The 72,089-nt window shown below is 37.2% G+C and overlaps 5 long non-coding RNA genes across 8 annotated transcripts; 4 read left to right on the forward strand and 1 right to left on the reverse strand.

The window, feature by feature from the left end:
* Positions 1-6,958: 6,958 nt before the first annotated feature.
* On the forward strand, positions 6,959-7,479 carry LOC116404058. The gene is made up of 2 exons (XR_004216985.1): positions 6,959-7,037; positions 7,235-7,479. It is a non-coding gene; the product is annotated as an uncharacterized LOC116404058 (long non-coding RNA).
* A 12,867-nt stretch (positions 7,480-20,346) lies between these two features.
* On the forward strand, positions 20,347-33,730 carry LOC116403747. The gene is made up of 2 exons (XR_004216580.1): positions 20,347-20,389; positions 33,646-33,730. It is a non-coding gene; the product is annotated as an uncharacterized LOC116403747 (long non-coding RNA).
* Positions 33,731-34,424: 694 nt separating this feature from the next.
* LOC116404148 lies at positions 34,425-34,907 on the forward strand. Its single transcript, XR_004217079.1, has 3 exons — positions 34,425-34,456; positions 34,614-34,686; positions 34,872-34,907. It is a non-coding gene; the product is annotated as an uncharacterized LOC116404148 (long non-coding RNA).
* Positions 34,908-53,345: 18,438 nt separating this feature from the next.
* LOC116403777 lies at positions 53,346-54,683 on the forward strand. 2 transcript variants are annotated; one of them, XR_004216606.1, is made up of 4 exons: positions 53,346-53,464; positions 53,662-53,724; positions 54,114-54,595; positions 54,669-54,683. It is a non-coding gene; the product is annotated as an uncharacterized LOC116403777 (long non-coding RNA). The 2 variants fall into 2 exon arrangements; XR_004216607.1 differs by lacking the exon at positions 54,669-54,683 and having other exon boundaries at positions 54,114-54,274; positions 54,354-54,451.
* Positions 54,684-66,104: 11,421 nt separating this feature from the next.
* LOC116404005 lies at positions 66,105-67,425 on the reverse strand. Of its 3 annotated transcripts, none has more exons than XR_004216945.1 (3): positions 67,000-67,214; positions 66,752-66,905; positions 66,105-66,381 (listed from the first exon to the last, which is right to left on the reverse strand). It is a non-coding gene; the product is annotated as an uncharacterized LOC116404005 (long non-coding RNA). The 3 variants fall into 3 exon arrangements; XR_004216944.1 differs by lacking the exons at positions 66,105-66,381; positions 67,000-67,214 and adding exons at positions 66,419-66,434; positions 67,290-67,425; XR_004216943.1 differs by lacking the exon at positions 66,105-66,381 and adding an exon at positions 66,419-66,434.
* Positions 67,426-72,089: the final 4,664 nt, after the last annotated feature.

The raw sequence follows: 72,089 nt of genomic DNA on the forward strand, positions 1-72,089 counted from the left end.
TTTTAAAATGACCTATAAAAACGTTATTATATCTCTTATGACAAAGAGTGTGGATTTACTAGTCCATATTTGACTTGTTTTTTGTTGGTAAAATTGGATAAAATCGCATTATATTGATATAATTACACTAATGACACTCTTAAATCAATATTAATAGAAATTATAATTTAATTAATGTTATTAAGTTAAATGAATATAGTTTAAAAGTCATTCTAAACACAATTAATGTAATTGTTTTTTAAATTTAATTCATTTTCACATCTTTGTGCATATGTACGTGTGTGCGTGTGTGTGTGCATATGTGCGAGTGCGCGTTTGCCCGTGTGGATTGATGTGCGTGTGTATGTGCGTGTGCGTGTGTGCATGTGTGCATGTGTGTGTAGATGTGTGTGTGCATGTGTGAATGTGTGCGTGCGTTCATGCGTGTGTTCGTGTGTGTGCATGTGCATGTGCTTGTGTGTGTGTGCGTATGCTTGTGTGTGCGTGTGAGAGTGTGCGTGTGCCCATGTGGGTGTGTGGGTGTGCGTGTCTGTGACTGCACATGTGCCCGTGTGGGTGGATGTGCGTGTGCGCGTGCGTGCATGTGTGTGTGGATGTGTGCAAATGTGCATGTGTCCGTGTGGGTGGGTGTGCGTGTGTGTGTGCAAGTGTGTGTGTGTGTGTGTGCACGTGCGTTCATGCGTGTGTTCATGTGCGTGCATGCGCATGTGCCCGTGTAGGTGGGTGTGGGTGTGTGTGAGTGTGCATGTGCCCGTATGGGTGGAGGTGCGTTCATGCGTGTGTTCGTGTGTGTGCATGCGCATGTGCGCATGTATGTGGGTGTATACGTATGCGTGTGCGCGTGCATGTGCTTGTGTGTGCGTGTGTCTGTGTGGGTGTATGTGTGCTCGTGTGTGTGAGTGCGTATGTGTCTGTGTGGGTGAGTGTGCATGTGCGCGTGCGTGCATGTGTGTGGGTGTGTGGGTGTGTGTGTGTGCATGTGTGCAAGTGCGCATATGTTTGTGTGGGTGGGTGTGCGTATGTTCGTACATGTGTGTGTGTGTGTGCGCGCGTGCGTGTCTGGATGTGTGCGTGCGTTCATGCATGTGTTCGTGTGCGTGCATGCGCATGGGCGTGTGTGTGTGTGGGTGTATGCATGTGCGTGTGCGAGTGCACGTGTGCCAATGTGGGTGGGTGTACGTGTGCTTGTGTGTGTATGAGTGCACATACGCCCGTGTGGGTGCGCGTGCGTGTGTGCCCGTGTGGGTGAGTGTGCGTGTGCGAGTGCATGTGTGTGCACGTATGTGTGCGTGCGTATGTGTTCGTGTGTGTGCATGTGTATGTACGTGCGAGTGTGTGCATGCGCATTTGTGCGTGTGCGTGTGCTTGTACGCGCATGTGCGAGTGCGCGTGTGCCCGTGTAGGTGGGTGTGCGTGTGTGTGAGTGCGCATGTGCCCGTATGGGTGGACGTGCGTGTTTGCGTGCATGTGTATGTGGATGTGTGCATGCGTTCATGCGTGTGTTCGTGTGTGGGTGTGTGCGTGTGCGTGTGCGAGTGCGTGTGTACCCGTGTGGGTGGGTGTGCGTGTGTGAGTGCGCAGTGTGAGTGTGCACATGTGTGTGTGTTTGTGTATGCGTGTGCATATGTGTGTGTACACTGCCTTCACATGGATGTCAAAGAAGCAACCCATTGTTACTCTCTCTACGTGTGAAGCATAATATGTGGTTGCTACCTCATGTGTTTGTCATGTAACTTGGTTGAGAAATCTATTAAAGGACTTATGATATTGCCAAAAGAAGAGCCAACCAGAAGTTTTCATAGATAACAAATCAACAATTGCTTTGGCCAAAAACTAGTTTTCCACAACCAGAATAAAGCACATTGATACACATTATTATTATATTAGAGAGTGCATCAGAAGAAAGGAAGTATAGTTAGAGTGCGTGAAGACTCGTGATCCGGTAGCCAACATTTTCACTAAGCCTCTTAAAAAAGAAGAATTCACAAAATTGAGAGACCTGCTTGGAGTAACAAAATCAAGTTTAAGAGAGGATGTTGAAATATAAACTTGATTTTGGGTTTAACAATATTTAGGCATAGCCCAAATAAAAGCCAAATTTCTATAAAGTATTAATTACTACAATATTCTAGATAAATCAATTGTAGGAGATATTTAGAGAAGATTGAAGATACATTTAGAAAATATAAGAAATGAGTGTAATTGTAAAGAATATTCTAGAGAGTCATTTGTAACCGTTAAATAAAGAATGTGTTGGCAAAATCCTAGCCATTCATTTAGGAGTGACAACTAGGATAAATAAGAGGGATGTCCTACGACTTGTATTAAGTCAAAAAAATAGAAGTGTCTAATAACACAAGTAGCCTCTTATCTCAATTCTCTCTTCCAAATTTCCTCCAACCTCCAAAAATCCTTTCCAACAGTGTATCATTGTATGAGTTAGTAGTAGTAGAAAGAGGAGGGCGATATTTGTTGGCTTCATCCCGTCTTTTAGGCTTATAGAAGGTAGTTTGGGAGGGGTGTCAACTAAAGTTGATGCCAAATCTTTGTTTTTGGAGGCATAAAAAAATGATGAAATTGTTAAGCAACTCTTAGAAAACAATACAATTTGACATTTTATAGTTGAGGAATTGATCTGAAGATTGATAAGCTTATTTGCTTGGACTAAAAAAGTTCGTTTAATTTTTAAAAAAAATGAAAATGGCTACAATTAGGTTTTTCTCCCAGCGTTACTAAAGTTTGATTGAAATGCCTTTAGATTTAAATTTCTAAATGGTTTGTTGAATTAGTGTTCAATTATCTCATAGGTTAACTTTCGCTCTTACTATTGATGCGTGACTACAATTGGTATATGTGTGAAAGTGAAACTTAAACCTTTCCTTCACTAGAAGAAATATGGGCTTTAGTGTCAGGTGAAAAAAATGAAAATCTGGCTTTAATGTCATTTCTTAAAAGACGGATCATTAAAGTCGGTTTTAAATCGACATTAATAATATTTCCATTTTTAATTTTTAAATTTTTTTATTATTATGTGAAAACTGACATTAAAGACCCTTCCCCTTTTTAATTTCTTTTTAAATTTTTTTAAGTTGTAAAAATTAAATTTCCCTCTCTCTCTTACTTTACCCATTCCTATCAAAATTTTCTCTCTTGATTTCGAATTTCCTTCTCCCTTCTCTTCTCATTCTATGACTTAAAACTCATCGTCGTCTTTGTGCCCATAATTCATCCCAATCGTCGTCGTGGCTAAAAATCTTCCTTCAAGTCTTTCCCAGTTGCCATCGTGCTTCGGCTATCGAGAAACGCCTCTATTGTGCTCAATCATCTTCGACCATTCGCAGTCGCCCATAACTCTTCCTTCAAGTCTTTCCCAGTCACAGTCGTCGTCGTGCTTCCACCGCAAGAGTCCCTCGTGTCCAATCATCTTCGAATCCACCACCATAGCCACCACCGTGCCCAACCATTGCAACCATCGCGTGCCCAGCCGTCATCTTTGGCTAGCACAGGGCAGACCAAGACAGAGGGCAACTCAACCCGTGAATACCAATCTGGTATTACTTCATCAGACATTGGACGAAAGGGAGTGGACTACAGAGGCCCTTTCGAGCCTTCTTCTGGAGGTTCAAAGAATTTTCATACGCTTTTTTTTTAGGCATCAAAATAGATCATTGAATCAATCTTTAGTAGGTTCTAATTTCTGTTGTCTGCTTTTTGTTATTAACATATTGGTATGTGGATTTAGTTGGTAAGAAAATGTAATGGTAAATAGAGAGTTGATTTGGAAGATATGAAGAGGAAGTGGGCAGTGGGTTAATGGAGATTGGGGTTTAAAGGTAAAGAAGGAAAGTACCAAAGAGAGTGAAGAAATGAAATAGTGAATGATAAATATAAAAGGTAACTACAAATAAGAGAAAGGGAGAGATTTAGTTTAGCATTGTTTGGAAATTGGAATGTAATATTCGCTTCTCAATTTTCCTCAATTTAATTTAGGATTAACTTTTGAGACATTTTTCACTGACTTCGTGTTATTAACATATTGGTATCTGGATTAGTTTGGTAAGAAAATGTAATGGTAAATAGAGAGTGTTGATTTGGAACTTATGGAGATGTAGTGAGAAGTGTGTTAATGGAGATTGGGGTTAATAGGGTGAAGACTAGATTTATATTAATTGTTCGACTATGCTTCTTCTTTAATGCTATATGTAAGAAGACAGTTGGTTTATCACAATTAAAAGGAATGCAAGAAGATGTTGTTGTCACTCTATGCCTATTAGAGAAGTATGTTCCACCATCATTTTTTACCATTAATGGTACACCTTGTTGTGCATCTCATAAGAGAAATTGAGTTATGTGGACCTGTTCATCTAAGGTGGATGTATCCTTTTGAACGATACATGAAAGTTTTGAAAAATTATGTGTGAAACAGAAATCGACCAGAAGGATGTATGGTAGAAAATTATATTGTTGAAGAGGCTATAGAGTTCTGTTCAAAATTTATGGTGGGTGCTAGCACTATTGGACTAAACTCATCTGTAATAAAAGCAGATTCAAACGTGGATAGATCATTATCAGCTTCTTCTTTTATCAGACCAATTAAGGAGCAGTTAGATCAAGCTCATCTTTACGTTATTCAAAATGTAAACGAAGTTCTACCATACATTGAGTACATTCTAAATCCTATCTATTCTCATTTTACATAAGTTGGTTATGTAATTACCTAATAATTTTGTTATTTCTGACAGAAAAAATATGGAGAGTTTGTGTAAGCTTAACTCTGGTAAATATAGAAGTAAAAAATGGATTCAAGAAGAGCATAATCGAACATTCAGTCGGTGCTTGTCCACACGGGTAATTACTAGAACCATACACTTCCATGTTTATTTTAGATCTAAACTAATCAGATCCAATATATTTTGTAGGTTGCCCTCGCTCTCGAAGTTCCTAAAAATTCCATCATGCCTTCCTTAAGATGGATAGCTCATGGACCTTCTCCACATGTGGCTACATATTCTAATTACATGATCAATGGTTATTACTACCACACAAAAAGACGTCGATGATATTAGGAGAGTTCAAAATAGTGGAGTTAGTATAACAACCACTACAATGCAAGTGTCTAGTTCTAAAGACAAAAACCCAGTCATATCAGATATGACATTTTTATGGCATAATACAAGAGATATGGGAGATTGATTACCATCAATTATCCTTTGTTTTATTTAAGTGTGATTGGGTTGATAATAGAAGTGGAGTCAAAGTGGACGAGCTTGAGTTTACCATTGTGGATCTCAAACGTATTGGACATAAATCAGACCCATTTGTTTTAGCCTCCCAAGCAAAACACATATTCTATGTGAAAGATTCTGCAAATCCTAAATGGTCAGTGGTTTTAACATCTCCACGTAGAACTATTGAAGAAGATTTCTTTGAAGATGAAATAGGAGATATGCTACTAGAGTGTGGTTATGGAGTTGTTCAAAAGATGCCCAATGTTGATACACCTCACGAGATTGATGATACAACTTCATCATATATTAGACATGATTGTGAGGGTAGATGGGTTGATAAGTAATAATTGTATAAATGTTTTATTAAGGTATGCCATTTACTTTTCTTTATAATAGATTTATGTCCAGAGATTGTAATTACTAAGCTTATTTTATGTCCTTACTTTGCTCACTAACGTGCTTACTAATACATATATGTTTTTTTTGCAGATTCATAGATTGAGGAGTCACATACTTAAGTGAGGATGAAAGAAAAATGATTCCCAAAGCAAGAAACAAATCATTTGTGCCATTTGGCCCAACGACTACGCCAGAGTTAGCATGTAAGAAATTCTGGGCAACGGTTGCCCGTTCAGTTTAATGAACATGGGCAACTTGTAAGAGCTATATCTAAGAAAATTCAAAGTTACATGTGTGTGTGTGTTCGACAGCAAATTCCTATCACATACAAATCTTGGAAAACAAGTTTCGAATGAGTTGAAAGATAAAATCTACGATTGTATATCGGTATGAATTCTATAATTACGTTTTTCTTACAATGTAGTTTGATTTCCCTAAGTCTAAATACTTTTTTCTTTTTTCTTGTGTAGATGTCGTTTGAGTTACATCCCAATGTTAGACATTCTATCCTAATGTCTGCATCAAGAAAGTATCGAACTTTCAAAACTACGTTAACTCTTCTGTATATACTTCCGTTTAAGGATCAACCATCATGTTTGTAGTTTCCTCCTAAGATCTATTCTCATATTAATCAAGAAGATTGGAAATCCTTTGTGGACGCTAGACTAACTGAAGAATGTGAGGTAAATAAATTTAATTACATGTTAACTTTAATGTTGGTTTGGTATGTAACTACAAACTAATTTTTTGTATAGGATTATAGTCGTATTCAAAGGGAAAGAAGATCAAAATGCATATACAATCATCACATTGCTAGTAAGGGATATGAAAATCCTGTCGAAGAATTAGTAAGTATTTCTAATTGAATGAAATAATTTATCTTAATATGTTTATCCTAATTAAATATATATCTTTGGTTGTATAATATAACGTGTGATCTTTCCTATCGTTCAACACTTTGGAAAGAAGCAAGAAAAGGAAAAAACAATGATTATTTTGATGATGCTACTCGAGATTGTGTCTCTCGAATCGTAAGTTTGCTTGCGATTTACTTATATACAATATTTAATCTTTTGTTAACTTAGTTAATGATGAATACTTGTGTTGTTCTATAGGATGCATTAGCTGAAAACACATAGAGATGAGGACATATTGACTGAATCATTGCGGCTCTAAGGAGCATGGTGGACGTGTACGTGGCATGGGTGGTTTTGTCTCTCAATCACTATATTTCAAGACAGTGAAAGGGAAAGAGAAAATTGCAAGTTCTCAAGTTGTAGAAGATGACTCAAAAAAGCAAAAGTTACAAAAAGGGTCATAATCACTTGAGAATCGTCCATCAGAAGTGTTAACATAGATCTCTATGCCGATGAGGATTTGGGCAACACACCTATGAACGAAGAAGTGAAGGTAATTAACTTTGTTGTCACTTTTAAAATTTTAATGTTTATAGGATAAATTGTTCTTAATGATGCTTTTAATACTTGTAAAGTAAACACCGTGCAAATTGGCTATAAGAACGATTAATAATATTGTTGCAATAGCAACCGTACTTGATGATAGCAATGGTGGTCCCAATGTTAAAATCTTGGTGGACTTGCTCACAGGAGGAGATTGTAGTTTACCTATTCCAGTGAAGGGCAAGATATAGACTTTAAATCAAGCATTAGGTAATATTGTTGAATGACCTCGTTGACTTGTTTATGTGCTATTGAAGCTTTGATATTTATTTGTGATTGTATTTTAGGTTTTGATATTATTTTGTTTGTGCTTGGAGCATTCAACCCCAAAGGATGTTCTGTATTCTTCAAATTACATAAATGTTAATGGAACCATTAAGCTCTTATATGGACATGTCGTGAACAATATGAAGGATGTAGATATGGTTCGCATCCTAATGAACGAGCTAATATTCGGTAAAAACAAATTCATTTATTTAGCTCGTTAGGACTTGCTCCATTATTGCAGCATGGTAGAAATAGGCTATATGTGCATCCTAGCATACATTACGTAAGTAAACATCTTTTACTCATCTTTATGTCCAATACTATAGCTATAGTTATTTTTGTTCCTTTTTAACTAAGGTTGCTTTTACTTAGATATCTTTGGGATGAATGTGATTGTGGAAGCAAGTTTTTTGTTATGACCAAGCAAAAATAACATCACATATCAAGGATCGTGATCTCCGATCCAGAAATTTTGCCAACCAGTTAGAAGCGGCTACCTTGCGAACAAATAGTTCTAATTCCGTATAATACTGGGTAAATAAATAAGATTAACACATTATTATGTTTTTCATTGAGGTTAAATGTATACTCACATTGAAGATGTTTATTGTAGTTTCATTGGATGTTGCATGTCATCGATCTTCGAGAGAACTGTGTTTATTGTAGTTTCATTGGATGTTGCATGTCATTGAAGATGGTGATACTAATTGGTTATGATCATATTGCACTTGCAACTTTTAGGGTATTTTTCTTCCATTTCTTTTCTACTTCCAATTTCATTTTCAATTTCTGCAAATTTTTTTTAGTTTTTCATATTTATATTGTTTTCCAATGGTCATTTGTTGTGTGGTGTCTTTCTTGTAAGTCATTGGTTACTTTGTAAAGAGAAACACATTATGCACTATGTCATCGTTCTACTCTTTCTGCAACATTTCCATAAAGAAGCAAGAAAACAGCTAGCAGGCAGATCAAACTTCCTTAAATATTCAATTGGCCATTTCGCCTTTTTGGATTTAACATTCTGCATTTGTATCGTTACCCTTAAATCTCCTCACAATCTCTTTGTTCTTCCAACAATCATTAAGAAAAATCCCTGTAAACCGAACCCCATGTATTCCCTTTTCTCCTCACTTGCCAGAATTTTGCCCACTCTCCAAACAAAATCATTTCAGCCTTACTTTTGTTCACTACCCATTTCCAAAAATTTCATTTCCCTCTGAAAATCTTTGTCGATGGCCAAACCTGTGGCTGGGAACCGAATGTTCTCGATCATGTCCAGTGCTGAACCTCTCAATGGACTGCAAGGATCAAGGGTTAAGGTTGGTTTTTCTATTTTTGTTGGTTAGAGTTCGTGTTCTGTTTTTTTTTTTTACTTTGAGTTAAATCCTTTGTATTTGAAGAAATTAAAGTTATGGGATGTGATGCATGTTGGCAGGGAGCCGATTCCTTAGAAGTTGGTTAGTGTTCTTGTTCTGTTTTTTTTTCTTACCTTGAGTTAGTTACATTGTTTATGAAGAAATGAAAGTTATGGGATGTGATGCATGTTGGTTGGTAGGGAGATGAATCCTTTCTTAGGAACGTTTTGGGGAGCATGGAGGCTGTTTATTTGAGTCGGAAGCCCACTGCAAAATCTGTTTTGGAGTTTGTTCGATCTGTCCATGATGATACAAATTTGTTATGATCATATTGCATTTTGAAGTTTTGGGTATTTTTCTTCCATTTCTTTTCTACTTCCAATTTCTGCTTATTTTTTATTCTTTCGTATGTATATATTTTTTAATGGTCACTTGTTGTGCAGTGCCTTTCTTTTAAGTCATTGGCTACTTTGTACAGAGAAGAACAAAGTGAACTATGTTATCGTTCTACTCTTTCTACCCCATTTCTGTAAAGAAGCAAGAAAACACCTAACAGGCATATCAATTTGCTTAAACATTCAATTGGCCATTTAGCCTTTTGGGATTTAACATTGTGCCATTCTTGTTGTTGCCCTTAAATCTCCTCACAAACTCTTTGTTCTTCCAACAATCATTGAGAAAGATCCCTAGAATCGGAGCCCCATGTCTTTCCTTTTTCTCCACGCCGTCCAGAATTTTGCCCACTCTCGAAACAAAATCTTTCCAACCTTATTTTTCTTTACAACCCATTTCCAAAAAATTCATTTCGCTTTTTGGAAAATCATCGTCTATGCCGAAACCTGCATCTTGGAACTGATTGTTCTCGATCAAGTCCAGTGTTGAACCACCGAATGGACTGCAAGGATCACGGGTGAAGGTTTATTTCTTTCTTATCGTTGGTTAGAGTTTTTATCTTGTATTGTACTGCCTTGACTTAATTCCATTATTTTTGAAGAATTTAAAGTTATGGGTTTTGATGATCCTTTCTTAGGAACGTTTTGGCAAGACTGTACACTGCCTATCTGAGTCGGAATCCCACTGCAATATCCATTTTGGAGCTTATTCGATCAGTTCATGTTGATACAAATTTTTTATGATCATAATGCATTTGGAAATTTTGGGGTATTGTTCTTCGTTCCATTTTTTTTTCTACTTCCAATTTCATTTTTAATTTCTGCATATTTTTTATTCTTTCTTATGTATATTGTTTTCTAATGCTCATATGTGGTGCAATGTCTTTCTTTTAAGTCATTGGTTATTTGGTGAATAGAAAAACAAAGGGAACTATGTCATCGTTCTACTGTTTCTACGACATTTCCATAAAGAAGCAAGCCAGATCAAACATTCTGCCATTCTTTTGGTTGCCCTTAAATCTCCTCACAACCTCTTTGTTCTTCCAACAATCATTAAGAAAAATCCCTGTAAACCGAACCCCATGTCTTCCCTTTTCTCCCCACCGGCCGGAATTTTTCCCACTCTCCACACAAAATCCTCTCAACCTTATTTTTCTTGACTACCCATTTCCAAAATTTTCATTTCCTTGGAAATTCTTTGTCGATACCGAAACCTGCAGCTGGGAATCGATTGTTGTCGATCATGTCCCCGGTGCTGAACCTCCCAATGGACTGCAAGGATCAACGGTTAAGGTTTATTCTTTTGTTATCGTTGGTTTGACTTCTTGTTCTGCTTTTTTCTGCTTTGATTTAATTGCATTGGTTTTGAAGAATTTAACGTTATGGGTTGTGATGCATGTTGATAGCAAGCTGAATCCTTTATTAGGAATGTTTTGGTGAGCATGGAGTCAGTTTATCCGAGTCGGAATCCCACTGCAAAATCTGTTTTGGGGCTTGTTCGATCTGTTCATCATGATACAATTTGTTGAGATCATATCGCTTTTAGAACTTTTGGGGTATTTTTCTTCCTCCCATTTCTTCTACTTCCAACTTCATTTTTATTTTATGGATTGATCATTCAATTTCAGCAAACCCACTGGTTATGGTCAAAAGCATATTTAAGTTGAAGATATAATATTACATTTACCTCGTAAGTTTTTGGATGAATTGGTGATTTAACATGGTCTAGAGTGGATAGTTTAGGAGGCTGTTAGGCCACCATTGTTGCAGGGTCCCCTTCTAAAGCGATCTGAAACAGTAAACTAACGCACTGCAACTCTTTCTGTCTTTCCTTTTGTTTTGAATTGATGGTTACTGCTTAATTGCGCAGCCTTTAGGTTTTCCATTTAAATCGTTCTGACTTTTTTAGTGATATTTGAAGACTTTAATTAAATCACCTAGAAGTACTTATTAAGATTAGGACGTCGGTAAGATTAGGACGTCGGGATTTGTGATTTCAAGGAGATTAGAAATGTGAGAAATGTCCATGTTCGTGATCTAACTGTCGGCATATTTGTGTTTATGAATATGGCCGTCGATGTGATAGTATTCTCAGACTGTTTTGTAGTGCGCATATGCAGAATTGTGGTCACATTTGATCAGCCTTCTATTTTCTGCGTTTCTGTTCTTAGACAGCATTTTTTATGGCAATGAGCCTTCATTGTAGCAAATCTGATTTTCTCTATTACAATGTTTGCAGTTGAGGAAATGGAATGAGCGATGGGTAGTTTTGGACCCAACAACAGGGAAAATGGAGTAACCATACGTCCCATTTACACTGTTTTTGGTCCTTCCTTGCTTGGTTCAATGTAGTAATATGTTGGTGGAAACAGCTCATTTCTAATGCTGCTGCCGATGGTGATGGGGTCAATGGACCTCTGCCAAGAGTGTTCATATCACAAATTGTTGTGGATTAGTTGAGTAAATAAACTCAGGTGCGTTTCACCGAATTCTCGATATGCAGAAATCTGAATATATTTTTTCCTTCTGAAATTTGGCTACAAGCTGTATCTTGGTGCTGCAGTAAGTGTATTGTTAGCGATGTAGTAGGCATAAGGTGGGAATAGGATGCATTTTGTGTTTTATCCATTTAAGTTTTTGGTTTATGCAACAAAACCTTAGCTTGAATTACAACTTCATATCATTTTTCCTACTGCATTCAGTACATAATCAGAAGATACACTGAATGTTCTTGCATTGGGAAGAAGCATGCTGCTTTGGCTGGTTCTCTGGGTTCCTTCACATGGGAAAAGCCTTTGCATTCAGAGTTTGAGCAATTAGCAAGGCTTTTAATCTCCCATGACTCTGAAACTTATGTTATTTAGGTCACCATATTATCGTGGAGAATGAACCAAATTTCATTTCTGAATTGTGATTTCACCAAGAATTTGAAAACAAAAATGCATATTGTTTTCTTTCTGATTCTTTTTTATTGCGTATTATTTTTTATTGGTCATTTACCTCCCACATATGACATGAATAGCGCCAAACAACTACAAAGAGAACTGCCACACTCCTATAATTGTTGCTAACCTACCTAACTAAGAATATACGACAATCTCGAAAATGTGCCAATGAGAGACATCATCAGATCCAGAGATCAAGTTTGCCAAGAACTACTCATAGTAGAATTTGCAAATATGTGGTGCAAACTGAGCCAAGAATAGACAACTCCAACCTTTTTGGAATAGACGTGGTTATCAACCTTTTGACTCTCTTCTTCTTTTCTTTCCTGACTTGGATTCACTGCTCTGATCATTGGATGAATTTAGTGACTTTCCCTTTGGGTTCTCCATTGTTTTCCCAGAAGTTGATGAATGCTTCACATCTCCACTTTCTTTTTCTTTTGCTTTTGAAGATGTGAACTTAACCTTGGTGGAGAGATTGGTATTATTAGACTTATCGCCTGTTTTGGTAGACTTGCCTTTTGAAACAGGAGTTTTTGGGGTTTCTTGTTTGGACTTCCCCGTCTTCGATACATCTTGCTTGTTGGACTTTGCAACAGCGGCAGGTGTGGATGTCTCATCGTCCTTAGATTTGCTAGTCTTGTTGGATTCGGCATCATCATTCTTCGACTTGCCAGCGATTTTTGGACCTGTGCTACCAAGTTTACTTCCAATTTCAAGAGTGCCTTGATCCTTTGATTTACTTCCAATTTTTGGAGGCTGGTTTCAGCACAGGTGTGGTTTCCTTTTTATCATCATCACCTGACAATCTTTTCACGTTTTTTCCAGAAATAGATTTAGCTGATCCCTTCTTTCTCTTGACCTCTGATTGTTTTAAAGAACTCCCCCCACTCTTGCTGGTTCCATCACCCTTCCTAACAGACTGCTTCAATGTCTTAGTTTCAAAATCACTTGTAGTGTCATTAGTTTACATTTACATTTACGTTGAAGATATAATATTACATTTACGTCATTAGTTTTTGGATGAATTGGTGATTTAACATGCTCTAGAGTGGATAGTTTAGGAGGTCTGTTAGACCACCATTGTTATTTTACTTATAATAGAAGAAAGGAAAGTAAGGCACGTTAGTAATCAACACAGTTACTTATTCAAAAGGATGACAGTTATCTAAAACAGGAAGTTAAATGGATGAGAGGGCAGGCAGTTTTTAGTAAAAGGAAGGGCCTGCCAGAATTGTTCTGGTTTTAATTGTAGTATTTTGAATTGTGTTTATTTCTGTTTTGGATTAGGAGGGTTTCTTTGCTTGTTGTTTGTAATTTCTCTGTAATTTTCTTTCTATTGCAACTTTAAGTCTCAAATATCAATATAATAGAAACAGTACATAAGTGTTCTATCAAGGTTGTATGTTCAGAAGTGAGTAGATAGTTGAGGAAGTCCTATGTTCAAAAGTGAGTAGTTTAGGAGGGTCCTATGTTCAAAAGTTTGCTGGTGTGTATCTTTGTTGGCTCAACATGTTTTGAATACATTTTAGGTTAGATTGAGTTTGTTGCACTTGGTTGTCATTTTTGGTCTTGAAATGCTTTTTTCAACCTTTTTGGTAGATTATGAGTTACGAACCTACATTTAGGATTTGCTAGGTCGTTTTGAAAACTCAAGTAATACCTAGACACGTTTTGAGCACGTTTTAGGTTGGTTTGAACTAAGTTTGTTACACTTACACACTTGGTAGCCATTTTGGGTCTTGTAGTGCTTTTTTCACACTATTGGAACTTTTTTCGTAGGTTATGAGTTACGAACCTACACGTAAGCTGTTTTAGGTCGTTTTGAAAGTTCAAGTGATACTTAGACACATTTTGTTCAAGTGATACTGTTTTAGGTCGTTTTCAAGTGAACTTTTTTCTTCTTGTATTGACTGTTTTACTATTTCTTCATGGTTTGTATTCATGGTATTTATTTTCGTAATGAATCTTTCATGTTCTGGTAAACATTGCAGAAACACATAATTTCAGCAATCTGTCAAAGAGTTGAAGGAGAAGACAGAAGTACTTAAAGGTCACATGAAGACCTAAAAGTTAGGTAATTTTTTGAAAACTTTTTTCTTCGTCTTGCTTAGTTTTAGTGGTATTTGTTAACAGGCTGAGACATACTCTTGTATGCCAAGGCTGGGTGGCCAATTCAATGGATGGCCTGAGACGGTGAAATGACGAGTGTAGAACAAAGTAGACAATCGAGCAGATTTACAAGTAGGAGGATGGTGTTTGGTCTTACTCTAAAGCTACTGCTAGAAAGGTGATTCTCCCTTTATTTACACATGTTATCTATATTTAATTACTGTTTTTATGTGATGGTGAATAAATATTTAAGTCGTTTCAAGTTTTTACATCATGCTTGAGTTAATACATTTCCCAACTCGCACTAATTTTAAAGTTGAGACTAAGTTTGTTGCACTTACACACTTGGTTGCCATTTTGGATTTTGGAGTGCTTTTTCTACATTTTTTGAACTTTTTGGTAGGTTATGAGTTATGAAGTAACACTAAAGCATTATTAGGTCGTTTTTAAAGTTCGAGTGATACTTAAACATTTTTTGAACACCTTTTAGGTTGTTACAAACTAAGTTAGTTTTACATACAGCCATGGTTGCCATTTTGAGTCTTGAAAGATTTTTTTTCACACTTTTTGAAATTTTTGGTAAGTTATGAGTTATAAACTTACACTTAAGCGGTGTTAGGGTGTTTGGAAACTTATACGTGTTTTCAATACTTGTTAGGTTTGTATAGAACTAAGTTCGTTGCACTTACACACTTGACATTTTGGGTTTTGTAGTGTATTTTTCAAAAAATTTGAACTTTTTGCTAGGTTATGACTTATGAACTTGTATTGAATATTTGTTAGGTCGTTTTGAAAGTTCAAGTGAAACTTAGACACGTTTTGAACTCGTTTTAGGTTGGTTTGAAACTAAGTTTTACACACATTTGATTGACATGTTGGGTCTTGAAGTACTTTTTTCATACTTTTTGAAATTTTGGTAGGTTGTGAGTTACAAACTTACACTTAAGCATTGCTTGGTCGTTTTGAAAATTCAAGTGATACTTACACACGTTTTGAATACATTTTAGGTTAGATTGAGTTTGTTGCACTTGGTTGTCATTTTTGGTCTTGAAATGCTTTTTTCAACCTTTTTGGTAGATTATGAGTTACGAACTTACACTTAGGATTTGCTAGGTCGTTTTGAAAACTCAAGTAATACCTAGACACGTTTTGAGCACGTTTTAGGTTGGTTTGAAACTAAGTTTGTTGCACTTACACACTTGGTTGCCATTTAGGGTCTTGTAGTGCTTTTTCACACTATTTGAACTTTTTTCGTAAGTTATGAGTTATGAATCTACAAGTAAGCTGTTTTAGGTAGTTTTGAAAGTTCAAGTGAAACTTAGACACGTTTTGAACTCGTTTTAGGTTGGTTTGAAACTAAGTTTAAAACACATTTGATTGACATGTTGGGTCTTGAAGTACTTTTTTTCACACATTTTGAAATTTTGGTAGGTTGTGAGTTACAAACTTACACTTAAGCATTGCTTGGTCGTTTTGAAAATTCAAGTGATACTTACACACGTTTTGAATTCATTTTAGGTTAGATTGAGTTTGTTGCACTTACACACATGGTTGTCATTTTTGGTCTTGAAATGCTTTTTTCAACCTTTTTGGTAGATTATGAGTTACGAACTTACACTTAGGATTTGCTAGGTCGTTTTGAAAAGTCAAGTAATACCTAGACACGTTTTGAGCACGTTTTAGGTTGGTTTGAATTAAGTTTGTTGCACTTACACACTTGGTTGCTATTTTGGGTCTTGTAGTGCTTTTTTCACAATGTTTGAACTTTTTTCATAGGTTATGAGTTACGAACCTACACGTAAGCTGTTTTAGGTCGTTTTGAAAGTTCAAGTGAAACTTAGACACGTTTTGAGCATGTTTTAGGTCGTTTTAAGTAAATGGTATGTATGTTGTGATTGTTTGATTGCATGTATGATACCTAATTGAGATGTGAATGCTTGATTGAGAAGCTGATAGAACACCAAGTAATGGTTCTTATTTGTTCATTAAGCAACCAAACTATTACAGAATACAATACTCAAACCAGTCTTGAAAACACAGAACAAATAAGTACTATTACAGACAATAACCAAGTACAAAATAAAACATTCAAACATCAAAAGTAGTTTACGATAATGGAAAACACTTTCTAAGATTAAAGTAACTGAACAACTTCTGTAATTCTGCTCTCCAGAAAATACATCCTCTCCACTTCCAGAAACTGATTAACCAACCCCCATCTTTCCTTCCATCTCTCCCTTTTAACCTCCCCCCTGTAACTAATTGTTGTCCCCACTAAGGTGGTTTCCACTTCCTCCAATTCCATCACCTGTGCACGTGCAATTCCACTTGTCTTTCTTCTGCTATATTGTATTGCAATTGGTGGTCTATCATTACTCTCCCTCTCCAAAGACACCTTGTTCTCAAGGTGGGAAATGAGGAAGCTTTTGTGTAAAATCATCACAATTCTCCCATGTAGCCTCATGAGGTGGTATTCCTTTCCAACTAACAAGCACTTCCCACTTCTTTGTTGCTGGATTTTTAGGATAGCCAAAATTGTCTGCTGGTAGTAACTCTTGAAATGTAGGAACATCATCAATTCCATATAGTTCGGTAAATGTCATTCCTCCCTCCATAGCTCGACATTTTGTCAAGAAACCGTAATCAGATGGTGTCCATGTCTCCATCATGTGTTACAGACTCACTCTAGTCTTTGTCAAACTCGGGTCACCCCTTATAACAACATTCTTTTCATTTTGTATGAAAGTTAAAGTGAGTTTCCGCCAATCCACTTCAATTACCCCAACGTGTGCAGCCATTGCATTCCAAGGATGACATCATGATAGAACGCTGATGTAGTGTTTCTATTATATTGACAATTCAAACACAACTTACAACATAAGCAAACCGTGAACCTCAGAAAATGAGTCACGTTACATATAATTCACAAACATCAAACAAAGAAAACCTCCTAATCCAAAATTACGAACAACAAAATACTAATAAGCAAACAAGAATATAGAACACCAATCTTCTGCTTCCCCTGTCTTTCAAGGAGTATTGCAGACCTTTTCCTTCACTCCGAAAACTCACTTTAACAAATCCTAAACTATATAACTAACTCAAGATACAAAATTGTTAATTCAAATAACTAATCCTAAACTATAAAAAATGGTAATTCAAACACCTCCTCTAGGATAAAACTCAAGAAACATAAAGAAGGGGGATGTTCTACATTAGCTTTTGTCAAGGCTTTAGCCAAAATTTTATTTATCAACTGTGGGGGAGGATTTGAGAGCTCCCCAATCTCTACACACTTCTCTAATGAGAGTCTATACCAAAATCATATGTCCAAAAAGATACCCATACCCTCCCACTCAAGAAACTTAAGTAATTGCTTAGAGAAATAACAAAATACTTGGCCCCACTCTAACAAACACATTCCTAAGGGCCCACACAAATAGAAAAATACCAACTAACTCTCAATCATTCTTTCTTCTTCCTATTCTTGTCTCTACGGGAATACACCTTTACTATGGGAGGTCTATCATTACCCCCCCCCCAAATAGCCACCTTGTCCTCAAGGTGGAATTCAGGAAACTGTTTCTTGAATAAGAGCAGCTTGTTCCCACGTTGCACTTTCAAGTGTCCCCTCACTCCAACGGATCAAAACTTCTAAGTTGTCCTCCTTTTCTATTGTTTTGCGAACTCCCAATACTTCTACCGGAGACACTTGCATAGACAAATCAGCAGCCAAATCTTTTGAAATTGGGAATAATGGCCTGTTTGAACCCACGACCTTGCGAAGAACAGAAACATGAAAGACCGGGTGTATAAGCGATTCCTTGGGAAGGGCCAAACGGTATGCAACGAAACGAATTCGTGCCACGATCATAAATGAACCAATGAATCTTGGGGCCAATTTGGAGTGCTTAAAACGGCTGAGAGAGGACTGTCGGTAAGGGCGTAACTTCACATAAACCCAATCATGAACCTCAAACTGCACCTCCCGTCTTTTAGCATTAGCATATTTGACCATTCGCTGCTGTGCTTTCAGTAAATTGGCCTTCAAAACGCCCAAAATTTCATCTCTTTCTTTCATCAAATGGTCTACTTCATCATTCACCCGGCTCGAGCCCTTCACATATGGTAATATAGAGGGGGGTGGTCGCCCATAGAGGGCCTCGAAGGGGGTCATCAATGTGGCTGTACGGACTGTTGTATTATAGCTTAATTCAGCCCAAGCTAGCCATTTAACCCATTGTTTAGGTGTGTTCATAGAAAAACACCCTAGATACGTCTCCACCCCTCGATTGACAACTTCCGTTTGACCATCTGTTTGGGGGTGGTAAGTGGTGCTTCATCTCAACTGAGTTTCCAACAACCTCCACAACTCTTCCCATAATAGACTTGTGAAAATACGATCACGATCCGACACTATACTTCAGGGGCATCCATGCAAACGAATAATCTCTCGCATAAAAACAGCAGCAACCACTTTTGCACCAAATGGATGTTTCAAGGGGATGAAATGTGCATACTTGGAAAGAAGATCCGCAACTACCAATATAACATCATAACCCTCGGATTTGGGGAGGCCCTCAATAAAATCCATACTAATATCTTCCCACACACGGTCCGGAATGGGTAATGCTTGAAGGAAACCAGCCGGAGTTAAAGACAAGTATTTGGCTTGCTGACACACGGAACATTCAGCAACATAGGTGCGGATATGGGCTTTCATACCTCGCCAATATACCTCCCTTGCTAGCCTTTGATATGTTTTCAATGCACCATGATGTCCCCCTATTTGGCTGTTATGGAACTCAGCTAATAATAAAGTAATATCAGGTGAATCCTCCTCCTTGTAGCAAATATCCATCTGGAGCTTATTGTCCATTTATCAAGGATAGTCGAATATTGTTAAGAGATTCATTTCCAGCCACTTGATCGATGAAAACGAAGGGTTTAGCCCGCCCACAATACTTACGAGGCCCAATTCAAATACCGGTGGTAATCTCTATAAGGCATCGGCCGCTTTGTTTTCCAATCCTTTCTTGTACTCAATCACAAAATCATACCCCAATAGTTTAGCGATCCATCTCTGATATTCTCCCCCGATAGCCCGTTGTTCAAGAAGAAACTTCAAACTTTTCTGATCTGTACGCACCACAAAAGGCTTACCCAATAGATATGGTCGCCATTTTTGAACAGCCAGCACTATTGCCATAAGCTCCCGTTCATAAACAGCCTTAAACCTATGGGTAATAGGTAAAGCTTGACTGAAAAAGGCCACTGGTCGTTGATTTTGCATTAGGACAGCCCCAATACCCACACCCGAAGCATCAGTTTCCAGCACAAAACTTTGTGAAAAATCAGGAATACCTAGCATCGGGACAGACATCATTGCTGACTTTTAACTGCTGAAATGCGTTCTCGGTCGTCTCATTCCACTTAAAGTTACCTTTTTTTAACAGTTGTGTCAAGGGGGGCAGCACAATAGAACCGTAGTTTGCAACGAATTTCCGATAATACCCCGTTAGCCTCAAAAAACCCACCTAGCTCCTTCACGTTCTTCTTGGGTGCTGGCCATTTAACCATCGCTTCTATTTTTGTTGGATCCGCTGCCACCCCCTCTGAAGAAATAACATGGCCCAAGTATTCAATTTTGTCAACCGCAAATTGGCATTTTTTAAAGTTGGCTACCAGTTGATGAGCTACTAGAGTTTCCAAAACCATTGCCAATTGGTGCAAATGCTCGTCCAAGGACTTGCTGTAAATTAAGATGTCATCAAAGAAAACCAAAACAAACTTGCGTAAATATGGGCGAAGAACATCACTCATGATTGATTGGAATGTTGCCGGAGCGTTTCAACCCAAACAGCATCACAAGGAATTCATAGGGCCCCTCGTGGGTTCGAAACGCTGTTTTGTGAACATCGGCTGCCCGCACAAATAGAAAAATATCAGAATGCTTGTTTTTCTTTATTTATTTTGTAATGTCAATTAATTGGCTAATTATTTATATGCTTGTTGATATCGCTGCATGTTTTATTTTGTAATGTTTGTACTTTTTAGTTGTGATTTGTGAATATGCTAGGATTGATTTGATTTGCTCTTCTGACTGTTAAGATCGGAATGATGTTGCTCATCTGAAAGTAGGCAGCATCATGTGCTTGAAGACTTGTAGAGTATGGAGAGTGAATGGTCAAATTTGAGGAATCATATCTGCTGGCTTTGTAGTCCAAACAGGTTGTCTGGCTAACTTTCTTTTTCTCATTTTCAACCAATTAGGATAGCTGTCATGTTTTTTGAATTCCTTGCCATTCTTGAGTAGTAACTTCGCATTTATTTATTAAAAGGTTTTAATTAAGATTATGGTGTTCATAACTTTGTAGTCACACTAAATAACTTAAAAGAGTTAGTTTGACAGTTGACAAACATGATAGTAATGTGATAGTGAGTGCAAGGGTAAAAAGAGTTGCTTCTGTTGGGTTAAAGTGATGTTTGTGTTTTTTAGTGTGATGTGTTTTGTTTTCAAGTTCGTTAGTAGACGTATTACTTAATTGAAAATTTTGATACCATAGCCAGTGCAGGGGAAGATGAATGGAGGGTGCTATTAGACTAGTTAAGACTTATATGTATCCTAATTTTAGTAATATATAAAATTGAGAGAATTTCCTTTGATTTTCAGGAACAAGGATGAATAATCAATGAAAAAGGAATGAAAAGGTTTATCCATGCAAGCTTCAAACAAAAGTCAAGGATGTCGATCCTTCCAGGGGAGTCCAAAGTTCCCCCTTATTTTTCTCCATTTACTTTGATTTTCAAAAGCTTTTAGGACAGAAAAAGCAATTTTTTGAGTGGGTGTGGGTAATAGCTTGCTTAGCTTGCATGTTTAGTGTAAACTTGGGGGTTCAAATTTTGCCCAAATTTCAAAATTTTTCAGAATTCTTTCCTTACAATAATGAGCATTATACCTTCTTAGCTTAATTAGATCTTGCATAAAAAGCATGATTGGCAACCCTTGAGCATTGAGCTCGGGTTTATGATGTGAAATTCTGAATTTTGATGAGTATATGTGCTGAAATTTGAGCATAAGCTGCTGTCTTTTTTGTTTTAAGCTCTTTTTAGCTATTTCTTATTGAGATGTGAATGCATGATTGAGAAAATGGTATGTGTGTTGTGAATGCTTGATTGCATGTATAATAAATAAGTGCATGGATACTTTTCTAGCTTTGTCTTCCTTTGTTGCTTTGTCGTGACTTACCTATGATGCACTTAGTCCAAACCTAGCCTAGATAGAGTAAAAAAGGATAGGAGGCACTCTTTAGAATCTGGGATGGTTTTAACAAATTTGTCTTATCAAACATGAGTTAGAAGCCTCTTGTCTAGCCACAATGAACTAAATCCCTTTAGAAAAGGGTCGACATTAACAAAACTTATTGTCACTTCGAAGGGAGCAATCAAACTTAATTAGTAACTAAATGTAGAACCATAGAAAGGTTAGCCCACCGGTCTCGCAAGGCCTAGTTACCACATTGCATACCAAAGAAAGAAAAGAGAGACTTGACAATGCAAAACATAAAACAGTAAGACAATCAAGAGCTATAAAAAAAATCAAACAACATATCCAATATACATTAGAAAAACCCCATAAAAAATGGGGGAAAACTTCACTTTTGGCCTAACCAAAACCAAACCACCTACTCTTAGCGTTCTAAACTTAGCATCGAGTTTGATGAGGGCTTTGAAAAGAGGAGGAATCCTCCCCGATCCACATTAGGGGAAAAACAAGGCTTGTTGTCACTCCGAAGGGAGCAGTCAAACCTAGCATTGAGTTTGACGAGGGCTTTGAAAAGAGGAGGAATCCTCCCCGTTCCATAGTAGGGGGAAAACGAGGCTTGTTGTCACTCTGAAGGGAGCAGTCAAACTTAGAACCTAAGTTTAGAACCATAGAAAGGTTAGCCCACCGGTTCTAGCAAGACCTTGTTACCACATTGCATACCAAAGAAACAAAAGAGAGACTTGCAAATGCAAAACGTAAAAAGGTTAGACAATCAAGAGCTATAAAAAAACAAACAACACATGCAATATACATTAGAAAAATCCCATAAAAAAGCAAAGAGCCAACTTGGTTCGGTCGAGTAGAATGTGTTGAGTTCCCTAACTATCAGAGCTTTTAGTAGAAAACTTTACTTTTGGCCTAACCAAAACCAAACCACCTACTCTTAGCGTTCTGAACTTAGCATCGAGTTTGATGAGGGCTTTGGAAAGAGGAGGAATCCTCCCCGATCCACATTAGGGGGAAAACAAGGCTTGTTGTCACTCCGAAGGGAGCAGTCAAACTTAGCATTGAGTTTGACGAGGGCTTTGAAAAGAGGAGGAATCCTCCCCGTTCCATAGTAGGGGGAAAACGAGGCTTGTTTATGAGGATTTTCCCTTGGGAAATTATTATAAAAGTGACAAATGAAAATATTGATTGGTTTCTGAACCACTGTGGTGCCCTTGTTTGTTATTTTCCCTTATGTTGCTTTATGCTTGGTTTTCTAATTGATAATATCATCTTAAAGTGTTCTAATTGATAGCACATATCTCTTAGTGTTAGTACTTTCTTTCCTTTCTCTCTCTTACATATATAGGGGATATGTTGAGCATTTTTGCTAGCAAGGATTATGTACTTAACAAGGCCTTAGTGGATTAGAGAGTTAAGAAATTTGCATATGCTTGCATCCAGACTGTACACCATAATAGGTAATTAGTTTTTTCCATTTTAACATTCCTTATTAAAAACTTATCCTTTTTAACGTTTTGAATGGAAGAACAGATGTTTGATCTATCATTGTTGATTTTGTTGGCTTTCTATGCTATGATCCTTTAATTGTATATGATATATTTCTTTTGTTGAAAAGTGATATATTTCTTAGATTTTGTTCAGATATATATAATTGACATAAAGGTTTTTTTACCTTCAGCTAACGAATTCAGACTAATCTTATTTATATATATGTCAGTTGTCTTTATTTTTCCTCTGAATTATTCTTACTTGATGTTGTTCTTGATAGAAACCAATTGAGGAATCAACTTTTGGCTGCACCTCTGAACTCTAACACACCTGCAACTCTATTGTTAGACACAATTATTTTCTTATTACAACCTGAACTCCCATGGGTTTGTAAAATTGTTGGTTACTTCCTGGAAAGAAATGCATATGCGTTGATTAGGGATATCACTTTGACAGGGAAGGTATAACTGTACTTCCTTTTTCTTCTACTTGCAAGTGGTTTTTTTTATAGATATTTTGTTTTGCCGTGGATTATCCTCTGCAGGTGTTTTTCAGAGAACTAATTCACACTCAAACTATTGCAGGAAAGTGCAGATTCACATTCCAAGAGTTCATTGGCTTCTCTAGAACATCTGCTGTCTCTTTTGAGTTCTCATGTTGGTAAGAAGCCATGTTGTTGCCCACGTGTTAATCCCAATTGGAGTTTCTCCTCTAAAATTCTTACTCTTCCTTTATTGTGGCGGACATTCACATTTCACACCTCTCTCTACCCAATGGACAAAGTTGCATGTGTCATCCTCTACTAGGTTTGTGTACCTTGCTGTTTGGATATAATGGCGTTAGTAATGGTTTAAAGGTCATGTTTTCTCAATAACGAGAAACATAACATGCATGTACTTCATTTTAAAAAAGAAAAAAAAACTCTATAGATTTTTTTTGAAAAGATCTTTTTAAGTACAACTTGGTGTGGGACATAAAAAATTATGACTATTCTAGCATACAGAATGGAGTTAGCTCCAGTACTCTGGAGTTTTATTAAAAAGTGCCACGAGAATAAAAAATGGTCATCCTTTTCAGAGAAATTGGCATATTTATCAGGAGATGCACCTGGTTGGCTATTACCTTTGGCTGTTTTTTGTCCTGTGTACAAGTAAGATTATCTTCTTTATTCCTGTTCCTCTACTTTTGAATTTCGCTTTAATTCCTCATCTGATGTTATATAATTATATGGTATGTTATAAGATTCGGCATGTCCTGATCACTTCTTTCCTTATCAATCAGGCACATGCTCATAATAATTGACAATGAGGAGTTTTATGAGCAGGAGAAGCCACTATCGTTAAAGGACATCAGATGCCTGATCGTTATTTTAAGACAGGTGAGCTCTTTAATTCCATCATATGTCCAAAAAGATACCCATACCCTCTCACTCAAGACACTTAAGTAATTGCTCAGAGAAATAACAAAATACTTGCGCCCCACTCTAACAAACACATTCCTAAGGGCCCACACAAATAGAAAAATACCAACTAACTCTCAATCATTCTTTCTTCTTCCTATTCTTGTCTCTACGGGAATACACGTTTACTATGGGAGGTCTATCATTATCCGCCCCCCAAAGAGCCTCCTTGTCCTCAAGGTGGAATTCAGGAAATTGTTCTTGAATAAGAGCAGCTTGTTCCAATGTTGCACTTTCAAGTGTCCCCTCACTCCAACGGATCAAAACTTCTAAGTTGTCCTCCTTTTCTATTGTTTTGCGAACTCCCAATACTTCTACTGGAGACACTTGCATAGACAAATCAGCAGCCAAATCTTTTGGAATTGGAAATAATGGCCTGTTTGAACTCACGACCTTGCGAAGAACAGAAACATGAAAGATGGGTGTATAAGCAATTCCTTGGGAAAGGCCAAAACGGTATGCAACGAAACCAATTCGTGCCACAATCATAAATGGACCAATGAATCTTGGGGCCAATTTGGGGTGCTTAAAACGGCTGAGAGAGGACTGTTGGTAAGGGCGTAACTTCACATAAACCCAATCATGAACCTTAAATAGAACCTCCTGTCTTTTAGCATTAGCATATTTGACCATTCGCTGCTGTGCTTCCAGTAAATTAGCCTTCAAAACACCCAAAATTTCATCTCTTTCTTTCATCAAATGGTCTACTTCATTCACCCGACTCGATCCCTTCACATACAGTAATATAGAGGGGGTGGTCACCCATAGAGGGCCTCGAAGGGGGTCATCAATATGGCTGTACGGACTGTTGTATTATAGCTCAATTCAACCCAAGCTAGCCATTTAACCCACTGTTTAGGTGTGTTCATAGCAAAACACCGTAGATACGTCTCCACCCCTCGATTGACAACTTCTGTTTGACCATCCGTTTGGGGGTGGTAAGTGGTGCTTCGTCTCAACTGAGTTTCCAACAACCTCCACAACTCTTCCCAGAATAGACTTGTGAAAATACGATCACGATCCGACACTATACTTTGGGGGCATCCATGCAAACGAATAATCTCTCGCATAAAAACAGCAGCAACCACTTTTGCACCAAATGGATGTTTTATTTTGTAATGTTTGTACTTTTTAGATGTCTTTGAGATGTTTGCACCAAACAGGAGCATTATGTCATTGAGATGTTTTATTTGGATTGAAAAACCAAAACATCTCAATGACATAATCGCTGCATGTTTTATTTTGTAATGTTTGTACTTTTTAGTTGTGATTTGTGAATATGCTGCGATTGATTTGATTTGCTCTTCTGACTGTTAAGATCGGAATGATGTTGCTCATCTGAAAGAAGGCAACATCATGTGCTTGAAGACTTGTAGAGTATGGAGAGTGAATGGTCAAATTTGAGGAATCCTATCTGCTGGCTTTGTAGTCGAAATAGGTTGTCTGGCTAACTTTCTTTTTCTCATTTTCAACCAATTAGGATAGTTGTCATGTTTTTTGAATTCCTTGCCTTTGTTGAGTAGTAACTTGGCATTTGTTTATTAAAAGGTTTTAATTAAGATTATGGTGTTCATAACTTTGTAGTGTCACACTAAATAACTTAAAAGAGTTAGTTTGACAGTTGACAAACATGATAGTAATGTTATTGAATAATGACATTCCTCTAGTACTTCTGCCAAAAGAAAATCTTTCCCGGGCCCAACGAGTGATATTAAAATCCCCACCTATGCACCAGGCCATGGCCGAACAATCAGCGCCAATTCGGGCCAAACCAATTTCCTTTCTCTGCAACCACAAGGGCCATAGACATTTGTGATCCAACAAACCTTTTTTGCACAAAGTGAGGCATTTGATTGACAAAGAGAAGCGTCTTTTAATGACCTCTGTTACAGATATTTTACTGCTGTCCCACATGGTAAGAATTCCCCCAGAAGATCCAACAGAAGCCACATAATCCCAGCCAATATCCTTTGAACTCCACAATGATTTTATAAAAGCCAAGTTCAAGGTGTCCTTCTTAGATTCTTGAATCATGACTACAATTGTTGATGAATTTTTTAAGTGCTGCATGTTTAGAGGAGTCGTTCAAACCCTTAGTGTTCCAGGAGACAACCTTAATAATGACTGGGAGGAGGAAAAGGCAGTTGCACATCTAATTTAAGCCATAATGATTCCACAATCACCGACTATAGACACTAAATCTTTAGGCAAATCCAGGGGAATTTTAATAGGGAGAATATCTTCATCATTGAACAAGACATTCAGACCCATCCCATTAATTTCTGGGACTATTTTAGGGTCAACTTCAGTGTTGGGGACTGCCAATTTAACTGATCTCAACAGTAAGTTGATTAAGTTGGGCAGTAGGAGGGACACGAGACAAGGCATCTGCTGCTTTGTTTTCTAGTCCCAGTTTATACACGACATCAAAATTGTAGCCAAGAAGCTTAGCAATCCACCTTTGATGTTGAGGTTGGATAACCCTTTGTTCCAATAAAAGTTTCAATGATCGTTGATCAGTTTTCACTACAAACCTCTTGCCCAAAAGATAAGGTCTACAGTGTTGCACAGCCAAAACTACAGCCATTAATTCCCGTTCATAAACTGGTTTAGCACGATCCCTCATAGTTAATGTTTGGCTCAAAATAAGCAATTGGTCGATGATTTTGAATTAAGACAGCACCTACCCCGTATCCAGAAGCATCGGTCTCTATTTTCAAATGGTAAGGAAAAATCATTCAGTGCTAAGATTGGGAGAGTCATCGTAGCCATCTTTAAATTCTCAAAAGCTTCAGCAGCTGCAACAGTCCATTCATATGCTCCTTTCTTCAATAATTGAGTCAAAGGAGCAGCCACACTTCCATAATTCATTACAAATCTTCGATAATATCCTGTCAACCCAAGAAATCCACGAACTTCACAGACATTAGTGGGCACGGGCCATTCTTTGATAGATCTAATTTTCTCGGGATCAACCTCTACACCCTTGCGCCGAAATTATATGGCCAAGATACTCCACTTTCATTTTGGCAAACCCACACTTGTGCATATTAGCATATAATTTATTCTCTCGCAGCACCTCTAGCACCCATTCTAAATGTTGAAGATTTTCATCCAAACTTCTATTGTAAATTAATATATCATCAAAAAAGACTAAGAAAACCTGTGTAGGTAAGGTTTAAAGATACTATTCATCAAAGCTTGAAACGTTGATGGTGCATTGGTGAGCCCAAAAGGCATGACAAGAAACTCATAATGCCCCTCGTGAGTTCTAAAAGCTGTTTTCTTCACATCCTTTTTACACATTCTAATTTGATGATATCCCGCCTTGAGATCAATCTTCGAAAATATATTAGCCCCATTAAGTTCATCAAACAATTCCTCTACTACTGGAATAGGAAACTTGTCTGGAACAGTCACACTATTCAACGCACAGTAATCTACACAAAACCGTCAACTACCATTTTTTTTTCACCAACAAGACTGGGCTCGAATATGGACTAGTACTAGGTTTTTATGCCAAATGCCATCATTTCATCAACCAATCTTTCCATCTCCTCCTTTTGCTGGTATGCATATCTATAAGGCCGAACATTGCCTGGATTAGTCCCCTTCTTAAGATGTATATGATGTTCAATGGTACATTGTGGTGGCAACTCTCCAGGCCAATAAAAAACATCTTCATTCTTAGCTAACACGGCTGGAATAGACTCATGAGCGGTAGGCACGTCATCAACCCCATACATCGCTGCAAATGCCATTCCACCTTCCAAAGATCTACACTCAATCAGAAATCCCTGATCAAGTTCTGTCCATGTCTTCATCATGTGCTTCAAACTCACCCTAGCCTTCGTACGACTCGGATCTCCCCTCAATACAACCTTCTTCCCATTTTGTATGAATGTCAAAGTAAGTTTTCACCAATCTACTTCGGTTACTCCTAATGTATGTAGCCATTGCATACCAAGAATGACATCCACTCCCCCCCAATTCCAATGGAAGAAAATTATCCACAACCTTCCATTCACCCAATAGCAGTTCCACTTGTTTACAAATTCCCTTCCCTTTTACAGCAGATTCAGACCCCAAAATAACCCCATAATCAGAAGTTTCCTGCAATTGCAACAACAATTGAGTTACTAACTTTTCAGATATAAAATTATTGGTCTCGCCGCAATCTATCGATACTACTACTGACCTTTCTCTAATCATTCCTTCAATTTTCATAGTTCCAGGGTTTGTTAATCCCACCACCGAATTTATTGATAATTCGATCACGGGTTCTTCTGGTTTAACAACTTCAGTCTCCTGTATTTCAGTTTCCACTTTTGAATCCTCTTCTTCAACTACTCTAGTTCTTCCCCGTTTGCCCCAACAACTAAAACTCTAAGTTCCTTATGATCTTTCACTTTACACTTATGGCCCACAAAAAATCATTCCTCACAACGAAAACAGAGACCTTTCTCACGTCTAGCCTGAAACTCAGCATCAGAAAGTCGTTTTAATGGTCCTTCTCGTCGATTAGGTTCACCAGCCACTCCTCGAAGTGTAATCATCCACATTCGAACAATCCCTCGTGACTTATTATCATTAGAAATCACAGGAATTTGAGGTTTAAAAGAAGCAGAAACCTGGAATCTTCCATCCGCTGCACGTTTGAAACTTGATTCTCCCATTATCACTTCTCGGTTCTCAATCTTTTGGGCCAACTTCATCATTTGAACAAGCCCCATAGGTTCCCAACATTCCATGTCTGCCTTAATCCATGGTTTCAAACCATTCATAAATGTTTCTTCTAAGACAGCCTTTTGTAGAAAAGGCAATGGTGCTACTCATTTATCAAATAAATTCCAATATTCTTCCACTGTAATTTCTTGCTTGATCTTTAAACATCTTCCCAGAATTGATCCCTCACGACTCGATCGAAATCAAACAATAAGTCTCTTCTTTAAATCGTCCCAATTAACAAACGGTTCACAATCTTCATGAGATCTATACCAATTCAAAGCTGCTCCATCAAAACTAATAATGGACACAATCATTTTCTCTGAATCACTCAGTTTGTGTATCTGAAAGTATCTCTCAGCCCTAAACAACCAAGAATCAGGATCATTTCCTACAAAAACTGGCATTTCAATTTTTTTAAATTTGCTTCGGTCGCCCGCAGAATCTTTACCCTCCAACTTGGTATGTTTTTCCTCATATTTTCTTCCCATCATCGTCCAATCACTGACATCAACCATGCTGTCAACTCACTTGATGATCCTTCTAGTACTTCTTCCATCGTTGTCTTCCCTTTGATCATTCCTTCAATATATTTCAACAGTGTTTCTGGTTGTTGTTGTTGCTTCTCAGCCTGTACTCCTAACCTCTCAATACTCTTCGCCAAAGATGACATGTTTTCCTTGATTGTTGGCAGATCATGTAATTCTGCTCGAATGCCAGATATTTCTTGATCTACCATTTCCAACTTTTCCTCAATTCGCTTTTGAGCCATGATATAGAACTTCACAGATTCGATTTCTCTGATACCAAGATGATAGAACACCAAATAGTGTGTTCTATTAATTTATTAATCAGCCAAACATTTACAGAAAACAGGTTCTAACACAGTCTTGAAAACAAAGTACTCGACAATTTGGAAGACAGAAGCCCTAGAAGAGTGAATATCACGCTTTGGAGAATGCGAAATGGACTATGAACTGTGCAGAAGTTTTGCAAATGAAACCTCCCTTTCTCAGTTTATCTTCTCATGTTTGTCCCTTGTGTTTGCATGCTTTAGAAGATTTACATCATATTTTCTTCTCCTACCTACATGCAAAGAAGTGTTGGTTTTGGCTTACTTGGCTATCTTCATTTGAATTGGGTTTTCGACTATAGATTTAGGAGAACGCGGTCCAACTTATTTCATGTCCCATTCTCAAGAAGAAACCAAGATTGATTTGGTTAAATGCAGTAAAGGCCATTTTACCAGAAATTTGGTTTGAACATAATCAACTAACATTTCAAAATAAAGCTTTCTCTTGGACAACTCGAGTCGAAATGGCTAGAATCAATGCTTCTACTTGATGCTCTCTTTCAAAAGACATCAAAGATTTCTCCATACAAGATATAAGTCATAACTGGCTGACTTTCATTTTTAATTCTTAGTCCACTATTGTACTCTTATTTTATTTCTTTTGGATTTCTAGTGGTCTTAAATCTATGTTGTATAGTTATTGGGCAGTTTGTATGATCTATTCTAAACCATGTCGTTGGTTTAGTCTTTTGGTTTAAGTCTCGATATGGTGAGAACGCTAAGTGGGTGTCAACCTAGATGAGATGTCCGAGTGCACTAGTTGATCCTAGGGCTTCTTTGTATTATCTTTTGTCTTGTCTACTCATTTTCAGCTTAATGAAGAGGCTCCTTTCCTATTTCAAAAAAAAAAAAAAAAAAAAGGTAAATGTGTGATTCTTATAAAGTAAATTATCCTACAGATTAAAAGTTTGAACTTAGACTATTCCAAGTGCTTCACCAAATCTTAAATATTTGAACCAAGTGCACCAACTTTGCACAACACAACAATGTAAAACACATTAACTACTTTCTCTTTTATGCACATTATATATCAAATAAAAATAGTAGAAGGGAAAAAATGGAGAGAAAAAAACATACTAACAACGATAAAATATAATAAGCTTCAATCGAAGAGAGAAGGTTTGAAGAACATAATTCAAAGGTTCCCAAAATCATATCATAATTAGAAAGCCAATACCAACCACCAATTCAAAGAGAACACCTAATCTACCATACAAAAGTCTAAATATAATATATTTTTTTTAATCTTGTGTTTTAGTGTATGATGCAAGTGAAGAAAAACAATATTACAATATAAGTTCTTTTTACCCTGATATTTATTAATCAACTAAGAAAAATTTGCGTTCAAAGTTGACCAAGAATCCAAGACTTTCAATCGGCAAAGGTAATATTATGAACATGGTAGTTGGATGTGTTCCCTTTAGCATACTATCTTAAATAATCACTTTTTGTTATTTGAGAAAAACTCCATTTTCTCTTATTACGGAAAAAGGATTTGATAATAGGTAAGTATAATTTAATAGAAATTCTAACTAAAGAGAACTAATTATAAAAGAAAATAACGTCTAGAAAGAATAATTAAAAAAATAACTAAGGCAACTATATAATACAAATCTACACTTGGTAATCACAACTTTCGATCTTCCTTGTATGGAGTAACATTTTAAAGAGGCCGAACTAAGATAAAGATCTAAGCGAAAACTTCATCGATGGCATAAGAAAGATGGATGGAAACCTTATACATATTCTTACAAATCCAGATGTACGGGTGCTCGTGTGTGTTCAATAAAGTAAATAATAGAAAAAATTTCAAGCAAAAACCAAGCATAATAAATTTCTATGACCATTAAGACATCCATATTCTTATCGCTTCTCTCCCACGTTTCACGAAGGCCCTCAGCCATCTGCCAATTCCATTTGAATTATTTTTGATAAAGCCCATTAAAAAAAAAAAGTTCAAAATGCGTGAAAAATGCACTTTGAGACCTAAAATGACAACCAAGTATGCAAGTGAAACAAACTTAGTCTTAAACAAGTCCCAAAATGGCAATCAAGTGGGTAAGGTCAACAAACTTAGTATCTCTTGATTTGAAATTTGAAAAATATTTGTAAGGTGTGATAAATTCAAAATCAAATCATTTTATGTTTATGTTGTTGAATTTAAAGAAATCAAATGATTATAAATCAACTTTTAAAAAATTAAAAATTTGTTTCTAGACATCCATATTCTTACTGATTAAAATTCAACTTACATATTTTTTTTTTTACTTAATATCTAAAATTTACATATACTTTAAAATTTATTTCTTCTCTTTTCATTTTTTTTCTCATATTTCATTTTTCAAGATTTAAATAGTTTTTTTGTTTTATTTGTACTTTTTTTGATAGGTTATGAGTTATGAGCTTATAGTTTAGCATTGTTAGGTCGTTTTGAAAATTCAAGTGATACTCCAAGGTTATTCTTGGAATATTCTTTTACATTATATTTGTTAAATCACTATTTAATTTATTAAGAGCTTGATAAATAACCACTAAACTAAAACCATAGAGGATAATTGATAGACCACTAGTACATGTTCTATCACTAACTAACAGACGGTAAAACTTTGTTATATTTGTGAATATCTTCAGCAATTTTATCATTTAAGACAATTTTTCGTATAATATCGACATGAACATCGTAAGAAAACTCAAAATAAGTAAGTTAAATTTAAAAAAAAAATTGTATGAATGTTTTCGAGAACCATTAATTATAAATTCAACATTTTTGAATGAAAAATTGGATTGGTTTGTGGTGACGGCTAACATGCATGTCTAACAATTATTTTCAATTTCTAATACTTTCATCCATTGCCAAAGTTGGAAACTAATGTTCACAATTTTTTTTATCTTATTAAATGAAATTTCACATTTCTTGAAAATTTTGGATTATAATTATTTGAAAAACAAAATATATATTTTTTGCTTTATCGTTACTGAAAATTTTATCTCGTAAAATTTGATTTTTTAGTCTAAATTTTAAAAACAAAATATTTGTTTTAGTTATAAAGAAATTGTTTTGGGTTTTAAATGGGTTTTATCACAAATAATTCAAATATATTTTAATCCCTCATCTCCCCTTCTCTCTCACTCACGTTTCAAATTTCTTCCCCTACTTCTTCTCTAACGGCTCTCTCTCTCTCTCTACTTTCTCGTCCTCTCCCCTTCTCTTATCTTCTTCGTCTTCCTCAAAATCGCCCTAACAGCGCCGGATTTCTCAACTGTCGATCGAGTGACAATCATGTATGCCTGCTTGACAAAGCCTTTTCGGTCTACCAATAAAGGAAAAAACGATTTCTGGTGACACGAAAGTTGTGCTCAACGCTCTTTTTCCTATTCCACTGCGCGTCGTGGCCTTTCCCTTGCTGGTTGGATGACTACTATGGACGAAGAGCACAACTACTTCTAGTCTCTGGTCGATAAGTACCCAAGGAAGGTAAATTCCAGCGGAGAAAGTCGAGAGCTCCTTAGTTGATCACAAATCCTTTGAAATTCTTTGTTCGTAGACTAATTTGAAATCCTTCCAAATTCTTTGTTCGTAGACTAATTTGAAATCCTTCCAATATGGATCCATGCTGTCTTTTATATCCATAAGATACCAATTAGATTGTGTTAATTATTGTTTATAAGAAAATATTTGTGTGCAGAGTTGCAGTGGGTAAATCTTAATGGCTGGCAGAAAATTGGTTCGGGATATATTACTCTCAACACAAAGTATTTTTTATCAGTTTACTTTCCATCGGGTATTTGCTCTTCCTATGCTTTATCCTTATCCCATCTTTCTCCGCTCTAGTCTTCATAGGATGGATTTCTGTGGTGTAAATTTATTCATCTAATTTGTTTGATTTATGGTTGCATTTAGGGAGAAGGTAAATTACATAAGCCAAAGTAGTTATGGAAAACATCTCCAATTTACAGCAAGTTAAAGAAAAAAAAAAGAAGAGAAAAACAGCAGTTCAAAAAAAACTGGGCATCTTGCTTCTTTCTTATTGAAAGTTCTGCCGTTTCTTTCAAGTCAAATTGACCACAAAATGCTCAAATGAGATTCTTCAATAGGAATATGTAACAAAAAATATAATATGTAAAAGAATTTTTGTGAAACGTGGGAGAGAAGCGATAACATTATCCTTCAAAAAATTCAGAAGTAAATATTTATGTGAAAGGACATATTATTTGGCCATTTGACCTTATTTGTTATTGAATTATTTGGTTGGAAATGATAAACTACACATTATCGTTTGCTTCAGTTGTGATCTTGATTATGGGCTATTTGGTATTTTGCCTACAAACTGTATAGTTAATTATCTGTTAGCTTTTGTTTTCCTGTCACAACTTTATGTTTATGTGGCTAATTGTAGCTGAAAGTTTTATTTACCAATCTTATTTTTCACAGCATAAATGAAACCGTGTTTCAAGAACAAGGTGGCGCTACATCATTCAAGGAAATTCGTCGTAGAGGTCATCGTTGAATGACCTTGGATTATTCCTGAGTATAGCTGTCAATTATGAGATGTTTGATATTAATATGAAAGAATACTGGATGATCTTGTAAGTTTTTTCCTTTGGAGATGTGATACTAACCTGTTTGAATTATCTATTTAACATTATGGATTAGGTCTTTCTCTTTACCAGATTTCGTAGCTGAAGTTTATGAAGTAATCAAACCGGTGTTAACTTCTTATATAAAGGTTAGTGCTAACTGCTAAGCTTATTTCTAAGATGAAAGATGCTTTTATCCCCTCCCCAAAGAATATCATTACTATTTATGTTGTGTTTCTGCTAACTAATTCTTGCATAGCATCTGGTTTGATAATTAAAGTAAAATTTCTGACATGGAGGTTTTCAAGTTGTAATATATATTTTTATGTTTTAGGTAGATTCCCAAACTTTGAAGAAACACTACAGTACTAAGGTAATTGAATGTTGTAAGGCAGAGCATCGGGCTTTCCAGAGCCAAGGTATCTTCTTCGATAACAAGGTAAGGATAGTCCTGATACTACCTTTCATTTGTTATTGAAGTTTATTGTTCCTTTTGTTGGGGGCTTGGTGGTTGTGCACCTATATTGATTTGTACTTCTGTTAATTAATTATAGTCATTCCTCTCTTGTCTGAGTAATTATTGTCAACCATTTTGTTAGCAAAGGCTTCCCATGGATATTGAGTTTGTTGTGCTGCATGTCCACGATGATTTTCGTGATTTTAGTTCTAGATACATAAAAAGGGCCTTTGCATCACGACATGAATGACTATTTTTTAATATGAACCTACAATGCCCCAAATGAATGCTGGATTAAATTAGATACAGGGCAGATATAGAGTGAGATGGAGAGTGTTTGTGTGCTTTAGAGCCATCTGTCCCTAAAACATAGTTTCTTCCCCCCCTTATAAGAAGTAAGTTTATTGATGTATGTAATTTACAAAAGGTTTGGTGGAACACCTACAACAATCTTTTTGAAATTTTTGGTAGGTTATGAATTATGAACTTGTATTGAATATTTGTTAGGTCGTTTTAATAATTCAAGTGATGCTTAGAAAATGCAACCGAGCTTAAACAATTCTGCACATTTTTATAAAATTTTTAGTTTAACCTTTTTAATAAAATTCGATGGAAATTCTTGTTTTCTTTTTGTAGGAATAAAGGAAAATGAAATATAACCAAACTTGGGATCTTTGCAAGCAAGCTTCCATGAAGAAACTAGGTTACAAGGGGAGGTCTTCTGTTCTCCTTTTTCTTTTTTTTTTCCATCCGTAGAATCTTGCTTAAAATGCTTTGAGGACAATGCATATTTTTAAGTGGGGGGTGGGGTTGTAGCCTTGCACATTCCAGGTCCTTTGGGAAATTTTCATTTTGCAAATTTTGCTAAAAATGTCAAAATTTAGAAAGTTTTGCAATGCTCTATGCTTAGAATAAGTACCATGTCTACTTCGCTTTTTAGCATAAAAAAGCATGTATGCCTAACGCATGAGAACGGAGCTCGGATTTGTGATTGTATTTGTTCTTTGAATATGTTACATATGTTGAAAATGCATATATTGATAGCTTAGAAATGCGTAGAACACTTGGTTCATTTTCTGAATATTGTGAATTATGTACATAATAATATGTGCGGTTCTCTTTTTTATCTCAATTTTAATCCCCTTTTTGCCATATTCTAATGCCTTTTTTATATTAATTTTAAATCCCTCTTTTGGCCATACACATTTGTATAAGATTGTTTGAAAGCAAAATATGATTCTTAGGTCAGGTAGAAAGCAAAGTCGGCAAGTTCTTAGAGTTCTTCACCCAACATAACAGTCGATAAAAACAAAACAATATGACCAAGCTGCTAAGGGTTGCAAAACCCGACCCCCGCCTAGTGGGTCACTAGAGTTCCCCAGCATGGCAGCCGGTAGAGAGGAGAGAGAAAAAAAAGAGGGAGCCAAGCCAGCCGCTTAGGTCAAGTAAAATGCCCAAATCCCCCGTTTCAGAGTTTTCGTGGGGATCCTCTCCGCTTTTCTTGCCTAAGCAAAACCCGATCCCGCCTAGTAGGTCCTTAGATTTCTTCACCAAGCATGGCAGGCGGTAGAGAGGGAGAGAGAAAAAAAAAAAGAGGGAGCCAAGCCAGCCGCTTAGATCAAGTAAAATGCGCGTCGAGATCCCCCAGTTTCAAAGTTTTCGTGGGGATCCTCTCCGCTTTTCTTGCCTATGCAAAACCCGACCCTGCCTAGTAGGTCCTTAGAGTTCTTCACCCAGCATGGCAGCCTGTAGAGAGGAAGAGAGAAAAAAAAAGGGAGCCAAGCGAGCCACTTAGGTCAAGTAAAATGCACGTCGAGATCCCCCGGTTTCAGAGTTTTTGTGGGGATCCTCTCCGCTTTTCTTGCCTGAGCAAAACCCGATCCTGCCTAGTATCCTTAGATTTCTTCACCAAGCATGGCACCGGTAGAGAGGGAGAGAGATAAAAAAGAGGGAGCCAAGCCAGCCGCTTAGATCAAGTAAAATGCGCGCCGAGATCCCCCGGTTTCAGAGTTTTCGTGGGGATCTTCTCCGCTTTTCTTGCCTAAGCAAAATCCGACCCCCGCCTAGTAGGAACTTAGAGTTCTTCACCCAGCATGGCAGCCTGTGAGAGGAGCGAGAAAAAAAAGAGGGAGCCAAGCCAGCCGCTTAGGTCAAGTAAAATGCGCGCCATGATCCCCCGGTTTCAGAGTTTTCGTGGGGATCCTCTCCGCTTTTCTTGCCGAAGCAAAACACGATCTTGCCTAGTAGGTGCTTAGAGTTCTTCACCCAGCATGGCAGCCTATAGAAGGGAGCGAGAAAAAAAGAGGGAGCCAAGCAGCCGCTTAGGTCAAGTAAAAATGCGCGCCGAGATCCACCAGTTTCAGAGTTTTCGTGGGGATCCTCTCCGCTTTTCTTGCCTAAGCAAAACCCGACCCTGCCTAGTAGGTCCTTAGAGTTCTTCACCCAGCATGGCAGCCTGTAAAGAGGAAGAGAGAAAAAAAAAGGGAGCCAAGCGAGACACTTAGGTCAAGTAAAATGCGCGTCGAGATCCCCCGGTTTCACAGTTTTTGTGGGGATCCTCTCCGCTTTTCTTGCCTGAGCAAAAACCGATCCTGCCTAGTAGGTCCTTAGATTTCTTCACCAAGCATGGCAGCCGGTAGAGAGAGAGAGAGATAAAAAAGAGGGAGCCAAGCCAGCCGCTTAGATCAAGTAAAATGCGCGCCGAGATCCCCAGTTTCAGAGTTTTTGTGGGGATCCTCTCCGCTTTTCTTGCCTCAGCAAAATCTGACCCCCGCCTAGTAGGTACTTAGTGTTCTTCACCCAGCATGGAAACCTGTGAGAGGGAGCGAGAAAAAAAAGAGGGAGCCAAGCAAGCCGCTTGGGTCAAGTAAAATGCGCGCCGAGATCTCCCGGTTTCAGAGTTTTCGTGGGGATCCTCTCCGCTTTTCTTGCTTAAGCAAAACCCGACCCTACCTAGTAAGTCCTTAGAGTTCTTCACCAAGCATGGCAACCTGTAGAGAGGGAGAGAGAAAAAAAGAGGGAGCCAAGCCAGCCACTTAGGTCAAGTAAAATGCGCGTCGAGATCCCCCGATTTCAGAGTTTTTGTGGGGATCCTCTCCACTTTTCTTGCCTGAGCAAAACCCGATCCTGCCTAGTAGGTCCTTAGATTTCTTCACCAAGCATGGCAGCCGGTAGAGAGGAGAGAGATAAAAAAGAGGGAGCCAAGCCAGCCGCTTAGATCAAGTAAAATGCGCGCCAAGATCCCCTGGTTTTAGAGTTTTCGTGGGGATCCTCTCCGCTTTTCTTGCCTAAGCAAAATCCGACCCCCGCCTAGTAGGAACTTAGAGTTCTTCACCCAGCATGGCAGCCTGTGAGAGGGAGCGAGAAAAAAAAGAGGGAGCCAAGCCAGCCGCTTAGGTCAAGTAAAATGCGCGCCGAGATCCCCCGGTTTTAGAGTTTTCGTGGGGATCCTCTCCGCTTTTCTTGCCTAAGCAAAATCCGACCCCCGCCTAGTAGGTGCTTAGAGTTCTTCACCCAGCATGGCAGCCTGTAGAGAGGGAGCGAGAAAAAAAAGAGGGAGCCAAGGCAGCCGCTTAGGTCAAGTAAAATGCGCGCCGAGATCCACCGGTTTCAGAGTTTTCGTGGGGATCCTCTCCGCTTTTCTTGCCTAAGCAAAACCCGACCCTGCCTAGTAGGTCCTTAGAGTTCTTCACCCAGCATGGCAACCTGTAGAGAGGAAGAGAGAAAAAAAGAGGGATTCAAGCGAGCCACTTAGGTCAAGTAAAATGCGCGTCGAGATCCCCCGGTTTCAGAGTTTTTGTGGGGATCCTCTCCGCTTTTCTTGCCTGAGCAAAACCCGATCCTGCCTAGTAGGTCCTTAGATTTCTTCACCAAGCATGGCAGCCGGTAGAGAGGGAGAGAGATAAAAAAGAGGGAGCCAAGCCAGCCGCTTAGATCAAGTAAAATGCGCGCCAAGATCCCCTGGTTTCAGAGTTTTCGTGGGGATCCTCTCCGCTTTTCTTGCCAGAGAAAATCCGACCCTCGCCTAGTAGGAACTTAGAGTTCTTCACCCAGCATGGCAGCCTGTGAGAGGGAGCGAGAAAAAAAAGAGGGAGCCAAGCCAGCCGCTTAGGTCAAGTAAAATGAGCGCCGAGATCCCCCGGTTTTAGAGTTTTCGTAGGGATCCTCTCCGCTTTTCTTGCCTAAGCAAAATTCGACCCCCGCCTAGTAGGTGCTTAGAGTTCTTCACCCAGCATGGCAGCCTGTAGAGAGGGAGCGAGAAAAAAAAGAGGGAGCCAAGGCAGCCGCTTAGGTCAAGTAAAATGCGCGCCGAGATCCACCGGTTTCAGAGTTTTCGTGGGGATCCTCTCCGCTTTTCTTGCCTAAGCAAAACCCGACCCTGCCTAGTAGGTCCTTAGAGTTCTTCACCGAGCATGGCAGCCTGTAGAGAGGAAGAGAGAAAAAAAGAGGGATTCAAGCGAGCCACTTAGGTCAAGTAAAATGCGCGTCGAGATCCCCGGTTTCAGAGTTTTTGTGGGGATCCTCTCCGCTTTTCTTGCCTGAGCAAAACCCGATCCTGCCTAGTAGGTCCTTAGATTTCTTCACCAAGCATGGCAGCCGGTAGAGAGGGAGAGAGATAAAAAAGAGGGAGCCAAGCCAGCCGCTTAGATTAAGTAAAATGCGCGCCGAGATCCCCCAATTTCAGAGTTTTTGTGGGGATCCTCTCCGCTTTTCTTGCTTAAGCAAAATCTGACCCCCGCCTAGTAGGTACTTAGTGTTCTTCACCCAGCATGGCAACCTGTGAGAGGGAGCGAGAAAAAAAAGAGGGAGCCAAGCAAGTCGCTTGGGTCAAGTAAAATGCGCTCCGAGATCCCCCGGTTTCAGAGTTTTCGTGGGGATCCTCTCCGCTTTTCTTGCCTAAGCAAAACTCGACCCTGCCTAGTAAGTCCTTAGAGTTCTTCACCAAGCATGGCAACCTGTAGAGAGGGAGAGAGAAAAAAAGAGGGAGCCAAGCCAGCCACTTAGGTCAAGTAAAATGCGCGTCGAGATCCCCCGATTTCAGAGTTTTCGTGGGGATCCTCTCCACTTTTCTTGCCTAAGCAAAACCCGATCCTGCCTAGTAGGTCCTTAGATTTCTTCACCAAGCATGGCAGCCGGTAGAGAGGGAGAGAGATAAAAAAGAGGGAGCCAAGCCAGCCGCTTAGATCAAGTAAAATGCGCGCCGAGATCCCCCGGTTTCAGAGTTGTCGTGGGGATCCTCTCCGCTTTTCTTTCCTAAGCAAAACCCGATCCTGCCTAGTAGGTCCTTAGAGTTCATCACCCAGCATTGCAGCCTGTAGAGAGGGAGAGAGAAAAAAAGAGGGAGCCAAGCCAGCCACTTAGGTCAAGTAAAATGCGCGTCGAGATCCCCCGATTTTAGAGTTTTTGTGGGGATCCTCTCCGCTTTTCGTGCCTGAGCAAAACTCGATCCTGCCTAGTAGGTCCTTAGATTTCTTCACCAAGCATGGCAGCCGGTAGAGAGGGAGAGAGATAAAAAAGAGGGAGCCAAGCCAGCCGCTTAGATCAAGTAAAATGCACGCTGAGATCCCCCGGTTTCAGAGTTTTTGTGGGGATCCTCTCCTCTTTTCTTGCCGAAGCAAAACCCGATCTTGCCTAGTAGGTGCTTAGAGTTCTTCACCCAGCATGGCAGCCGGTAGAGAGGGAGAGTGAAAAGAAAGAGGGAGCCAAGCCAGCCGCTTAGGTCAAGTAAAATGCGTGTCGAGATCCCCCGGTTTCAGAGTTTTCGTGGGGATCCTCTCCGCTTTTCTTGCCTAAGCAAAACCCGATCCCACCTAGTAGGTCCTTCGATTTCTTCACCCAGCATGGCAGCCTGTGAGAGGGAGCGAGAAAAAAAAGAGGGAGCCAAGCCAGCCGCTTAGGTCAAGTAAAATACGCGCCGAGATCCCCCGGTTTTAGAGTTTTCGTGGGATTGATCATTCAATTTCAGCAAACCCACTTGTTATAGTCAAAACCATATTTAAGTTGACAATGGTTAGAAAATATAATATTGCATTTACCTCATCACATCTCTTTGTTCTTCCAACAACCATTAAGAAGAATCCCTGTAAACCGAACCCCATGTATTCCCTTTTCTCCTCACTCGCCATAATTTTGCCCTCTCCAAACAAAATCATTTCAGCCTTATTTTTGTTCACTACCCATTTCCAAAAATTTCATTTCCCTCTGAAAATCTTTGTCGATGGCCAAACCTGTGGCTGGGAACCGAATGTTCTCGATCATGTCCAGTGCTGAACCTCCCGATGGACTGCAAGGATCAAGGGTTAAGGTTGGTTTTTCTTTTTTGTTGGTTAGAGTTCGTGTTCTATTTTTTTTTTACTCGAGTTAAATCCTTTGTATTTGAAGAAATTAAAGTTATGGGATGTGATGCATGTTGGCAGGGAGCTGATTTCTTAGAAGTTGGTTAGTGTTCTTGTTCTGTTTTTTTTTTTAACTTTAGTTAGTTACATTGTTTATGAAGAAATGAAAGTTATCGGATGTGATGCATGTTGGTTGGTAGGGAGCTGAATCCTTTCTTAGGAACATTTTGGGGAGCATGGAGGCTGTTTATTTGAGTCGGAAGCCCGCTGCAAAATCTGTTTTGGAGTTTGTTCGATCTGTCCATGATGATAGAAATTTGTTATGATCATATTGCATTTTGAAGTTTTGGGGTATTTTTCTTCCATTTCTTTTCTTCTTCCAATTTCTGCTTATCTTTTTATTCTTTCTTCTGTTTATTATTTTCTAATGGTCACTTGTTGTGCAATATCTTTCTTTTAAGTCATTGGCTACTTGTTGTGAAATGGTGTCACTTCTTAGGAACGTTTTGGCGAGCATGGATGCTGTTTATTTTAGTTGGACGCCCACTGCAAAATCTGTTTTGGAGTTTGTTCGATCTATTCGTGATGATACCAATCTGTTATGATCATATTGCATTTTGAAGTTTTGGGTATTTTTCTTTGGTTCTTTTCTACTTCCAATTTCTGCTTATTTTTTATTCTTTCGTATGTATATTATTTTTCAATGGTCACTTGTTGTGCAATGTCTTTCTTTTAAGTCATTGGCTACTTTATAAAGAGAAGAACAAAGTGAACTATGTTATCTTTCTACTCTTCCTACCCCATTTCCGTAAAGAAGCAAGAAAACAACTAACAGGCAGATCAATCTGCTTAAACATTCAATTGGCCATTTAGTCTTTTGGGTTTTAACATTCTGCCATTCTTGTCGTTGCTCTTAAATCTCCTCACAATCTCTTTGTTAAATCCCTGTAAACCGAACCCCATGTCTTCCCTTTTCTCCCCATCGGCCATAATTTTTCCCACTCCCCAGACAAAATCGTTTCAACCTTATTTTTCTTCACCACCCATTTCCAAAATTTTCATTTCCCTCCGAAATTCTTTGTCGATGCCGAAACCTGCTGCTAGGAATCGATTGTTCTCGATCTTGTCGAGTGCCGAACCTTCCAATGGACTGCAAGGATCAAGGGTTAAGGTTTATTTTTAAGTTATTGTTGTTCTGTTTTTTTCTGATTTGATTTCATTGCATTGTTTTTGAAGAATTTAAAGTTATGGGTTGTGATGATCCTTTCTTAGAAATGGTTTTGCAGTCCTGGAGACTGCTTATGTGAGTCAGAATCACACTGTAAAATCCACTTTGGAGCTTGTGCGATCTTTTGATGGTGATACTAATTGGTTATGATCATATTGCACTTGCAACTTTTAGGGTATTTTTCTTCCATTTCTTTTCTACTTTCAATTTCATTTTCAATTTCTGCAATTTTTTTAGTTTTTCATATGTATATTGTTTTCCAATGGTCATTTGTTGTGTGGTGTCTTTCTTGTAAGTCATTGGTTACTTTGTAAAGAGAAACACATTATGCACTATTTCATCGTTCTACTCTTTCTGCAACATTTCAATAAAGAAGCAAGAAAACAGCTAGCACGCAGATCAAACTTCCTTAAATATTCAATTGGCCATTTCGCCTTTTTGGATTTAACATTCTGCATTTGTGTCGTTACCCTTAAATCTCCTCACAATCTCTTTGTTCTTCCAACAATCATTAAGAAAAATCCCTGTAAACCGAACCCCATGTATTCCCTTTTCTCCTCACTTGCCAGAATTTTGCCCACTCTCCAAACAAAATCATTTCAGCCTTACTTTTGTTCACTACCCATTTCCAAAAATTTCATTTCCCTCTGAAAATCTTTGTCGATGGCCAAACCTGTGGCTGGGAACCGAATGTTCTCGATCATGTCCAGTGCTGAACCTCTCGATGGACTACAAGGATCAAGGGTTAAGGTTGGTTTTTCTATTTTTGTTGGTTAGAGTTCGTGTTCTGTTTTTTTTTTTTCTTACTTTGAGTTAAATCCTTTGTATTTGAAGAAATTAAAGTTATGGGATGTGATGCATGTTGGTTGGTAGGGAGATGAATCCTTTCTTAGGAACGTTTTGGGGAGCATGGAGGCTGTTTATTTGAGTCGGAAGCCCACTGCAAAATCTGTTTAAGGTTTAGGAGGGTCCTATGTTCAAAAGTTTGATGGTGTGTATCTTTGTTGGCTCGACATGTTTTTAATTTATGATTGTTGTTGGTGGAGAGAGCGGAAGATGTCGGGGACAGTTTGGAGAAGATCAAGCGGCAGCTGGCCTCTGGGTCTGGTCGGAATTTGTTGCAGGGTCCCCTTCTAAAGCGATCTGAAACAGTAAACTAACGCATTGCAACTCTTTCTGTCTTTCCTTTTGTTTTGAATTGATGGTTACTGCTTAATTGCGCTGCCTTTAGGTCTTCCATTTAAATCGTTCTGACTGTTTTAGTGATATTTGACGACTTAATTAAATCACCTAGAAGTACTTATTAAGATTAGGACGTCGGGATTTGTGATTTCAAGGAGATTAGAAATGTGAGAAATGCCCATGTTCGTGATCTAACTGTCGGCATATTTGTGTTTATGAATATGGTCGTCGATGTGATAGTATTCTCAGACTGTTTTGTAGTGCGCATATGTAGAATTGTGGTCACATTTGATCAGCCTTCTATTTTCTGCGTTTCTGTTCTTAGACAGCATTTTTTATGGCAATGAGCCTTCATTGTAGCAAATCTGATTTTCTCTATTACAATGTTTGCAGTTGAGGAAATGGAATGAGCGATGGATAGTTTTGGACCCAACAACAGGGAAAATGGAGTAACCATACGTCCCATTTACACTGTTTTTGGTCCTTTCTTGCTTGGTTCAATGTAGTAATATGTTGGTGGAAACAGCTCATTTCTAATGCTGCTGCCGATGGTGATGGGGTCAATGGACCTCTGCCAAGAGTGTTCATATCACAAATTGTTGTGGATTAGTTGAGTAAATAAACTCAGGTGCGTTTCACCGAATTCTCGATATGCAGAAATCTGAATATATTTTTTCCTTCTGAAATTTGGCTACAAGCTGTATCTTGGTGCTGCAGTAAGTGTATTGTTAGCGATGTAGTAGGCATAAGGTGGGAATAGGATGCATTTTGTGTTTTATCCATTTAAGTTTTTGGTTTATGCAACAAAACCTTAGCTTGAATTACAACTTCATATCATTTTTCCTACTGCATTCAGTACGTAATCAGAAGATACACTGAATGTTCTTGCATTGGGAAGAAGCATGCTGCTTTGGCTGGTTCTCTGGGTTCCTTCACATGGGAAAAGCCTTTGCATTCAGAGTTTGAGCAATTAGCAAGGCTTTTAATCTCCCATGACTCTGAAACTTATGTTATTTAGGTCACCATATTATCGTGGAGAATGAACCAAATTTCATTTCTGAATTGTGATTTCACCAAGAATTTGAAAACAAAAATGCATATTGTTTTCTTTCTGATTCTTTTTTATTGCGTATTATTTTTTATTGGTCATTTACCTCCCACAGATGACATGAATAGCGCCAAACAACTGCAAAGAGAACTGCCACACTCCTATAATTGCTGCTAACCTACCTAACTAAGAATATACGACAATCTCGAAAATGTGCCAATGAGAGACATCATCAGATCCAGAGATCAAGTTTGCCAAGAACTACTCATAGTAGAATTTGCAAATATGTGGTGCAAACTGAGCCAAGAATAGACAACTCCAACCTTTTGGAATAGACGTGGTTATCAACCTTTTGACTCTCTTCTTCTTTTCTTTCCTGACTTGGATTCACTGCCCTGATCATTGGATGAATTTAGTGACTTTCCCTTTGAGTTCTCCATTGTTTTCCCAGAAGTTGATGAATGCTTCACATCTCCACTTTCTTTTTCTTTTGCTTTTGAAGATGTGAACTTAACCTTGGTGGAGAGATTGGTATTATTAGACTTATCGCCTGTTTTGGTAGACTTGTCTTTTGAAACAGGAGTTTTTGGGGTTTCTTGTTTGGACTTCCCCGTCTTCGATACATCTTGCTTGTTGGACTTTGCAACAGCGGCAGGTGTGGATGTCTCATCGTCCTTAGATTTGCTAGTCTTGTTGGATTCGGCATCATCATTCTTCGACTTGCCAGCGATTTTTGGACCTGTGCTACCAAGTTTACTTCCAATTTCAAGAGTGCCTTGATCCTTTGATTTACTTCCAATTTTTGGAGGCTGGTTTCAGCACAGGTGTGGTTTCCTTTTTATCATCATCACCTGACAATCTTTTCATGTTTTTTCCAGAAATAGATTTAGTTGATCCCTTCTTTCTCTTGACCTCTGATTGTTTTAACGAACTCCCCCCACTCTTGCTGGTTCCATCACCCTTCCTAACAGACTGCTTCAATGTCTTAGTTTCAAAATCACTTGTAGTGTCATTAGTTTACATTTACATTTACGTTGAAGATATAATATTACATTTACGTCATTAGTTTTTGGATGAATTGGTGATTTAACATGCTCTAGAGTGGATAGTTTAGGAGGTCTGTTAGACCACCATTGTTATTTTACTTATAATAGAAGAAAGGAAAGTAAGGCACGTTAGTAATCAACACAGTTACTTATTCAAAAGGATGACAGTTATCTAAAACAGGAAGTTAAATGGATGAGAGGGAGATGGGAAAGGGCAGGCAGTTTTTAGTAAAAGGAAGGGCCTGCCAGAATTGTTCTGGTTTTAATTGTAGTATTTTGAATTGTGTTTATTTCTGTTTTGGATTAGGAGGGTTTCTTTGCTTGTTGTTTGTAATTTCTCTGTAATTTTCTTTCTATTGCAACTTTAAGTCTCAAATATCAATATAATAGAAACAGTACATAAGTGTTCTATCAAGGTTGTATGTTCAGAAGTGAGTAGATAGTTGAGGAAGTCCTATGTTCAAAAGTGAGTAGTTTAGGAGGGTCCTATGTTCAAAAGTTTGCTGGTGTGTATCTTTGTTGGCTCAACATGTTTTTAATTTATGATTGTTGTTGGTGGAGAGAGCGGAAGATGCCGGGGACAGTTTGGAGAAGATCAAGCGGCAGCTGGCCTCTAGGCGTCTGGTCGGAATTTGTTGCAGGGTCCCCTTCTAAAGCGATCTGAAACAGTAAACTAACGCATTGCAACTCTTTCTGTCTTTCCTGTTGTTTTGAATTGATGGTTACTGCTTAATTGCGCTGCCTTTAGGAATTTGGCAAGCATGGAGGCTGTTTATTTGAGTCGGAAGCCCACTGCAAAATCTGTTTTGGAGTTTGTTCGATCTGTTCATGATGATACAAATTTGTTATGATCATATTGCATTTTGAAGTTTTGGGGTATTTTTCTTCCATTTCTTTTCTACTTCCAATTTCTGCTTACGTTGTATTCTTTCTTATGTATATTATTTTCTAATGGTCTTGTTGTGCAATGTCTTTCTTTTAAGTCATTGGCTACTTTGTAAAGAGAAAAACAAAGTGAACTATGTCATCGTTCTACTCTTTCTACCCCATTTCCGTAAAGAAGCAAGAAAACAGCTAACAGGCAAATCAATCTACTTAAACATTCAATTGGCCATTTAGTCTTTTGGGATTTAACATTCTGCCATTCTTGTCGTTGCCCTTAAATCTCCTCACAATCTCTTTGTTATTCCAACAATCCTTAAGAAAAATCCCTGTAAACCGAACCCCATATGTTCCCTTTTCTCCACATCGGTCATAATTTTGTCCACTCTCCAAACAAAATCCTTTCAATCTTATTTTTTTTCACTACCCATTTCCAAAATTTTCATTTCCCTTGGAAAATCTTTGTCGATGTCGAAACTTGCGGCTGGGAACCGATAGTTCTCAATCATGTCCAGTGTTGTACCTCCCAATGGACGGCATGGATCAAGGGTTAAGGTGGATTTTTTTGTTATCGTTGGTTAGAATTCTTGTTCTGTTTTAGGTTAAGGTGAATGATTGTTGTTGGTGGAGAGAGCGGAAGAATGTTTAAGTGTTAGCTTTCTCTACTCATAACCTACTCAAATATTAGAAAAAAGGACTTAACGACACAAATTGCATCCAAGTGTCCAGATGCAACACTATAGTGCCAAACAAACCTAACTAGTGTCCAAAATGTGCCTAAGATTTAAAGACAACCAAACGATGCTTAACTGTGAGCTTTTCCAATGCATAAGCTACCAAAAAGTGAGAAAAAAAGGTCTGAACAACCTAAAATCGCAACCAAGTGCCCAAATGCAACTACTATAGTGCCAAATAAACCTAAGTAGTGTCCAAAAGGTGCCTAAGCTTTAAAGAAAACCAAAGAATGCTTAAATGTGAGCTTTCTAGACTCATAACCAACTAAAAAGTTAGAAAAAAGAATTTAACAACCCGGAATGACAACCAAATGCCAAGGTACAACAACTATAGTGCCAAACCAAGGTGTGTAAGCTGTAAAGGAAACAAAAGAATGCTTAAGTGTTAGCTTTCCCGACTCATAACCTAACAAAAGTTAGAAAAAAGGACTTAACAACCCGAAATTGCAACCAAGTGCCAAAGTGCAACAACTATGGTGCCAAAGAAACCTTATTAATGTCCAAAAGGTTCCTAAGGTTTAAAGACAGCAAAAAAAAATGCTTAAGTGTGAGATTTTCCAAATCATAACTTTAAAAAATGTGAGAAAAAGGACTTAACGACCTGAAGTGGAAATCAAGTGTCCAAGTGCAACAGCTATAATGCCAAACCAACCTAGGTAGTGTCCAAAAGGTGCCTACGTTGTAAATGCAATCAAAGAATGCTTCAGTGTGAACTTTCTCTACTTATAACCTACCAAAATGTTAGAAAAAAGGACTTAACGACTCGAATTGCAACCAAGTGCCCAAGTGCAACAAATATAGTGCCAAACTAACCTAACTAGTGTCCAAAAGGTGCATAAGGCTTAAAATCAACCAAACAATGCTTAACTGTGAGCTTTTCCAACTCATAAGCTACGAAAAAATGAGAAAAAAATGACTTAACAACCCGAAATGGCAACCAAGTGCCCAAATTCAATAACTATAGTGTCAAACCAACCTAACTACTATCCAAACGGTGTTAAGTTGTAAAGGCAACCATTGAATGCTTAAGTTTGAGCTTTCTTAATTCATAAGCTACCAAAAAATCACAAAAAAGGACTTGATGAACAAAAATTTCAACCAAGTGCGTAAGTTAAACAAATATGCTGTTAAACAACCTAATTAGTGTCTAAAAGGTGACTAAGGTTTAAAGACAACCAAAGAATGCTGAAGTGTGAGCTTTCCCGACTCATAACCTACCCATAAGTCAGAAAAAATGATTTAACGACTCGAAATGGCAAGCATGTGCCCAAGAGCAACAAATAAAATGTCAAACGTACCTAAGTAGTATCCAAAAGTTGCGTAAGCTATAAACGCAACCAAATAATATTTAAGTGTGAGCTTTCTCAACTCATAACAAACAAAAATGTAAAAAAAAAAAAAGACTTAACGACCCCAATTGGCAACCAAGTGCCTAAGTGAAACAACTATAGTGCGAAACATACCTAAGTAGTGTCCAAAAAGTGCCTAAGCTGTAAATGCAACCCAAGAACTCGTAAGTGTGAGCTTTGTCGACTCATATCCTACCAAAATATCTGAAAAAATGACTTAACGACCTGAAATGGCAACCAAGTGCATATGTGCAATAATTATAGTGCCAAACAAACCTAAGTAGTTTAAAAAACGTGCCTATTATATAAACACAACCAAAGAATGCTTAAGTGTGAGCTTTCTCAACTCACAATCTACCAAAATGTCAGAAAAAAGGACTTAACGACCCAAAATGAAAATAAGTGCACAAAAAGCAACAACTATAGTGCCAGACCAACCCAAGTAGTGTCCAAAAGGTGCCTAAGGTTTAAAGACAAACCAAGAATGTTTAACTGTGAGCATTCCTGATATGGATCAAGAAATCATGATTGAATCAAATGAAGAAGTTGGGGAGATGCAATGCTTGGAAGTTGAAGAGTTATTTTGGGCAACTCAAAAGTCATAAATTTAAATGTTTAAGAAATAATGTTTATGTGTTTTTAGTTATTATGTTAGTTGAAAGGTTATCAAATTAAATGTTTTGACCTTTCATTTCATATTTTAATTAGTATAAATAGGGTTGTAATTTTTCCACATTTAAAAAGAAGAATTTGGGATGAAAGAAATCTGAAAAATTCTAGAATGTAGAATTTTGTTCTTGTCTGTTGTGATAGAATGCCCAAACATTTGAAGCATTCAAGTGAGAATTGATCTACCTTACTTGTGGAGTGTTTTGAAGATTAAGGATTGATGGGAGTTTCTAATTTTGTTCGATCCTTGGTTTCTTAGATCATCTAAGCAATTTGTATGTAGCCTATTTTAGGGGTTGAAATCAAATTGGTTTTGCGGCTAGTGGGGTTGTGTTCTTTGAGTCTTGTTGTTTAACATGATTCTTAGATCCAATGGCTAGGGGTTTCTTATCAATTTCCAACACATAACCTACCAAAAAGTTACCAAAAAGGACTTAAGGACCTTAAATGGAAACCAAGTGTGCAAGTGCATCAACTATAGTGCCAACCAACCTATGTAGTGTCCAAGAGGTGCTTAGGCTGTAAAGACTATCAAACAATGCTTAAGTGTGAGCTTTCTTAACTCATAAACTACAAAAAATTGAAAAACAAAGAAGGAATTAACAACCAAAAATTAGTAAATAAGACAAGAACTATAGTGCTAAACCAACCTAAGTGGTGTGCAAAAGGCGTCTATAGTGCAAATCATGTCATTTTAATTGATCAATTCATAAGTTAGTCCTAGAAGTTTTATGGTATAGTGCTTGATTTGGCAATGCATAGGTAAAGAAACCATAGTGACTAAAGTTCACAAATCAAATGTATAGTATTGTGTATAAAATGACTTTATAAGTGAATAAAAACACTAGGAAAAAGAAATTGAGTCATATAAGGGATCATCTAGCAAACAGGTTTTTGTCAAGTTCCAAATGTAGTAACACTACAACAAAAATTATCTACTACGACAGTTGTTTATATCACAAAATGGAGGGAGGAAAAAAAATTATCACAAAAGGAAAAAAAACGCGCGGGAAAAGGCGAAACTTTTCGGATAATACTTTTCGCGACAGTTATTTGATGTCGTAGTATTGTAATTGAAACAATATTTAGAGGCCTAGAACCACAAATGAAAGTCACGAATGAACCATCATCATTCTTCTTAAATCGCCACTAATCTTAAAAGTGCAAGCATTGTATATATGTTTAATTTTTAAAATAAAAAGAAAATGGTTCTAAAAAAGAAAATGGTTATCAATTCCTATCTAATGAGTTGTGGTAAAAATTATATCAATAAAATGAACAAGAAAAAAAGAAGTGTAAGGAAGGAAAAGTTGAATACCGTAGAACCCAACGAATTTTGACCTAATCGGCTTAACTCTCCTACATTCTACAGGCTATTGTTGCTTCGGCCGTGAGTGAATATTTTCCTACGCAAGTTCTGATATCGAAGGAACCCAACGAATTCTGACCTAATTGGCTTAACTCTTCTACTTTCAACTAGCTATTGTTGCTTCGGCCAAGAGTGAAGAGTTACCTATACAACTATCGATCCCGAAGGAACCCGACGCATTCTGACCTAACCACTTTAACTCTCCTACTTTCTACAGAAATTGATGCTTTGGCCAAGAGTAAAAAGTTCCCTATGTGAATTCTGATATGTAAAGAACTTGATGCATTCCAACCTAACCAGCTTAACTCTCCTACTTTCTACCGGTTATTGTTGCTTCAGCCAAGAGTGAAGAGTTCTCTACGCAAGCTTTGATTCTGAAGGAACCTGACATATTCTGACCCAACTAGCTTAACTATCCAACTTTCTACAGGCTATTGTTGCTTCAACCAAGAGTGAAGAGTTCCTTATGCAATTTAGGAACCCGATGCATTCTGACCTAACCGGCTTGACTTTCCTACTTTCTACGGCCTATTGTGGCTTCGGCGAAGTGAAAAGTTCTTTACGCAAGTTCTGAACTCAAAGGAACTCGATGGATTTTGACCTAACCCGCTTAACTCTCCTACTTTCTACCGGCTATAGTTACTACAACCAAAAGTGAAAAGTTCCCTACGCAAGTTTTGATCCCGTAGGAACCCGATGCATTGCGACCTAATCGACTTATCTCTCTAACTTTCCATGGGTTGTTATTGCTTCATCCAAGAGTGAAGAGTACCTAATGCACGTTCATGTCTCGAAGGAACCCGATGCACTCTGACCTAATCGATTTAACTCTCCTACTTTCTATGGGTTATTATGGCTTCGACAAAGATTGAAGAGTTCTCCACACAAGTTCTGATCTCGAAGGAACCCAACACATTCTGAACTAACCCAAGCAAAACACATATTCTATGTGAAAGATTCTGCAAATCCTAAATGGTCAGTGGTTTTAACATCTCCACGTAGAACTATTGAAGAAGATTTCTTTGAAGATGAAATAGGAGATATGCTACTAGAGTGTGGTTATGGAGTTGTTCAAAAGATGCCCAATGTTGATACACCTCACGAGATTGATGATACAACTTCATCATATATTAGACATGATTGTGAGGGTAGATGGGTTGATAAGTAATAATTGTATAAATGTTTTATTAAGGTATGCCATTTACTTTCCTTTATAATAGATTTATGTTTAGAGATTGTAATTACTAAGCTTATTTTATGTCCTTACTTTGCTCACTAACGTGCTTACTAATACATATATGTTTTTTTTGCAGATTCATAGATGGAGGAGTCACATACTTAAGTGAGGATGAAAGAAAAATGATTCCCAAAGCAAGAAACAAATCATTCGTGCCATGTGGCCCAACGACTATGCCAGAGTTAGCATGTAAGAAATTCTGGGCAACGGTTGCCCGTTCAATTTAATGAACATGGGCAACTTGTAAGAGTTATATCTAAGAAAATTCAAAGTTACATTGGTGTGTGTGTTCGACAGCAGATTCCTATCACATACAAATCTTGGAAACAAGTTTCGAATGAGTTGAAAGATAAAATCTACGATTGTATATCGGTATGAATTCTATAATTATGTTTTTCTTACAATGTAGTTTGATTTCCCTAAGTCTAAATATTTTTTTCTTTTTTCTTGTGTAGATGTCGTTTGAGTTACATCCCAATGTTAGACATTCTATCCTAATGTCTGCATCAAGAAAGTATCGAACTTTCAAAACTACGTTAACTCTTCTGTATATACTTCCGTTTAAGGATCAACCATCATGTTTGTAGTTTCCTCCTAAGATCTATTCTCATATTAATCAAGAAGATTGGAAATCCTTTGTGGACGCTAGACTGACTGAAGAATGTGAGGTAAATAAATTTAATTACATGTTAACTTTAATGTTGGTTTGGTATGTAACTACAAACTAATTTTTTGTATAGGATTATAGTCGTATTCAAAGGGAAAGAAGATCAAAATGCATATACAATCATCACATTGCTAGTAAGGGATATGAAAATCCTGTCGAAGAATTAGTAAGTATTTCTAATTGAATGAAATAATTTATCTTAATATGTTTATGCTAATTAAATATATATCTTTGGTTGCATAATATAACGTGTGATCTTTCCTATCGTTCAACTCTTTGGAAAGAAGCAAGAAAAGGAAAAAACAATGATTATTTTCATGATGCTACTCGAGATTGTGTCTCTCGAATCGTAAGTTTGCTTGCGATTTACTTATATACAATATTTAATCTTTTGTTAACTTAGTTAATGATGAATACTTGTGTTGTTCTATAGGATGCATTAGCTGAAACACATAGAGATGAGGACATATTGACTGAATCATTGGGCTCTAAGGAGCATGGTAGACGTGTACGTGGCATGGGTGGTTTTGTCTCTCAATCACTATATTTCAAGACAGTGAAAGGGAAAGAGAAAATTGCAAGTTCTCAAGTTGTAGAAGATGACTCAAAAAGCAAAAGTTACAAAAAGGGTCATAATCACTTGAGATCGTCCATCAGAAGTGTTAACATAGATCTCTATGCCGATGAGGATTTGGGCAACACACCTATGAACGAAGAAGTGAAGGTAATTAACTTTGTTGTCACTTTTAAAATTTTAATGTTTATAGGATAAATTGTTCTTAATGATGCTTTTAATACTTGTAAAGTAAACATCGTGCAAATTGGCTATAGGAACGATTAATAATATTGTTGCAATAGCAACCGTACTTGATGATAGAAATGGTGGTCCCAATGTTAAAATCTTGGTGGACTTGCTCACAGGAGGAGATTGTAGTTTACCTATTCCAGTGAAGGGCAAGATAGAGACTTTAAATCAAGCATTAGGTAATATTGTCGAATGACCTCGTTGACTTGTTTATGTGCTATTGAAGCTTTGATATTTATTTGTGATTGTATTTTAGGTTTTGATATTATTTTGTTTGTGCTTGGAGCATTCAACCCCAAAGGATGTTCTGTATTCTTCAAATTACATAAATGTTAATGGAACCATTAAGCTCTTATATGGCATCCTAATGAACGAGCTAATATTCGGTAAAAACAAATTCATTTATTTAGCTCGTTAGGACTTGCTCCATTATTGCGGCATGGTAGAAATAGGCTATATGTGCATCCTAGCATACATTACGTAAGTAAACATCTTTTACTCATCTTTATGTCCAATACTATAGCTATAGTTATTTTGTTCCTTTTTAACTAAGGTTGCTTTTACTTAGATATCTTTGGGATGAATGTGATTGTGGAAGCAAGTTTTTTGTTATGACCAAGCAAAAATAACATCACATATCAAGGATCGTGATCTTCGATCCAGAAATTTTGCCAACCAGTTAGAAGCGGCTACCTTGGAACAAATAGTTCTAATTCCGTATAATACTGGGTAAATAAATAAGATTAACACATTATTATGTTTTTCATTGAGGTTAAATGTATACTCACATTGAAGATGTTTATTGTAGTTTTCATTGGATGTTGCATGTCATCGATCTTCGAGAGAACTGTGTTTATGTTTTGGACTCTCTTCAAAGTAAAGTTAACGAAGACATCCATGGAGTCATAAATGTGACTTATGATTTACTTCTTATTTGACTTCATTGTCTTCTAATTCTAATGTTTCCAAATGTATAGAGGATTAAAAACATGGCAAGCTAAGCATGATTTACAACATTATCGGTCAAATCCGAAATGGAAACCTATAAAGGTAATTTGCATTGACACATAATTATTTTCAATGAAACATAAGAATAATTTGTATGTAATTTATATACATGCAGTGTCCTCGTCAATTGGATTCGGTTGGGTGTGGGTATTATGTCCAAAAGTATATACATGAAATCGTGCCTAATTCTAGTACTCCCATCACTAGCCTTGTAAGTTTCTACTTTCACTTTTTATATGTTACAAATTACATAAATTATCTAAACTTATTCTTTCCATACCTTTCTTTTTGCGTAGTTTAATAGAAAAAAGTGCATATACGCAAGAGGAGTGACGAGATTTGAACAAAATATGCAAGCCGATTTGTGTAAGCTTTTACACTTTTTTTTGTAGTTTATAAGTTACTAGTACTAATACTAATTGTTTTAATATATAAGCTACGAGAATCTAGTACTACTTGTTGTACATACTTTAATTTTCAGGTTTTCTGCTTGTAGTAGTTTATGAATAGGTGTTGTATTGTAGTGTTTTAGGTGTTGACTTTAGAGTGTATTTGTTGTAGTACTATGTGGAAAATGTGTATTAGTGGAGGAATTTGTTGTACACATACTTTAATACTTTACATATTATTTACTTGATTGATATGTGTATTTTTGTAGTATTATGAAAGTGTGGAAAAGTGTATTTTTGTAGTTTTCCATGGAAGTGTGGAAGTGTATGTGCTGGTTTTGTGGCCTCTTACCATGTTGAATTCTATAGCTAGAAATAGTATTAGTTTGCCATTGGATGTGTGGAAGTGTATGCTGGTTTTGTAGGGGTTGATCTTCCTTGTAGGTGAAATGGAAATATTGGTTTGCCATGGAAGTGTGGAAATGTATGTGTTGGTTTTGTAGGTTTCTTACATGTTGAATTCTATAGCTAGAAATATATTAGTTTGTCATTGGATGTGTGGAAGTGTATGCTGGTTTTGTAGGTGTTGATCTTCTTCCTTGTAGGTGAAATGGAAATATTGGTTTGCTATGGAAGTGTGGAAAAATGTATATATGTTGGGTTTTTAGGTGTTGAATTCTGTAGCTAGAAATATTATTAGTTTGCATCGAAGTGTGGAAGTGTATGTGCTGGTTTTGTAGGTTTGAATTCTATATAGCTAGAAATAGTATTAGTTTGCCATTGGATGTGTGGAAGTGTATGCTTGTTTTGTAGGTGTTGATCTTCTGCCTTGCAGGTGAAATATGGAAGTAATATATAAGGTTTGCCATGGAGTGGTAGACAGCTAGCAATCATGCAACAATTATTTTTTATACTTTTTTAATATTCGATGACGAACATTTCATGTCGTAATTCGTAACAAATAATGTCGATTTCGACACCATGAAAAATAATTAAAATAAATAAATTAAAAAAACAAACAAGGCTTTGATGTCGGTTTAAAAACGACATTAAAGGAAAACCAACAGTAAAGGTCAACAATTACGCCATAAAAAATGTTGATTTAAAACCGACATCAGTGGCCATCAATGATGCATTTGATGTCATTTTTAAACTGACATCAAAGCAAAAATGACATTAAAGGCCTTTAATAACGCTAGCATAGATGTCAATTCCGAACTGACACCAAAGGCCATTAATGTCGGTTCTAAACTGACAATAAAGAGCAAATTTCTTCTAGTGCTTGCTCCATATTATAAGTAGATTTTCATTTAGCTAACTGCTAAAGTGAACTTATGGACTTCCACTTAGGGTTCAGTCGTTATATTCTCGATAGTCGAGCCCCATATTGTTTGCAATGGAATGAGTCCTCACATTATAACCCTTGAGCAGACGAACATGAGAGCTTTTCCCTTCTCGTAACACGAAGAAGTGAAAGATTAGCTCTATTACTTGTCACCAGGGAGCATTATTTCATGGGAGTAGATGTAGAGACAATATTTGGAAAAGTTCTTTTCAACCTTTTATGCTACTAGTGTGAGGAAGAAAATCTATGGCATCACACAAGGAAAGGATGAATCACTTTACGATTATTGGGGGAGATACTTGGCTCAGTGCCAAGTTTTTCATCATTAGGTACAGAACCATATGTTGATTCAATATTTATATGGGTGATTGTTGCAATGAGATAAAATGATTATTGATGTGGAGGCATGAGGTGCTCTTAAGGATAATACGACAACTAAAGTAAATAAATTGATTTCAACTATGGTAGCTAGCTCCCAACACTTTGAAATGTAAATTTATTAGGTCCCTTCCTAGTATGTAAAGGGTATTAAGGTTATTACATATTGACTGTAATTTGAAATGTTCATATTTACTTTGAAAATTAGTATAATGTATGGTGATATATTATAATATAAAATTTATCTTTTAATTGAACTTTATTATATAAATTTAATTTTGTATATGATTTAAAATTAATTTATGAAATAATAAATATTTGAATGAGTTCAAATATTAATTTAATATGAATTAAATTTGTAATAAAACTATAGATTAAAATTTAATACGTATATGATACAAATTCAAACAATAGGTTATGAGAGAAATTCATATATGAGTATGATTCAAATCTATATTAAATCAAATATAAAATATTTAATTTAGAAATTAAATAATTGAAGAATTAATTAATAATTTAGTTTAATTCTATTTAATTAAATTAAAACTATTGGTTATGTGAGAGATATTCATTTAAATGTGATTTAAATGAAATATTAATTAAATGTGATTTAAATAATTATTATATATTAACTAATTATTTTAGTGTTAATCAAATTTAAGTGGAATTTTCAAATATACTAATTAAATTGAAACTAATTAGCATAATAATTAAATTCTCTATAGCACATTTGAGTCTTTTTGTAAATAGTTTCAATTTTTTGCTATATTTTGTAAATAGTTTTAACTTTTTTGCTATTTGTGATCATTAATTTAAATTAAGATAATAACTTCCATATGTGGGTGTTATTTAGAGAATGTGGGATGCTCCCGTATTCCTATATCCAAGTGGCGGTGATTTCCAATTAAATATTAATTAGATTAATTTAAGAGTAATTTACATAAATGTAGAAAAATCCAAAATATTTATGGTTCGTATAACAAAATAAGAAAAGTCCATGATGCGAGATTATTTTTTCACAAATTCCATAGACGTCCTTGCGATTTATATCTTCTTTGTGATTTATTAATAACGGGTCATCTCGATGCAATTAAGGTCGAGATCGAATAACTAAAGGCAAAAAAATTTCATTTCGGAGCATCTCAATGTAATGTATGCCCAAGATTAAATAAAATAAAGACAGAATTCTTTCATCCCGAGCCATTTCAGTGCAATTAAGGCCTGAGATCGAATAACTAAAGGCAGAAGTCTTTCATAATGTAGCATCTTAGGACAATGTATGCTCGAGACTGAATAAAATAAATGTAAATTTGTTTCATCCCAGGCCATCTCTCGGTGCAATTAAGGTTCAAGATCGAATAACTAAAGATAGAAGTCGATCGCTCCGGTTATTGAGGTGTTGTTTCTCTTCAACAATCAGGACTTAGTGTTAGTAAATGGTGAATGAAAATTATACTCAATCTAGGCGATATATCACTAAGCATGTTAACTGCATGTGAATTGCTCACTAGACCTTCATATCGTGTGGCAACTAAGTCCTCTTGAGTACAAGTTTTCTTACTACTTGTCCAAGTGCAAGTGAAATGGTAGGTTTACTTGGGTGATCCCGGGTCGAACATAAGGAATTGATTCAAGATATTAATTTTAGGTATTACTTATTATCTAGGCAGTATAAAAGAATTAAAGAATAACGAATGGTATAAAAGAAATACAAGAACAAACTACCACTAGATATCTACGCTTAGAGATTCTATAAAAGGGAATATGGATGACAAAATAGAAATGGGAACTAACTTGTATGCAAGAAAGAGCAAAGGAATGTCTTTGCGTTATAATGCGATTAAGTAACACGACAACTTTAATAGGATATATCTCGCTCAACTAACTTATAATTAAGAAGTGCTCCTCTCAGAGTCATTAAACGTCACATATGGTCACCTCTCAGAATCCATATGATTAAGTGTGCTTAGGAGAGATATATCTAGAAGATTTCACTTATAAAACGTATAGAGCATCGCAATTAAGGACAACAACCTCTCGGTGCCTAATGTTCACACTTGTTCATCTCTCGGTATACAAATGATGGAAGTTATCTCACTAAGGTGGAGTTTGTCGCGAAACTCCCCCTTGCACGTATTAGCCTTATCCTTGCTACTTGCCCTCTCGAGTAGTTGGCGATTGACGTTGGCTAAGCGATGAGCATAGCCTAACTAATGCGACGAGAATTATAAACTAAACTTCTTATCAATAACTTATCGCTAAATTAAACTACTAATAACACATTGACAAGTGAAAAGTATCTAGTATTGAATTGAAAAGGTACAAACATGTAATATATTAAAGAACCAAGCGCATTTTGACCCAACTGGCTTAACTTTTCTGCTTCGGCCAAGAGTGAAGAGTTCCCTACGAAAATTTTAATCCTGAAGGAACTCGACGCATTCTAACCTAATTGGCTTAACTCTTCGACTTTCTACGGGCTATTTTTGCTTCCGCCAAGAGTTAAAAGTTCCCTACGCAAGTATTGATCCCGAAGGAACCCATCGCATTCTGATCTAATCGCTTCAACTCACCTACTTTCTACAGAAAATTGTTGTTTTCGCCAAGAGTGAAGAGTTCCCTACGCAAATACTAATATGGAAGGAACCCGATGCATTCCGACCTAACCACCTTATCTTTCCTACTTTTTACGTGTTATTGTGGCTTCGGTCGAGAGTGAAGAGTTTCCTACCAAAGTTTGATCCTGAAGGAACCCGATGCATTATGACTTAATAGGCTTAACTCTCCTACTTTCTACCAGCTATTGTGGCTTCGACCGTGAGTGAAAAGTTCTGATGCAAGTTTTGATCCCAAGTGAACCCAACGCATTCTAACCTAACAAGCTTAACTCTCCTACTTTCTGTGAGGAAGAAATGGTCGGACATGAGTGGACCCGAACCGGTTTACGTGAACCGTGAAACATCTTAAAACTGAAATACAGGAAATGGACCGAGTGGAGATGGTCCCATGAAGATTGCAAGCCCAAAGGCGTGTGGGCCGATTATTTTGAATGAAAACTTGATGAAGCCCAGTGAACCGATAAAAGGGCTGAAGCCGAATGGTGTGGACGCATTTACGAATGGAATTTGCCATGGATCTCTGGTTGATGGGCCATCGTCGAATGATGGGCCGCCCATCTCACACGAAACTTGGATCTCACGGAAGGAGTGCTTACCTGTTGATGCTTCAAGTGTTCAGCTTGTTAGGCAAATTGCAGCGGCCGAAGGATATGGACCTGGGCTGGATGCTATTGCAAGTGCCCCAAAGATTGGGCCCACTGATGGGCATTTGAATGATGGGCCAGCCATTAGAGAACCGTTTGGTACTAATTCAAATGGTGGGTCGTCTGTTCCGATTCGTGGGCATGAGGTGCAGAAATCTAATAATTCTGGAGGTGCAAGCAAAAATTCATAGGCTTCCTTATTTGGCTCAACAAGAGGTTTCTCTATGACCTATACACCTTCGACTACCGTGGGAGAGAAAATTGTGGTGACCCCGTCTGAAGAAGTTATTAGTCAAGGAGTTAGAGTGTGGGAGAACTCCCTCGTCGGCCAATTAATTGATTCAAAATTGTCGTATCCAGTCATCTATCATCTTATAGAGAAGATTTGGGGTAGAACTGAAATGCCAACAATTACTATGATGGAGAATAGGCTCATCTACTTTCAATTCAAACATTCGAAGTCGATATAGTGGATCTTATCCCGTGGCCCATGGCACCTTGGAGGCAAACCTATGCTCCTCCGCAAATGGACTCCAGGTATAGTTCCTGAATCCTTTGTCTTTGATTCAGTTCCTGTTTGGATAAAGTTAGGGACGATTCCGTTGGAGCTATGGACGGATGCTGGTTTGGCTATGGTAGTGAGTGCAATAGGAAAACCTCTTTCAATTGATCTTGCTACTAAAGAGAGATGTCGCCTTTCTTATGCCCGTATATGTGTGGAATTGCATGTGGACAGTATTATGCCTGCCGATGTAACAGTCAACCTTAGAGGAGAGGAATTTATTGTAACCGTCACTTACGAGTGGAAACCGAAAAAATGTAACTTGTGTCGATATTTTGGACACTCGCAGAACACATGCCCTAAGAAAAGAGGCAATGAAGATAGTAAAAAGAAAGCTGCAAGTAAAGAGGTTCCTGTTAAAGAGGTTGTTCCTACTAAAGAGTTGGTTCCAGATTGTGGGGAGTATGGAGATGTTGTGTTGGAATCCTTCCAACACATGGAAGAAGGATAAATTATTACCCATAAACTGCCTGAAAAGGTGGAGGTAAATCGGGAGGAATTTACCCCAGTTGACAGGAAAAATAGGGGAATGATCTCTATTCGGGACAGAGGGAAAAGGGCGGAAGTGAGAATCACTAACTCCTTTAACAGCCTCATGGAGGTGGATAAAGGAGATAAATAGGCTTTATCTATAGTGGATGGCTCCCCTCCTCCCTTACGAGTAGATGACTCTGCTATGGTCCTTTTGAGTACTTCAGGTGATGTAATTCCTATGGGAGAGGCGGCTCCCATACGACCTCATGGTTAGTTGGTGTACGTGGAACGTGCGGGGCCTTAATAGCCCTGTAAAGTGTAGAGCGGTGAAGGACTTCTTAGCCGTGTCTACAATGGGTTTCTGTTGCATCCCTCAACACGTGTCTACGACCTCATTTTTGTGATGCCGTCTTACACTTATTCCTGACCAATTACTTCCCTCAAGGGGTGAATACGACTGCTATTACACTTATTCCTAAAAGGAATGGTGCTGATCCATTGAAGGATTTCAGGCCTATATCTTGCTGCAACGTTATTTATAAGTGCATTTCAAGAATATTGGCAGATAGGCTTCGTGTGTGGCTTCCTTCTTTTGTTAGTGGAAATCAGTCAACTTTCATCCCTGGGAGGAGTATTATTGACAATATTCTTCTTTGTCAGGAGGAGCTTGTAGGGGGATACCATTTGCACAGAGGTAAACCTCGGTGCACCATGAAGGTTGACCTCCAAAAAGCTTATGATTCTGCTAATTTGGATTTCCTCTTTGGCCTGCTGATTGTCATAGGTACGTCTTTAAGATTTGTGAGTTGGGTTCGAGCATGTGTAACCTCTTCGATGTTCTCCATTATGATTAATGGATCGTTGGAAGGTTTTTTCCATGGAAGGAAAGGAACTTAGACAAGGTGATCCTTTATCCCCGTTCTTATTTGTGATGGTCATGGAGGTGCTTTCTCGCATGTTGAATAGCCCGCCTCAAAATTTTCAATTCCACCAGTTTTGTGAGAAGGTCAGATTAACTCATCTTACTTTTGCAGATGACCTGATGATCTTTTGTGCTGCTGATAATCATTCTATGAGTTTCATAAAAGAGACTATTAAGAGGTTTGGTGAGCTTTCGAGACTGTTTGCTAATCTTGCTAAAAGCTCAATTTTTCTTGTGGGGGTTAATAGTTTGGAAGCTTCTCGGCTTGCTGCTAACATGGATTTTTCCATTGGTCATCTCCATGTTCGTTATCTTGGGCTTCCTCTCCTCTCTGGAAGATTTCGGAGCTCCCCTTATTCAGCGTATTACCAGTCGTATTCGGTCTTGGTCTGCTAGAGTGTTATCTTTTGCAGGTAGACTTCAGCTTGTTCGCTCAGTCCTTAAGAGCCTTCAGGTTTATTGGGCTAGTGTGTTCTTGCTTCCTATGAAAGTCCACAGAGACGTTGATAAGATCTTGAGGGCTTATCTGTGGAGAGGTAAGGAGGAGGGAAGAGGTGGTGCTAAAGTTGTCTGGGATGAGGTTTGTCTTCCTTTTCATGAAGGAGGTCTTGCTATTCGCGATGGATCTTCTTGGAATATAGCAAGCACGTTGAAGATATTATGGTTGCTACTTGTTAAATCTTGTAGTTTGTGGGTTGCTTGGGTGGAATCATATATCCTTAAAGGGAGATAGTTGTGGGAGATCGATGCTGGGGTGGGTCGATCTTGGTACTTAAGGGCAATCTTGCATAAGTGGCATATCCTTAAAGCTCATGTTAAGATGGAGGTGGGCAATGGAAGGAAGTGTAGAGTGTGGTTGGATCCATGGATTCAGGGTGGGCCGATTATCCAGCAGTTTGGGGAGAGGGTGATCTATGATGCGGGTAGTCGGCGGGATGCGTGTTGGAATTTTTTGTCCTAAAACTCGTAGTTTGTAATCATATTCTGTTTCAATAAAGTTGTTATTGAGAAATTAAATATTATAATCCTAAATCCAATAAATCAAGTTCTAAAGCTATTTTTTGAATAAACTTGAACTTTATGTGTAAACATAAACATGGATCAAGTTCGAGTATATATAGCCTAAATAGTCTATAGTATATGAATAAAGGTTGGGCGCCTTATTTAGAGAAACTATGGATACGGCCCACTTTGTAGTACAAACGAGGTGATCCTGAATCGTTCATGTAGAGACATGAAAGTGGGGGCATCCTATGTAAAATGTTTACATAAGACTGAACCATGAATTTGTCTTTTTTACGTTATAACACCGTTTACTGTTTAAAACTGACTATCTCAATTATTGATGACCTAGGTAACTTAGTCTTAATCCTGAGTTAACTATGAACTCCTGTTCACACGAGATTATCCTCGGATCTGCATAGGTGAGGGCAACTCATCAGCGTTGGCCCAGTAAGCCTCCCATTTCAGGGGTAAGATCGGGTGGATAGTTGAGAGCATAGGGTACAAGGTGGAATTCACTCCTACTCGCTTTAGGGTTAGTAGATAGGTTGTTCTCTTAAGCACTGAATCCAAGTCTTGAATAAGGGGCCCCACCCTCTCATTGGCCCGAGAGGGATTAAGTTTATAGGTTGAACCTTAAACCAATTGTTCAATAGTGGATTAGTGGGACTTAAGGAGCAAGATGTAATCTTGGGGGTAAAACGTTATTTTGACCCAGCCAAGGTTACGAGCAACCTGTGAAGGATTAACTTACTGATTATGGTTTTATCAAATTGACACAAATATATCTATAGTGAGGGGAGTGCAGCTAAGAGACTTTAGTGGAACGACCCGTTAGTTAACGAATGTTGATTAACTCGGTCTAAAAGAGTTTAGCTAGTTAATCTTGAATCGTTGGCGCCCATGATCTATAGGTCCATTAGGTTCCCCTGCTAGCTCATATGGATTAAACTTAGAACAGTGTGATGAAATAAGTCGAATTGTTCGAATTGGGAGAAGAAAGAGAAATCGACAAATATAGTGATATAGTCGTCGGTCTTCGAATTAGAAATAGAGTTTTATGTTTTACATACTATAAGTATGAATGTGGATTCATACTAAGAAGCTCGGAATTGATGGAATTGGTCAAAAATAGTAAAATGTCAAAATGTTGACTTTTGACTTTGAAAAGTCAAACTTTGACCGGCCTTATATTCAAATGTGATTTGAATTTTGGAAAAATGAATGCGAATTCATGCTCGGGAGGTTGGAATTAGTCAAGAAGGACAAAATGGTAAAAAGTCAAAATATTGACTTTTGACTAAGAAAAGTCAAAGTTTGACTTTTGACTTGAAAATATCTAATGACCATTTTACCCTTGGACTAAGTTAGTGGAAAAATCCAACATTTTGTTGGATAATCCCACTAACTCTTAGTGGGATATGTGGCTATATGAGATGTAGACACCTAGCCCACTAAGTTCCACTAATAGTTAGTGGAACATTAGGTGTTGAGATTTGGCAAATTAATTACATGCATTTTTGCATGTAATTAGGTTATAAATAGGGGAGTTTTCAAATGGTTGAAGACTTTTGCCTTTTTTATTATCCTCCAACATCTCGACAAAAGAAAAAAATTTCTACCATCCAATCCCATTTTATCTCCATTTCTTTCTACACCAAATTGGGTCCCACAACCCAGTTCTTTGTCCAAGAGGATAGTAGTTGAGTACTAGTGGTGGTCTCGGTTTGAATTGACAAGAAGGTATCAAAGTTTTTTGAAAGCTTCAAAGACAATATTTCCTAAAATCCTAACTTGATTAGTTTAGGGTTACATGTTAATTGTGGCAATTAGGGTAGAAATTCGATTCCTTTTTCCGTTGTGCATGTCTTAGTTCTATCAATGCGAGGCTAGTGGATTTCATGGGTCAGGATGGTGATTGGAGGTGGCCGCTTGTTTCTTTGGATTTGATGGACATTTAGGATAGGATTCAGGGAGTGAGGCCGAGTCCGAGTGTTGAAGATAGGTGGGTTTTGGGTGCTGGGGAGTCATGATAGTTTTTCGGTCGCCAGTGCGTGGGAGACTATTCGTCCTCATAGTAGTAGGGTTGGCTGGTCGGGTTTACTATGGGGTGGGGAAATATTCCTAAGCACTCATTTTGTGCTTGGTTGGCCATCAGGGATAGGTTGGGTACTAGAGATAGGTTAAGTCGGTGGGATAAGTCGATTCCTTTATCGTGTTTGCTTTGTGGAGGGAACTATGAGTCTCGTGATCATTTGTTTTTTTCTTGTCATTTTGGGTGGGAGATTTGGTCGAGGATCCTTTTGCTTATGTCATCTTCTCATAGAATTGGTTATTGGAGGGTTGAGTTATCTTGGATTTGTAATCAGGGTATTGGGAAGAGTGTGAGGAGAAAACTGTGGCGCCTTCTCTGGTGTGCTACAATTTATTTCATTTGGCAGGAGCGAAATCATCGTCTTCATGGAGGTGCTGTTCGAGAGCCTATGGTTGTATTTCAGCTCATTCGGTCGTGTATTAAAGTGTGTGATGCTTCTTGGTCCGATGGTGTTCATGGTCTTATTTAATGTTCTTTTCGTTTGCTTGTCCTCGGGCTGTGGGGTTTCTCATCTCTTTATTATCTTTGTTGTCTTTCTCTCTTCTTCTTGTCCTTTTAATGTTTGGAACACTAGTTGGTTTCTTTTGGTTTGAGTTCTTGTCCCCGAGATGTGGGGTTGTTTTGGGTACTTATGGGTTGTTTTGTCTAACTACTTGTTCTGTGAGCGTTGTTCGCTCTTGTGCCTTGACCTCAGGCTGTGAGGTCCACCTTGTTGTTGTATAATATTATCATTACCTTTTCAAAAAAAAAAATCAAACTCAATGCTAAGTTTGACTGCTTCCTTCGAAGTGACAACAAGCCTCGTTTTCGCCCTACTGTGGATCGAGGAGGATTCCTCCTCTTTTCAAAGCCCTCAATCAAACTTGACGTTATGTTTAAAACACTAAAAATAGATGGTCGAGTTTTGGTTAGGCCAAAAGCGATGTTTTCCCCCAAAAGCTTTAATAGCTAGGGAACCCAACATGTTCTACTTGACCTAACCGACTTGACTCTTTATTTTTTATGAGCTTTTTTTAATGCATATTGCATGTGTTTTTTTTTATAATTGTTGATTGTAAAGTGGTCTGCATTTACGAGCCTCTTTTCTTTCTTTGTTATGAAATGCGGTAACTAGGTGTTGCTAGAACCGATGGGGTAACATTTCTATGGTTCTACACTTAGTTTCTAAGTGTGATTGCTCACCTCTAATTTTCAAAACACTTAATTTCTAAGCACATACAATGTTCACCTAGAAAAAAATGAAAATTGTTGTAGTTAAGATCAAAACTAAATAGTTATGAAATAAGACATAAGAGATTTGATTTTAACAACCTTCCCGTTGTACTTGGGATCCACTCTGGCTTTGTGCTGGAAAATTGGTTTAGAGCTGATCGTAAGCTTTCAGTTGCTCTTCTGTAACCTTTAGATACTCTTCAAAGCTATAAGCTTTGCTTCTTGACAAAGAATCTTCTACTATTAATACATAAGAAAATTCTATTTCATAAACCCTGTATCATAATTGAGGCTGGTAGAATGATTATTCTATAACCCTACCGATAGTTTCATTCTTAACATTCATAGACACGATGCATGGCAGCTATCCAATTCTATTTCATGTTCTCGAGAATGGCTCGGTTTAACAATAATGTTAATTTTTGTTTTCTATTTTAAAATAATAACGCTGCTTACTAATCTTTTTTTTTTTCCATTTGGCATTCTACTTTTTCTACTCAGCTTTCTTTCCCTAGTGATAACAAATAATACGGGTGATAAAAAACTTAATCACTTACTTGGTTCAGCCACCGAAAGCCCTTCTGCTTTAGAAATAGAAGATGGGTTTGAGTAGGTAGATTTACTTGCATTGTATGTGCTGTTCATTGAACTCTCAATTTCATCGAGACCAATTTCTCATTCAAACATGGTCTTGCATTCTCTAGAAACGTCCTACAAACAAAAATGAAGAACAAAAAACTACAATAAGGTCTATAAAAAAGTTATAAAGGAAAATCTCAAAAACTGATATGTAAGTCATAACAACCTTAAGTTCTCTTATCGTGGGTTAAAATGCACGTAAGGTTTTTCCAAGAGTCCGAGCAACCAGCATGTAAATAAGTTAAGTCAACTAAATTTGCTATAAATTTACTCGTATTAACATTATCATTGTTATAGACTTGACAACTTCAAATTTATCAATATAAAATATGCTTTAACAAAACGTACCTTGAGGTTCCTCCAACCTTATTAAAAAAAGAAAATAATCTAACAATTTATCAATAGTGCATATTATGTATATCAATTGATCACAACAAAATAAGATCGAACAAATACCCATGAGTAATATTTAGCCACCAAATGAATAATGATGAAAACCTGAAAACAAAACCGAGAAAAAAAAAAGGAAACAATTCATCAACAAAACAAATTTAGGGGACTAAAAAATTGCTTACCTTATTACACACTTCAAAATATTAAGAAAAGTGGAGGGAAAAAACCAACCAATAATCAAAAAATAAACTTCAACACAAATAGCCATAAATTTTTCTTCTTTAAAGGTATCACAAATAAGTCCATCAGTAATAACAAAATAAAAAAGGGCAATGTGCAATTGAATTCTGCAGTCGTAAAGCTATGCTAAAGGCAGTATGAAATCAAACTTGAGCACTAACAAGAAAATTTGCAAAACAAAAATTACTAGACATCATTAACTAAAGTACCAGCACAACAATGAATGTGTAACCTCCGCAAGAGCAAACCCGAATGGAGAAGAACATGAAGAAATATATAAATAGAAGAAACATAAAAGACAAACATGAAACACATGGAAACATACAAAGGGGATAAATAAAAGTACAATTATAAAGTGATGAAGCACAAATACAGGTACCAACAAAACTAGAATACAAGTCTTACCCTATCTCGACTGTCGAGGAGTGTTAACCAACCGTCGGAAGGTTGGTTTTATTTTTTAGAAAGAATTAATGTTTTCTGAATTCTTTTTCAAGCCACTAACCAGCCCCTCCTTATCTATGATCGGCGATCAACTCCTCAGCCTCTAATTACATTTAAAAGAGTGATGCGAACATTGTGTGAAATCCCAAACCTTTGATGGATCCCACCATCACTCTCTTTCTATCCCCTTCAAAACCTCATTATTTTCAAGAGAAGCCTCAAAGCTTCTTCCAATTAACATAAAGAAGAATGAAAGAGAAGGAGAGAAAGGGAAAGTGGTTCAAAAGCTATGGAAAAAAAAGTAAAAGAACATGGTCTACTCATTGGCACATCTTACACAAATGATAATGTTAGAGCAAGGCAATGAGAGACAGAATGCTTTCTTTATTTTAACAAACTAAAATATGCAAATGTTACAAGAAAGATCTTTGGAGATTTGAAATAATCCAAAATAAAGAAAAAGGAAAACCCCAATATGTACAAATTTCAGAATCTAAAACTTGAAAAGTGATTGAATGATGAGATATGTTTGTACAATCAATTATAGAGACAGTGAAATATTAAAAAAAAAATGAAACGTACCAAGATAAAAAGAATAGCAACTAGTATTATGACCTTTGTATGTCTTCAAAATACAAACATCAAAATGAATCAAGAGATCTACCACACAAATAATGGTATCAACACAAATAAAGCAATTGTTTTATTAACAATATTTGAGTACAATTAAACTAAGCATGCTACTGTCCTTGACAAATTTACATAGTTCATTCAATTAACTTTCTATTAAATAATTGAAACAAATGGAAAGAGGACAATTGAATATTAAATAAAGATGGAATTAAATGGGAACTCACCGCTGGAGTAATGCGATTTGTTCGGTGGCTCACTGCTGGAGTTGGAAGAGAGACAAGGATTAGAAAGGAAAGGAAGAGGAGCGTCTGATAATCCAACGGATTCTTTGATGAGTGGAGTAGTAGTAGTAGTAGTGGAGGTTCCAAGGACATTGAAGTCAATCCAGAGAGTGAGGGAATCCAGAAGGTTGAGGTTGAAGAGAGTAGAAATTGCAACCAAAATCGGTGAGGATGGTGGAATCGAAATTGCGAGGGAAGAAGAAAAGAGCATCACAGGTCGAAGTAGAGGAGGAATCAACACTGGTTAAACTGGTTTTGGTTGTACGAACAAAGAAGAATTAGGGTTTGAGAAGAGAAAGGGAAAATGGAGTGTACGAACAAAGAAGAAGAAGATGGAGATTGGATGCGCGACTAAGAGAAGAAGATGGAGATTGGATGCGCGACTAAGAGAAGAAGATGGAGATTGGATTCGCGACTAAGAGAAGAAGATGGAGATTGGATGCGCGACTAAGAGAAGAAGATGGAGATTGGATCCGCGACTAAGAGAAGAAGATGGAGATTGGATGCGCGACTAAGAGAAGAAGATGGAGATTGGATCCGTGACTAAGAGAAGAAGATGGAGATGGATCAGCAAAATGGGTATGATAGGGTTTCTTCCTTACAGAAACGGAAATTGAGAGATAGGCCAAAGAAGACAAGAGAGCAAGAGAGAAGGGGGGAGGAGAGGGAGACTTGGCCGTTAGAGAAGAGGGGAAAGAAATTTTAAATGAGAGAGACTGTACATGTAGGGTTTTTGTTATAATTTTTTTTTTTTTTTTGAAATTTTGCTTAATTGGATCTAGAGAATTTTGTGTATCCGGTTCACCGACTCATATTAGCGGTCCATTCGTCCATTGTTTTGTCATTTTTTTCAACAAACTAAATGTTTTAAGCCATTTGCAAATTAGATTTTGATAAATCGATAATCATATTTTTTTACAATATAGGACTAAAAAATATAACTAATTTATATATATATATATATTATACATACAACAGTATTTAGTTAAGTTACAAAAAAAAAAAAAAAAATCTTTTGAATTTTGTAGTTTGTGTAAAAAATTAACCTTAAACTTTGAAAAGTTAAAAAAAATTGTTTTGAACTTTTTAAAATTATTCATAAATACATCTACATACGTAAGATGAAGGTATTGGCATGCTTCTCTAAAACAAAACTTTCCAAAAAGACGTCGTGTGACTTTTGAAAAGAAAAATTACAGATGCGGTCGTTTTTAAACAAACTAGATATATCAAGTTATATTTTTTTTTTTTTTGAGGTGAGGGAATCAACCTTTCTTCTTCTTTTTAATCCCTTTTACTTTTAGTTTATTTCTTTATTTTTTTTCCTTTTTTCACAATTTTGTCATATTCGTAATATGCACAAATTAGTCTTTTTCTTTTAATGTTTTAATTTCTTTATATTATTCGTACTTCTCAACCAAATTTATTTTAATTTTAAAAATCCTAATTTTAGAACTAGAGTCGGTTTCGAATACATCATTTAAAAATGAGTCATTTTGACAAAGTTATACTAACTCAACTCCAAGTTAAACTAACTCAACCCCAAGTTAGTTTAACAACTCTTGTAATCTCCAGCCTATAAAAAAGCTTCTCATTTTCATTAATAAGACATAAAAAAAGAGAGGCATTATACATAAATATTTCTAGCTTTGCAATTACTTCATCAATTGGTATCAGAGCGTGATCCTAGCTCACTCTTCCCTAAAAAAACTTGGATCCTACCACTCTTATCCATGGATGCGGAAGCCTCCTTCAACCAACGCTTGCAGTTGGTAGAACAAGCTATTGAAGAACTTCGAAAAGAGCAGTCGGATATACAGCAATGGTTAGTAGAATTAACAAACCTTTTTACCCGATTTCATGTCCAACCTTTAGAAGAAGAAATTCAGCCCCCAAGAAACCCAATTGCAGCAAACCAAGAAAGACAAGAAAGACCAAGAAACCTAATTGCAGCAAACCAAGAAAGACAAGAAAGACCAATAAACCCTGTTGTAAACCAAGAACTACTAAGAAATCAACCTATTCACATCCACAATAATCGATTGTATGGAAACAAAGTACTTGGAAATTTCTTAAACGATTCTAACTCTTCCGATGAAGACAACTTGCTGAACATTCATCAAGAACCTCAACAAAGGCTTGGACTTCGACCATACTTTCAAGAAGATCAAGAAATACTTATGCAAGTGACCTTCAATGGTCGAATGGACGTGGAGAAGTTTCTTGATTGGATCAAGAACGTAGAAAATATTTTCGACTATGCTAATACACCTGAACAAAAGAAGGTTAGATTAGTTGCTCTCAAACTTCAAGGTGGCGCAAGCGCTTGGTGGGATCAATTACAAAATAATAGACGATTATTCGGTAAACAATCTAAAGATTAGCTGAATATCTTATAAAAAGATGTTGCCGTAGGCTTAGTGGTGACAGGTGAGAAAGTAAGTTGTGTCTTTTATGACTCTTAAAAAGATGTTGTCGTAGGCTTAGAGTTGAATTTAACACAGTTAATCAGCTTAAGCATTTGACTCTGGTGTTCTTAAGATATAAATTCAAATCCCTATAACTTTATCATGTTGATCTTTTCAATCTTCTCACATACCGTCTTCATTTCATAATCTTGCCTACTAGCTGCGTATCATCAATGAAATTACCATAGGAGTCCACATGTGGTAATTATGGATCTAGCACGATATACTGCGTATCATGTTGTTGTAGATCATTTTAAATGATTAACTAGTCTATTGGTGGTTTGAGTCTTTCCTTTTGAATCTTTAGGTTGTTCAATGGTCTAATATTAACTGTGTTTAGATTTATGGTAATTTTCATTCTTTTACAGCCTTAATAACAAAGAAAAGATGTGCTTTGATAATCTTTTCTTTCTCTTCGGCAGGTTGGTAATGTAGAAAGGATACATGTATACTATGCCCATGGACTAGATTGCCCAACCTTTGTTCGCCGGTGTTATTGGCTCCTAGATAAGTATGTTATGGTTGAAAGAAAATTGTTAAATTGCTTGCTACCAGTTGTTTCAGTGGGGTCTATCCCCATCATCCCACAAGCAAAGAAAAATGAAATTAGACAGTGGCAGTATATCGTGTTCTACTTATATAATTTATGACTTGCTTCTGCTTTTTGTTCAGGACCTTTGAACACATTGTCCTTGTTCATTACCGTGAAACACAAGAGGTAAGGTTCAGCACAATGCATCTGCAGTTACTGAAATATTATCTTGAGACAAACTTTTATCATTTGGACTACTACATCT

The sequence above is a fragment of the Cucumis sativus genome, chromosome 5, assembly GCF_000004075.3.
Source record: "Cucumis sativus cultivar 9930 chromosome 5, Cucumber_9930_V3, whole genome shotgun sequence".
Lineage (NCBI taxonomy): Eukaryota > Viridiplantae > Streptophyta > Magnoliopsida > Cucurbitales > Cucurbitaceae > Cucumis > Cucumis sativus.